Raw genomic sequence first — 72089 nt, 5'->3', positions numbered from 1 at the left:
ATGAGGTCAATGTCATTCCAGGATATCCCGGCCAGGTCGATTAGAAAGGCCTGCTCGCAGAAGTGTTTTAGGGAGCGTTTGACAGTGATGAGGGGTGGTCGTTTGGTCACAGACCCATTACGGATGCAGGCAATGAGGCAGTGATCGCTGAGATCTTGATTGAAAACAGCAGAGGTGTATTTGGAGGGCGAGTTAGTTAGGATGACATCTATGAGGGTGCCCGTGTTTACGGATTTGGAGTTGTACCTGGTAGGTTCATTGATAATTTGTGTGAGATTGAGGGCATCAAGCTTAGATTGTAGGATGGCCAGGTGTTAAGCATGTCCCAGTTTAGGTCACCTAGTAGGACGAGCTCAGAAGATAGATGGGGGGCAATCAATTCACATATAGTATCGAGGGCACAGCTGGGGGCAGAGGGAGGTCTATAGCAAGTGGCAACAGTGAGAGACTTGTTTCTGGAAAGGTGAATTTTTAGAAGTAGAAGCTCGAATTGTTTGGGTACAGACTTGGAAAGTAATACAGAACTCTGCAGGCTATCTTTGCATGTCACATATCAGTTTGTAAATATATATACACTGCTCAAAAAAATAAAGGGAACACTTAAACAACACAATGTAACTCCAAGTCAATCACACTTCTGTGAAATCAAACTGTCCACTTAGGAAGCAACACTGATTGACAATAAATTTCACATGCTGTTGTGCAAATGGAATAGACAAAAGGCAGCTGTGGCCTGCTGGAGGTCATTTTGCAGGGCTCTGGCAGTGCTCCTCCTTGCACAAAGGCGGAGGTAGCGGTCCTGCTGCTGGGTTGTTGCCCTCCTACGGCCTCCTCCACGTCTCCTGATGTACTGGCCTGTCTCCTGGTAGCGCCTCCATGCTCTGGACACTACGCTGACAGACACAGCAAACCTTTTTGCCACAGCTCGCATTGATGTGCCATCCTGGATGAACTGCACTACCTGAGCCACTTGTGTGGGTTGTAGACTCCGTCTCATGCTACCACTAGAGTGAAAGCACCGCCACCATTCAAAAGTGACCAAAACATCAGCCAGGAAGCATAAGAACTGAGAAGTGGTCTGTGGTCAACACCTGCAGAACCATTCCTTTATTGGGGGTGTCTTGCTAATTGCCTATAATTTCCACCTTTTGTCTATTCCATTTGCACAACAGCATGTGAAATTTATTGTCAATCAGTGTTGCTTCCTAAGTGGACAGTTTGATTTCACAGAAGTGTGATTGACTTGGAGTTACATTGTGTTGTTTAAGTGTTCCCTTTATTTTTTTGAGCAGTGTATAATTGAGTTAATAAAGCCGCATGCACACGGTCTCTTTTTTTGTTTTCTTGAATAAGGCAGCTACAAAGTGCAGGTGTTTCTGCCTTGCTTTCTGTGGTGGTGGGGCGAGTCAGCAGAAAACAGGAGCATTGCGCCGTAATGGGCTCAGTGTTCTGTCACTCATGGGGACACTACGTCATCGCCAAGTTTAAGTCCTTAGTAAGGGTAGACATCCAAAATTTCAGCCCTTTGGGTCCTGCCATAGAGTTATATTACAAGTGCCCTTCCAAGAAGACTCAAGGTCATTGGCCACAGATAAAATTACGTCAAATCACGTTATATGTACAGTAGTTTTGATTGGACTGATCATGTCAACATCTTACTTTCAAAGCCTTAGCTAGCAGTCATCATCATGAATCAAGTCGACAATCTACTGGCAAATCCTTTTTTATCCTTGTCATATGAAGATAATTAATGAAGAGAAATTATAGATAAAACGTATCGGTGCTCATCGGCCATTGTACATAAAGATAACACAACAAGTTGGAAATCGTAAATTCAACAATGAGTCGTTTAGAAGGGATCAGCATTGCAAAGCAACCACTAGCCTGCTATTCAGTGGAGTGGCTGTGTTTTTTTCTAAGTTCCCACCATAAGTCCAGAGAATGACAGACTTTGATGACAAAGTTTGATGACAAAATGTGCCCACAAAGGACCTGCGCGCCACCTTCATGTTTAAGTGAGCACATCACAAGCCAAGGGGAGTCCAAAAATGTCTCGTATGCTGCTGCATAAATTATGTAATATGCAAGGGAGATATGTATACTGTAGTTAAGAAAGTAATACTAAGTATATGTTGTGTAGTAAGCTGTTAGTAGCACATGTGCCTCGCCCTAATAATTTGGTATATTTTCACCTCTTAATTTCGCCTAACGTTACTGTTCTGACTCCTGACTCCTGTTTTTGAGAAATGTCATCATCTAATATTGTAAGAGGTTTCATTGTTCGCTTATATGTCCCATTTATTTATCCTACGGTTCTGACTTGGTGTACAGGGAAAATACTGTAAGAGCAGCCCATGTTCTGCATTCTGTCGCTGTACATTTCAAAAGTGCTGAAAACATAGTTATATTGACTACGTCCGTCTTAGCTTGCTCATGAATGTCTTAATCGAAATTACGGAATGCCTCTTATCCGCTCATCGTTCCCTTATGCCATAGTTTGTACATCTCAATTGTCAGTAGAAACCACATTTGTTTAAGAAAGTCAACCATATCAGCATTTTTTTTTTTTTTACGGCAGTAAACAAAGCTGAATGAATTGTTGCATTGCCAGACAAGGCTCTGCTGACAGCCAGGTGTAGCAGTGGTAAGGATTCACTCCATGGTGCTGAAAAGAAAGCTCTGCTGTTGGGACCGCTTTATGAAGGCCCTAACAGTTTGTGGGTACCGCTTGTCGCTGGTATTGTGCAATTAATGTATTGTTTAGTGTTGTGTAGTGTCTTTGCTGGCATGCATCTAAAAAAAAATATGAGTTTGCCCCATCAAGATTTACATGCTAAAATCGCCACTGGTCACACCAGATACTGACTGGTTTTCTGATCCACGCCTCTCCCTCTTTTTTTTTTAAATTATCTGTGACCAACAGATGCATACCTGTATTCCCAGTCATGAGAAATCCATTGATTAGGGCCTAACGATTTTATTCCAATTGACTGATTTCCTTATATGAACTGTAACTCAGTGAAATTGTTACATGTATATTTTTGTTCAGTATAATTTGCTAATTTTCTTCATTTTTAAGTCTGCATTGTTGGCAAAGACCTCGTAAGTAAACTGTTGTATTCGGCGCATGTGACAAATCAAATGTAATGATTCATCCATTCAAACTGGATCAACACAAATCCTATTAAACTACTAATTTCATGCATCAATCAACATGTCTTCGGCGTTCTAGAATAGCCTAGCAGTTAACGTCAACCATAGTAACTACTTTCAAGGCATTTGGTTTTGTGTCCATTTTGACAACTTGACATTGCAATGGCCTGTGAACATCATTAGTGCCAAAGGGCGCTGACACATGAAATACGAGTTATAATATCATTATTACGTCGATTCGGATGGGGATGGAGCAAACCAATGTACCTAGCTTGCTAATGTCAGCTAACGTAAGAGGTTTTGAAATTAGCTAGCCAACGTTACTACAGCTAGACGTCTGCTTGACCGGAAAATTTGCTAACGTTAGCTTATCACCGAAAACTAGCTATCAATTTTGTAGCTATCACCGTTCAGGTATTCTGTCCTATTGTGTATTCCCATAACCATGTCCCTTTTTCAAAATCACTGAACACAACACTGTTCTTGGTTTCAAATGGTCTTTTATAATCAACTTGCTTGCATTCGAAATGTGTATGTTAGCTAGCATAGCTAGCTATCAAGATACTGCAAGGTTGTCACGACTAGTTCGCTCTCGTCTCGGTCAAATTGTACTGCATTGCTACTGTTCCCACCGGTCTCCCTCGAACTCACCTGAAGATGCACAGGCCCGTTTAGATCACAAGACTTTGCTACGTGTCCTGAAAGCAATACTTTTTAAACAGTATGGTTAAGATCAAGGTTTTTATTTCACTTTCTTATTCCAATTCAAGATGTCGACCGCTTCAAAGAGCCTCTCTGTCAGCTGACTCTGACGCGGCTTTGGGAAGTGAGAACACCCACCACTACTAGCTAGCACTGCTGGATTTATATATTAAAACGGTCCTATTTTGCTGTCAAGAATTATCAAGACTGGTATATACATTTAGTTTGGTGGAATAAACCACAAATTTTTTTTTAATGGTGTATTATATAAAACTAAATCAGGCCCAATGGGAAAAACCTGGTTTAATGTATTTTTATTGACCAGAATATTACGTTTTTTTCTAACTACCATACTACCAGTTTGTCATAATTGTAACCTCTCTGCATCTGGTCATAATTCTGCCCACTATACTATGTGCTATATTATGAAGCCTACTGGTCATAGTTAAAGATACAATATTCAGAAATCGGTCCGCCATTTCCTGGTTGTTAAAATTCTAATAGTTAGCCTAATTTCAGTTTATGTGACAAAACAAGCAGTCATTGTGTAGAGAATCATTGTACCATCTTAACTGCTGTGAAATATGTTTTCCATAACCAAAAATATTGTATTTTTAGCTGTTTGAAAGTGGTGTACAAAAAGTAAAAGACACTAAACTGAAATGTAAGAACGGGAAGCATAGAAATAGCACACATAGAACAGATCTACCACTTCTTAGACTCTAAAACTCACTTGTCTATATGAATTTGGTCGGGTCGCCCTACAAGTTACATATTGCTGATTTAAGACCTCATCATAACCTGATAATGAAATGAAATCAAATGTTATTAGTCACATGCACCGAATACAACAGGTGTAGACCTTACAGTGAAATGCTTACTTTTGAGCCCCTAACCAACAATGCAGTTTAAAAAAAATGTGAATAAGAATAAGAAATAAAAAGTAACAAGTAATTAAAGAGCAGCAGTAAAATAGCAATAGTGATACTATATACAGGGGGGTACCGGTACCGAGTCAATGTGCGGGGGCACCAGTTAGTCAAGGTAATTGAGGTAATATGTACATGTAGGTAGAGTTATTAAAGTGACTATGCATTGATGATAACAACAGAAAGTAGCAGCGGTGTAAAGAGGGGGAGGGGCAATGCAAATAGACTGGGTAGCCATTTGATTAGATGTTCAGGAGTCTTATGGCTTGGGGGTAGAAGCAGCTCCGGTACAGGGGACTGAGCACACACCCCTGAGGGGCCTCTGTGTTGAGGATCAGCGTGGTGGATGTGTTGTTACCTACCCTTACCACCTGGGGGCGGCCCGTCAGGAAGTCCAGGATCCAGTTACAGAGGGAGGTGTTTAGTCCCAGGGTCCTTAGCTTATTAATGAGCTTTGAGGGCACTATGGTGTTGAACGCTGAGCTGTAGTCAATGAATAGCATTCTCACATTCTCACAGGTGTTCCTTTTGTCCAGGTGGGAAAGGGCCGTGTGGAGTGCAATAGAGATTGCATCATCTGTGGATCTGTTAGGGCGGTATGCAAATTGGAGTGGGTCTAGGGTTTCTGGGGAAATGGTGTTGATGTGAGCCATTACCAGCCTTTCAAAGCACTTCATGGCTACAGACGTGAGTGCTACGGGTCGGTAGTCATTTAGGCATGTTACCTTAGTGTTCTTGGGCACAGGGACTATGGTGATCTACAAAAAACATATTGGTATTACAGACTCGGACAGGGAGACGTTGAAAACGGTCAGTTGGTCAGCGCATGCTCGCAGTACACGACCTGGTAAACCGTCTGGCCCTGCGGCCTTGTGAATGTTGACCTGCTTAAAGGTCTTACTCGCATTTGCTGCGGAGAGCGTGATCACACAGTCTTCCGGAACAGCTGGTGCTCTCATGCGTGTTTCAGTGTTATTTGCCTCGAAGCGAGCATAGAAGTAGTTTAGCTCGTCTGGTAGGCTCGTGTCTCTGGGCAGCTCTCGGCTGTGCTTCCCTTTGTAGTCTGTAACGGTTTGCAAGACCTGCCACATCCGACGAGCGTCAGAGCCGGTGTAGTACGATTCGATCTAAGTCCTGTATTGACGCTTTGCCTGTTTGATGGTTCGTCGGAGGGCATAGCGGGATTTCTTATATGCTTCCTGGTTAGAGTCCCGCTGCTTGAAAGCGGCAGCTCTAGCCTTTAGCTCAGTGCAGATGTTACTTGTAATTGTTCTAAGAGTGTACTGTAAAAACTATTGCACAGGATATCGTTGGATATTGAAAACGTTGTTCATTACTTTTCTATTTGTTTACATAGTCACCACTTACAGTTAATCTGCAACATATTCTTACATTTAAAATAGATCAAGCAATGGTTAAAACATATATAAATCACAACTCTTCGCACATCTGCATACAGTAATTGTTTCATAATTCACTCACTCATAACTACATTCATAGAAAGAGAGACAGAGTATATAAAGGCCCCTTGTTTTATTTTATTAATGATTAATAAGAGTGGTGTGATGGGGTAGATCCTCATCAAGGACCTCTGACCACAGAAGGTGATCGGTAGCGTAGTGGCCCTCTTAAAGTGTGGTGTGATTGGTCAGATCTGCAGTGAAGAGAATCAGGGCATTACAACTTTATCAATTTGAGATTTGAAAGAAAACTAGAAAAGAACATTCCCGAAGAAGCTTTGTGGACTCAGCTGGCTAAAAGTTTTTCCATGGTACTAGTTGAAGAATTTTGTGGCAGTTATAGCTTCAAAAAAGAGCAACTGCTCATATAAATACTTTGCGTCCTTCTCCACCACGCCGGTCAGGGGAATATTTGAGGACTTTCCAGAGGTCCAGCAACACATCAACCTCCTGAGGTTTCTGGCTTTTCATGACACTTACTGTAAGAATAAAAAGAGAAGTACATAAATTCACTTTTGGCAAAAGGTGAACATGCAGGACACAGAACAATAACGCACAGTAAAATATCTTGAACAGTCAGAATCTACTAAAAGTGGTAGCAAAGGCATGTTTGCTCCTCTGTCCCTTCATATTGAAGTCGGACATAAACATTTTAAAGAAAAAGGATCTCAAAATTAGACAGTAGTTGGATAATGACAATGTTTTACTTTAAATGGTGAAGTTCTACTTAATCCTAATACATGTTATAATATTCAAACAACTTTTTATATACACACCGCTCCATAATCCTGAGGACATTGTTCCGGACAGAGGTTCCCCCAATTGAGGACAGCTTGGCAGTCTTACAAAAAGAAAGGTAAATGCAAAAATGTAAGTATGTGTAAAGAGGCAATAAAAATAATTATCTTGTTCAAAAGTGATATGTCTGTCATATAATTCCTGCTACAAACCTAGTTAAAAATGGGTGTAATTGACAAATCTGTTCCTCTTCTATGCAACTGCACATGTGTGTGAGTTTGGGTGAGTGACAGGGAGAATGAGCAAGAGAGAAATGGGATAAACTTTACATGAACTCACCAAGGGAGGTGTTTGTTGAATCAGGACACAAGGATTTTGCACTTGCTTTACAAACATATTATGAGAAGCGATGCTATTTCAATTGGATCCACTTACTGTAGTACACTACACTCTTAGAAAAAAGGTTTCAAAAAGGGTTATTCTACTGTCCCCATAGATAAAACCTTTTTGGTTCTTGGTAGAACCCTTTTGGGTTCCAAAAAGGGTTCTTCAAGGGGTTCTCCTATTGGACAGTCATTGAAACCTTTTAGGTTCTAGGTACCACCTTTTTTCTAAGAGTAGAAGATCAGGCAATCATGGGCAGCTGAATAGCATGTCTCTTGGGGAATCCAGTCTCAGTGAGATGCAGAGACAAAAAGTTCATGATCATCAGCATAGCTTGTGGTTGTGGTTGGAGTGTCCATCCTGAGATTGGAAGGTTGTGAGTTCAATCCCAGGCCGAGATTTAAAAAAGACTAAAAATGGGACCTGATGCTTCTCTGTCTGGTACTCAGCATTAAGGAGATGACTAGCGTCCTGTACAGGGGGTGTAGTTGTACATAAAGCTGCCTCACGCTACAGAAACAGGAGATAGGATCCTTCCCTATGAGCTGTTCCGGCTCGCACAAGCCTTGGCTACTTACTTACTTACATCCGCATAACTAGTACAAAGCTGGTTAGTAGGAATCAATACACATTGAAGATCAGGGTATCAAACAGAAAAAATGACATTTTGCACACAACTTGCTGTCAATTACTATGGATTTAGGGAGGGGTGGTTCTGTGCTCTCCTTTCCCTGGGATGTGACAGAATAGGTCACTAGTAACTGAGTGGGTGGCCAAGCACTGCTGTAGAGGCCATGCATCAAGTCATTGACATGTTTCAGGAACTTCCAGGAACGGAGAGAGAGAGACAGCAAAGCATAAGCTATTTACATTTATTAGTCAGCAGGCTGGAGAACATATATACTCCTTCCCTTTGTTCCCTACTCCATCATTCCATTCAAAAAAGCAGTTGAGAGGTGTAATGTTAGGTGTAACATTTGAATGAGTGTTGAGGAGGGATAGGCAAAATGTATTGTATTGTCAAATACAAAATACACAAAAATACAAGGATCTTTGATCAATCAAGAAAATCTTCACTTCCATATTGCAGGGTACATGTTTCAAGAATTAGGCTAGCTAACTGTCTCTCAAACTCGAACACACACACACACACACACACACATTGTAGAATAATAGGGAAGACATCAAAACTATGAAATAACACATATGGAATCATGTAGTAACCAAAAAAGTGTTAAAACATCATTGATTTTCACACTGAGAATCTGTCTTAAAATCATCGATTTATCTTACATCCTAAAAAGGTCTCATCCTAACACACATTTTCTCCAGCATGCCTCCTGCCTTTGCCCTAAGATTTAGTGCTTCTAGTCTGGTCACTGACTTCCTCAACTCTGACGTGGCTTGGGGGAGGATCAGGTCATTCCTTTGCAGGATGAGGCTAAGTGAGGATAGGACAAAAAAAACATGTTCCAGTCTGTGATAACTAAACAGTCCTGTAGTTTAGCATCTGCTTCATCTGACCACTTTTTTATAGACCGAGTCATTGGTGCTTCCTGCTTTAATTTTTGCTTGTAAGCAGGAATCAGGAGGATAGGGTTGTGGTCGGATTTACCAAATGGAGGGCGAGGGAGAGCTTTGTACGCGTTTCTATGTGGAGTACAGGGGATCTAGAATTTTTTTCTCTCTGGTTGCACATTTAACATGTTCATATAAATTTGGTAGAACTGATTTAAGTTTCCCTGCATTAAAGTCTCCGGCCACTAGGAGCGCCACCTCTGGGTGAGTGGTTTCCTGTTTGCCCATTTCCTTATACAGCTGACAGAGTGCGGTCTTAGTGCCAGCATCTGTCTGTGGTGGTAAATAAACAGCCAAGAAAAGTATAGCTGAAAACTCTTTAGGCAAGTAGTGTTTTGCGGGTACTATTTAATGGAGCTGCCAGTTGAGGACTTGTGAGTCATCTGTTTCTCAAACTAGACACTCTAATGTGCTTGTCCTCTTGCTCAGTTGTGCACCGGGGCCTCCCACTCCTCTTTCTATTCTGGTCAGAGCCAGTTTGCGCTGTTCTGTGAAGGGAGTAGAACACAGCGTTGTACGAGATCTTCAGTTTCTTAGCAATTTCTCGCATGGAATAGCCATCATTTCTCAGAACAAGAATAGACTGACGAATTTCAGAAGAAAGTTCTTTGTTTCTGGCCATTTTGAGCTTGTAATCGAACCCATAAAATGCTGATGCTCCCGATACTTAATTAGTCTAATGCAGGCCAGTTTTTAGCTGTGCTAACATACTTGCAAAAGGGTTTTCTATTGATCAATTAGCCTTTTAAAATGATAAACTTGGATTAGCTAACACAACGTGCCATTGGAACACAGGAGTGATGGTTGCTGATAATGTCCTTGAGTAGCCCAGCCAGAGTACGGACTTGAATCCGATTGAACATCTCTGGATAAAAAGCAATGCTCCCCATCCAACCTGACAGTGCTTAAGAGGATTTGCAGAGAAGAGTGGGAGAAACTCCCCAAATACAAGTGTGCCAAGCTTGTGGCGTCATACCCAAGAAGATTTGAGGCTGTAATCGCTGCCAAAGGTGCTTCAACAAAGTGCTGAGTAAAGGGTCTGAATACTTATGTAAATGTGATATTTCCTTTTTATAAATGTGCTTAAATTTAGCTTTGTCATTATGGGGTATTGTGTGTAGATTGATGACGGGGGGGAAACTATTTAATTCATTTTGCAATAAGGCTGTAGCTTAACAAAATGTATGGAAAAAGTCAAGGGGTCTGAATACTTTCCGAAAGTAGCTCGTTTCAGCTCGTTATTTATACCATGTCTTATTTTGAGGTGATTTTTTAATGATTTCATGCACTTTCAGGCACAGTGCATGCACTGCACCCGGGCCACCATAGGAGTCGCTAGTGTAATGGGACAAAGACGTCCCTGCCGGCCAAACCCTCCCCTAACACGGACGACGCTGGGCCAATTATGCACCGCCCCATGGGTCTCCCGGTCGCGGCATCAAAGCCTGGACGAACCCAGAATCTCCAGTGGCACAGCTAGCACTGCTATGCAGTGCCTTAGACCACTGCGTCCCTCGGGAGGCCGTGTCCAAACTTTTGACTGGTACTGTATGTACATGTTAAGTTGACTATTGTTTTTGACAATGTATGTTTTTGTTTGTCAAAAAAAAAGTAAAATAAAATATTATAAAATAAATAAATGTCTGCTTTACTACAGATTGCACAGAACATCTACATTTTAAACCCGGACTGCTCGGGGAAACTCAATGATAACTGGATAGAGGTCTTCAAGGACAAAACTTTGCTTCGACCGCCCAGAGAAAAGTAGGCCCAAAATCTTCTCTTCAAAGTTTTATTTTTTATTCACTAAACATTCTTCTTTCCAGATACGCAAGGGGACGTCGCTTTAAGACTTCTGCCAGTGGTATCACATCTGCTCCTGCAACGCCCTCTACTGCTCATCCTGCGTCTCCTTGACCTGCCGCCACTCTCCCAGTACTCTCTCCCTCTCTCGGTGTGTGTGTGTGTGTGTGTGTGTGTGTGTGTGTGTGTGTGTGTGTGTGTGTGTGTGTGTGTGTGTGTGTGTGTGTGTGTGTGTGTGTGTGTGTGTGTGTGTGTGTGTGTGTGTGTGTGTGCAGGGACAGGTGTGCTGGCGTCAGAACAGATCGCCACCAGCTGCAACCTGTTCCATAATCAAGAACTCTACAAATACTCAGCCCTGCCACTTCCACGCTGCCAGATCGTAATCTCTGCTCAGTCAGTCTACAGTTCTAGCCGTTTGTTACTATTTAGATCCTGTTATCCTGTTGTGCCTGTTTTCCTTGCCTGACGCTGTTTTCCTCTCCGCTACAGTTCTGCCCGCTCTGACTCACTCTGGTCCCTGTCTCCAGTCCCACGTCTCGTCATCCTGCTACTCTGGATAGGCATAGGGAGATTGATGGGGAAATTAGATGATGGCATTTTGTAAACCTTGAATGAAAGGAACAGCATTCCAGAATCTGTTATGCAAAACTGCACACTCCAAGACATTAGGAAGGTTTCTATCCAATTTGAGACAGATTTTTGTGCAAATATTCTAAAATCTGCATTAAAACAATATTGTGCATTTACCAGAGATGTGGACTCCAGTCACGTGACTTGGACTCGAGTACTACTCAGGTCGCAAATTTTGCGACTTGAGACTTGACTTGGCAAAAAGAAAAAGCGCTTGCCACTCAACTTCAGCATCAATGACTCGTGACTAACTTCCAGACGAGCTTCAATGCCATACAATGTCATTTACAATGTCATTTACAAAATAGCCTCCAACACTCTACTCAGCAAAATGGATGCAGTCTATCACAGTGTCATCCGTTTTGTCACCAAAGCCCCATATACTACCCACCACTGCGACCTGTATGCTCTCGTTGGCTGGCCCTCGCTTCGTATTCGTCGCCAAACCCACTGGCTCCAGGTCATCTATAAGTCTTTGCTAGGTAAAGCCCCGCCTTATCTCAGCTCACTGGTCACCATAGCAGCACCCAGCCGTAGCATGCGCTCCAGTAGGTATATTTCACTGGTCACCCCCAAAGCCAATTCCTGCTTTGGCCGCCTTTCCTTCCAGTTCTCTGCTGCCAATGACTGGAACGAATTGCAAAAATCACTGAAGCTGGAAACACTTATCTCCCTCACTAGCTTTAAGCACCAACTGTCGGAGCAGCTCACAGATTACTGCACCTGCACATAGCCCATCTATAATTTAGCCTGAACAACTACCGCTTCCCCTACTGTATTTATTTATTTATTTTGCTCCTTTGCACCACATTATTTCTATTTCTACTTTGCACACTCTTCCACTGCAAATCTACCATTCCAGTGTTTTACTTGCTATATTGTTTTTACCTCGCCACCATGTCCTTTTTTGCCTTTACCTCCCTTATCTCACCTCATTTGCTCACATTGTATATAGACTTATTTTTATACTGTATTATTGACTGTATGTTTTGTTTATTCCATGTGTAACTCTGTGTTGTTGTATGTGTCTAATTGCTATGCTCTATCTTGACCAGGTCGCAGTTGCAAATGAGAACTTGTACTAATTAACCTTCCTGGTTAAATAAAGGTGAAATAAAAATAAAACATATTTTTTAATGTATATTAAATAAATTACCAAATGTGTCTGACTTTATTGTAAACAGATAAGGTGTAATGTGACTAACATGACTTCACTTTAGATCATAATCCTTCGACCCAAAATGTCACCCTTTATAAAGCACATGTTTATGTCATATTCAACATTGTGGGTTATGCCACATTTGACATTGGTGATTGTCACACAGTCATGCCACATTCATGAACCCTTTATAAAGCTTGACATACAGTTAATTATACTTTAACACATTTTTGTAGTGCTTATGAAGGACGTATGAAGCGTTTATAAGCTGAACGTCATTTAAAGCTGGACCAAAACATTTATATTCTTGTACATTCTCTGAGGTGAGGTATGTTCTGAAGTGATGGCAATATCAATGATTTGAAGTTCAACATTGTATCTTGATTGTGTTTGTGTTGGAAAGGGAGGGGGTGGCATGGTACAGAAGGAGAAAATATGCAATCAAAATTTAAATTAGGATGACACTGAAAATAACCCAAGGATTACATAAATTACCCAGCTGCTGGGTCAAACCCCCAACCCAAGGCGCTGGGTTAGAAGCACACCCCAAACCCTCTGGGTTGAATTAATCCAATGCTGTGTTCTGCCAATATTGACCGAGCGCTGGGTTGTTGAAATTTCTCAAATTGGGTTATTTTTTACCCTGTATTTTTTAGATTAACAATAATTCAAAAAATTTGAATTGCCATATTAGGCATAACTCAATTTCAACCTTTTTAAGATGCCACAATATAAATAGTTTTCAGTGTCCTAGTTTTGTTTTTGTTTTTGTTTCAGTGCATGCATTCAACAAGCTTTGGACGAAGGATTTCCACAGGGCCGCCATCTCCAAAATTCACCCAAAAAGGCAATAGTTCTGAACTGGGTTTGACTTAGTTTTTGTTGTTTTAATTACTACAATTTTGTTAACTATCATTTAAACTTCCATTGGTTAATCTATGGCTCAGTTATCACTTGTGTAGCTGTCAGTTGTAACATTCTAAGGTCAAGATCCCCATAGTGTTCACATTTCTCCCATGTAAATGTTGTAGCTACATAAAAATATTAAATTAACAATTTATTTGGGAAATATCCAGTCTTTACTATTTTCTTCAATACCATGCTTTTGATTTCAAGTTGTATTGGATGTATTTTTTGATCTGTTAAAGACAATGAATACATGTTGTTTAGTATATTTACTAGATTTAGTATTTTTAGAGTTTTTCTCTGTAAAGTAAGGTTTATGTAGATACATTTCAATGTTTAACACACTAACCAAAAACCTGATCTAATTTCCATATTCATACTGAGTTTGTAGCAAACAGGTGAGAGCACCTAAGGGGTGTGGGCGTGGGAAAGGCCTGCTTATGACTTCATCTGGTGGCTAAACCACTCATTACAAGGTGTGGCTTCTCTCCTCAGAGACTTGACTGCAGCTGCACATCTTGTACAGCTGGCTGCAATTAGGGCAGCAGAACATGGGGAGGCGTTGCCATTCAGACAAGGGAGAGAGAGAGCCGTGAGGAGGACACGCCAAACCTCTGTCGCAAACATTGGACCAGTAAGCTCCCAATGCTGAAGGTTTGAGGCTTTCTCTCTGCCCTGGGGTGAAATATTATCTTCCCCAGTGTTTTAAGTTTACGTTCAGTTACTGCCATAAAGGGCCAGTTGTTGATTTTGAGAATTTGCCTTGTTTTTTGAGAGAACATTCTTTTGGAACATGAAGATTCCCCAAGCTATGTATGTTCGTTTATACAGTAACTATTATTCAACATTTCATCACCTGGGATTTGAACTCACAACCTCTTGGTTTATGGCATTCAGATATTCCTGCTACACCACCATGTCTTTGTCAGTTACCAGTTCATTTGACTATTCTTTCATCATTGATTTGATTGACGTATTTCAACAATTGAAGGGCTTTCTGTATAGTTGTCTAATGTTGGTGGGACATATTAACCTGTTTAATTATACTCCTGAATCACTACGATCAATAAAGGTTTTTCTTAAGTGTACTTTTAACAGAGCTGAGATTTACTTCAAAGGGCATTCACCCTATTGCTTACACCTATCAATTTCTTTTCAGATGCGCACAAGCGCCTAGGGAGGAGGGGTTAGAGTTTCTTCTGGACAGGGCCTGACTAGGTATTAAAAAATGTACACAAATGTTCTTGCAACTATTCCATGAAATGTGACTAGAACATTAATATATTCTTTTTTTGTGGAATGTTGATGGAATATTCTCATTACCTACAGAAAACTGGACACATCAATGCTCTTGCAATGTTGTCATTTAACGTGTCTAGAACATGATCTTATTTTCTGAGAACATAAGATAATGTTTACTCTGATAATGTTTAAGAACATCTTTAATCTGAGCCTAGAGGAAAGTTTTTGTCCTCAGGCCTGGAGGGAAGTCAAAGTAATACCCAAGATAGGTAAAGCGGCCTTTACTGGTTCTAACAGTAGACCTATCAGCTTGCTGCCAGCTCTTAGCAAACTGTTGGGAAAATGGTGTTTGACCAAGTACAATGTTATTTCTCTGTAAACAAATGAACAACATACTTTCAGCATGCCTATAGAGAAGGGCACTCAACAATTACTGCACTGACACAAATTATAATAATAAGAATGTGAGAGCTGTACTGTTAGATGTCATTGACCATAACCTGATGTTGAAAAAATGTGTGTGTTATGGCTTTTCAACCTCTGCCATATCGTGGATTCAGAGCTATCTATCTAATAGAACTCAAATGGTTTTATTTAATCGAAGCTTTTTTAATGTCAAACATGTAAATGTGGTGTACCGCAGGGCAGCTCTCTAGGCCCTCTACTCTGTTCTATTTTTACCAATGACCTGCCACTGGCATTAAACAAAGCATGTGTGTCCATGTATGCTGATGCTTCAACCATATACACATGAGCAACCACAGCTAATGAAGTCACTGAAAGCCTTAATAAAGAGTTGCAGTCTGTTTTGGAATGGGTGGCCAACAATAAACTGGTCCTGAACATCTCTAAAACTAAGAGCATTGTATTTGGTACAAATCATTCCCTAAGTTCTAGACCTCAGCTGAATCTGGTAATGAATGGTGTGGCTGTTGAACAAGTTGAGGAGACTACATTACTTAGCGTTACCTTAGATTGTAAACTGTCATGGTCAAAATATATAGATTGGTTGTAAAGATGGGGAGAGGTCTGTCCGTAATAAAGAGATGCTCTGCTTTTTTGACACCACATTCCAAAGTCCTGCAGGCTCTATTTTTTTCTTATCTTGATTATTGTCCAGTCGTGTGTTCGAGTGCTGCAAGAAAATACCTAGTTAAGCTGCAGCTGTTCCAGAACAGAGCGGGACGTCTTGCTCTTCATTGTAATCAGAGGGCTGATAAAAATTCTATGTATTCCAGTCCCTCTTGGTTAAGAGTTGAGAAAAAGAAACATTAATGTGTTGAAAATCCTAAATTGTTTGCATAGTCACTTACCCCACCAGGGATCTTTTCACAGTTCCCAGATCCAGAACGAATTCAAGAAAGCGTACAGTATTATATAGAGCCAGTATTGCATGGAACTCCGTTCAATCTCATATTGCTCAAAGTGAACAGCAAACCTGGTTTAAAAACAGATAAAGCAACACCTCACTCCACAACGCCTCTCCCCCACTTGACCTAGATAGTTTGTGTGTATGTATTGATATGTAGGCTACGTGTGCCTTTTGTATTTTTAAAAATGTATTTATGTAGTTCTGTCCTTGAGCTGTTGTCTATTAATGTTCTGTATTATGTCATGTTTCATGTTTTGTGTGGACCCCAGGAAGAGTAGCTGCTGCTTTTGCAACAGCTAATGGCGATCCTAATAAAATACCAAATACCAATACTACAATGCAGGTCATTTGGTTCTGCTATTAGATGAAGCACAGTGATGACACATGAAACGGTTGTATAAATAAACAAAATATCTGACTGTATTCCAATTTGAACTTTGCCGGCCTTTTAAATGGTTGAAAGCGCAGTGATTAACATTTGGGTGATCACATATTGGAAATTCAACTAACTTTTGGTTATCTTTTTGAGTGGGTGACTGAGTGTACAAAAGATTAGGAAAACCATCCTAATATTGAGTTGCACCCCCTTTTGGCCTCAGGACAGCCTCAATTCGTCGGGGCATGGACTATACAAGGTGTCGAAACGTTCCACAGGTTGCTACACAAGCCGGCTGGTAGTTCTATCGGTTTGGTTGCCAGAGAAGCGACTCAGTCGGTTCAGTCTTTTTGTTCTGTATCTATGGACGTGACCCAGTCGTTCGTTCAAAATGTTCCATTGCCATTATGGCTGGCAAGGTTCTTATTCTTATTAGCCAACTACGGCTAACTTACAGTCACATGCAGCCAGAATAACAGCAAAGTCAGCGGCCTTTGCATTTGTTTAAGCTTTTTTCTAGTGACATTTATTGGGATACATCCATAACAATGAGCTAATGAGGCACGATTTCGCCTGGCATAGAAAATGTGCTCACTCGTCAGGACAATGTTTTCAGAGGAGCTAGCCAACAACACAGCTAACATAATCACTTCAAACTGAAGCTGGAAAGACTGCAAACTATAGCTGCACTTCTTTCCGTTTGACCGTTTTCAATTGACATTTCTTTGTATATATCCATAAAAATGATGCCAGCTGATTCATGATTTTGACTGGCTGAGAAACACTGCCTGCATGTATGTCTAGTCCAGACACATTCATTACTATGGGACAGCTGGAGATCGAAATTTGAATATTGTTTTCAATTTTGGAGAGACAGACAACAAGGTTTATACAAATCTCTGCTGTTGAAAACTAAATGTTAGTCTAAAAGAAATGTGAGATAACATCTAGATGCTTTTAATAGTAAAGGTCAAGTTTATAAATTGCCTCACTGGGCTGATGAGATAGTGGATTGCGCAGTCAGATGGAACAGAGTAAATAGGCACTTTAAAGTCATAGATTTAGCCAGTGGTAACTTGTGGAATAGACACCAGTTGGAATGCTGCTTTAACCAATCAGCATTCAGGATTAGACCCACCCATTGTATAAACCATACCAAACCATCTTCGGTATAGTGTCGCCATAATATTTGAATTGAGGATGTGTGATCATAATCATAAAATTACACATTCAATCATTTCATCTAAACTGCCGCTCGCGCGTCAACGAGCGTCTGCATAGCCTCGCGCTAAAATATAACTTATGCCTTGATCACACCGATAGCGTTATTGTGCAAAATGGTACACAGCATCATCTGGGTATGTATGCAACAAAAGTTAAACATTCATCTTCTGCTACCATTTCTGTCAAGCTGTCTATGCATACAGTTTGACGCATACATTCAATAAATCCAACATATGCACCACACAGAATGCACTGCAACTGCCTTGGCAATGCAATGCTGCAAGACAAACGCAGCATTCCATTGGAAATGAATGTACTTCTGGTGTACCAAAATGCAAAGACAGTGTTGGTGTGATCTAGGTGTTATATTTTGACACATGATCGAGGCATTAGTTCTATTTTTGAAGCGTGATATGCTGCTAGTCCCGTCTCTCCCATCTCCTCATTGGTTTTTAGTTGCATATACCCACGTGGGTGATTGAAAGATTAACTGAGATCCACACTCCAGTCCAGTTGGTGGTGGTATGCACCTTAAAGTTGGTTGCCAACCGCCATATACAGTCCACAGAAGAAGACTGGAGAGATCAAGATAAAACATTTTTTTTTTCATAATAATTACTAGAAACTAACTAGGTTTCCCCTTTCATCTGTGGACTACTTGAGAACACACGATTTTGTGACTCAAAATGGGTCAAAATTCTACAAAGATCCAGGAAAAAGAACATTGTACATTTCAGTTAAAATAACAACCCAATGTTTATATCCCAGGTCAAATTAGCTAGCAACAGAAGGCTAGCTAGCTAAATGGCCATCAACGTTTCATGTGTTTCGACTTGTCCCCAAATTAATATAGTTGTCTCAGAGTTTGTTTTGATATTTCAACCTGCGTGTCCTGATCGCATCTGGTGTGGGGGGGACAAAATCAGCATGCGCACAATGGCGCACACGTGCGCGTGCCTGGTCTAGTCAGCATGTAAGAATAGGGCTCAAAATGGATGTTGATGATGAAAAAGATGATAACATATTGCAATGTACCAAGAGAGATATGGAGAAAGAGATGGAAAGAGATTGGGGCAACATGCTTCTCAACTTTCCTTTAGTACAATGCTGGATGTCACAAAATGTCCCTGTGTCATGCAGGGTTGGGGTGATGGGGTCAAGTCAGGAAGTACATTGAAATTTCCTTTTTTTTCCTCAGAGGAGCTTTGATTTCAGTTTACTTTCAGAATTGAAAAGGAATTGACTCCAACCCTGGTGTTGTGTAATATTTTGGTGCAAGGTTCAGCTCGTATACTCTTCATCTTCCAGTATTAATTGCACTGATTGGTTAGAGCGTTATCTGAGATTATATCACAATTAACATGACTGCTACTGAGTGTACAGCCATAAGAAGTAATTTACTCCCTCTTAATACCTTTTCATCTATGCTCTCTACCCTTCTCAATCTCTCTCCCTGTCTACATATAACTTTTGTGGAGAAACTCAACATAGAAAGATACAAAAATACCTGAGACAGTTTCATTTTCTATGTTTTATTTCGGACGTTCATTTGAGTCAGCACAGAGAACACTCACAAAGAGAAACACCAACATCCTTAACACATTCATGGGACCTGGGACATGTTCATTAGGCACGAAATGGAAGAAAATAGACAAACAGGGAGGGACTACCTGAACCTATTTCTCCAATAAGAAAGGATAATTTTTGTTTCCTGTTGCTAAATGTTTTTTAACCGTTGCATGCCCTAATGAACACAACCTTGTCCACAGTATAAAATTAGGAATTATATATTTTTTAAATTAGAATAGTAATTTAATAGGATCTCTATGGTCCACAGTCTCTCTCTATCGCTCTCTCTCTTTCTGAGCCTTCTCCCATCTAGTATGGACTGTGTTGATTTTTAAAGAGGGTTTGCAATGGAGGATCCACAGAGATTCGATCACAGTTGAATGGGACACATGTAGAGGAAAAGGGAGAAAATGACAAAAAGAAAACATTCAATTCCAACAACATATTCACTCACTCATATACACACACAGGCACAGGCACACACACACACACACACACTCAAATTGATGTGGAAAAGAACATATGAACAAAATTGTCTATTTAATGGGTATCAAGGAGAGAGAGCTGCATCCACACCAATTTTCTTCACTGAAGAAAGTACAGGCGCCACAGCACTGGCGACAGACAGACAGAAAGAGAGCTATGCAGTTACAACCATATTCCTCTCAGCACCGCCTGTCTTTCTCTTAGCCTCTACCTCCTTTCCTCCTACTCCACCACCTCCTTCCTCTCCGTACCAGGACATCCTGAACACATGCAGTGAGGATCCGCCCTCTGGATCACACATCACATGACATCGACGAAGAACTCACTGGGGTTGCCCATGGCCATGCGGAATGATTGTCGTGAGGCGGTGAGTTCGGGGGGCATGGAGGCTAGGTCTCGGCCCGGGGGCGACCCAAGGGGGGCCGTCATGGGGAGGGAGGGCGGCGGCTGGGCTGGCAGGCAGGGGGGTCCGTACACCAGGCTACCGCTGTGGGAATGGGTGCTGTGGACACTGTGGGCCAAGCTGATCAGGCTGTGCATGCTGTGTTCGTTAGGGGGCACCGCCACTGAGCGATCACTGGGAGCATTTTCCTTCCTCAGCTCTGATTCGCTGCCGCTCCCTGTGGACTTGGACTCGCCACCACCAGCACCACCGCCTGCCCCCCCAGCAGCCTCTTCCTTCTTACTGCCACTGCAGTTGGACCCGCTGCTACGACTCTCTGCAAAGGAGAGAGAGAAAGAGAGAAAGGTTGAGAGTATATGCATATCCTAGCTTCTGGGCCTGAGTAACAGGCAGTTTACTTTGGGCACGCTTTTCATCCGGACATGAAAATACTGCCCCCTACCCAAGAGAGGTTAAACATAAGAATGAGTGTGATTTTTTGTCACAACCCGGCTCGTGGGAAGTGACGAAGAGCTCTTATAGGACCAGGGCACAAATAATAATAATATAATAATAATAATAATAATGAATAATTGTGCTCTTTATTTAACCATCTTATATTTAAAACCGTATTTGTTCATCGAAAATTGTGAATAACTCACCACAGGTTAATGAGAAATCAAATCAAATTTTATTTGTCACATACACATGGTTAGCAGATGTTAATGCGAGTGTAGCAAAATGCTTGTGTTTCTAGTTCCGACAATGCAGTAATAACCAACGAGTAATCTAACCTAACAATTTCACAACAACTACCGTATACACACAAGTGTAAAGGAATGAAGAATATGTACATAAAAATATATGAATGAGTGATGGTACAGAACGGCATAGGCAAGATGCAGTAGATGGTATTGAGTACAGTATATACATATGAAATGAGTAATGTAGGGTATGTAAACATATAAAAGTGGCATCAGTCAATAAGGGTGTGCTCTGCAATGTTGGGTTGTATTGGAGAGAGTCTCAGTCTTAAATCATTTTCCACACACAGTCTGTGCCTGTAGTTAGTTTTAATGCTAGTGAGGACCGAGAATCCACTCTCACATAGGTACGTGGATGCACAGGGCATCAGTGTCTTAACAGCGCGAAAGCAAAGATCTTTGCCAAGGCAAAGATACTCTGAGCACAGCCCTATCCAAAAATCTAGCAGTGGCTTCTGAACCGCTTGTTGCAATTTCGATGAGGCTCTCCTGTTCAGATATCGGTAAGTGGACTGGAGCCAGGGTATGAAAGGGATAACGAATCCAGTTGTTTGTGTCATCTGTTTCATGAAGTACCTGCGTAATTGCGCACCCAACTCACTCAGGTGCTTCGCTACATAACATTTGACATTGTCCATAAGCTTGAGTTCATTTGCACACAAAAAATCATACAATGATGTAAAGACCTGTGTGTTGTCCTTGTTAATGCAGACAGAAAAGAGCTCCAACTTCTTAATCATAGCCTCAATTTTGTCCCGCACATTGAATATAGTTGCGGAGAGTCCCTGTAATCCTAGATTCAGATCATTCAGGCGAGAAAAAACATCACCCAGATAGGCCAGTCGTTTGAGAAACTCGTCATCATGCAAGCGGTCAGACAAGTGAAAATTACAGTCAGTAAAGAAAACTTTAAGCACGTCTCCCAATTTAAAAAAAAAATGTGTCAATACTTTGCCCCTTGATAACCAGTGCACTTCTGTATGTTGTAAAAGCGTTACATGGTCGCTGCCCATATCATTGCATAATGCAGAAAATACACAAGAGTTCAGGGGTCTTGCTTTAACAAAGTTAACAATTTTCACTGTAGTGTCCAAAACGTCTTCCAAGCTGTCAGGCATTCCTTTGGCAGTTTGAGTCTCTCGGTGGATGCTGCAGTGTGCCCAAGTGGCGTCGGGAGCAACTGCTTGAACGCGCGTTACCATTCCATGTCATGGCTTTAGCGCCATCAGTACAGATACCAACACATCTTGACCACCAAAGTCCATTTGATGTCACAAAGCTGTCCAGTACTTAAACAAGAGCCTCTCATGTTGTCCTGGTTTCCGGTGGTTTGCAGAAGAGGATGTCTTTCTTAATTGACCCCCCATAAACCTAACGGACATATACCAAGAGCTGTGACAGGCCCCCCATGTCTGTTGACTCATCCAGCTGTGACGCATATAATTCACTGGCTTGTATGTGAAGCAGTAATTGACATTTACATATATTTAAGACATTTACATATATGTAATTCATTAACAGGGGTCTGACTTTATCCTATGATACAAGGCATTTATGTATAGGTCATAAATTACAAAGGGATCTGACTTCATAGTAAGTACAGCATCCTATGATACAAGGCATCTATGTAATAAATTACAATGGGTCTGACTGGAAAAAAGTGCTCTTCACTGACGAATCACAGTTTTGTCTCACCAGGGGTGATGGTCGCATTTATCATCAAAGGAAGGAGCGTTACACCGAGGACTGTACTCTGGAGCGGGATCGATTTGGAGGTGGAGGGTCCGTCATGGTCTGGGGCGGTGTGTCACAGCATCATCGGACTGAGCTTGTCGTCATTGCAGGCAATCTCAACGCTGTGCATTACAGGGAAGACATCCTCTTCCCTCATGTGGTACCCTTCCTGCAGGCTCATCCTGACATGACCTCCCAGCATGACAATGCCACCAGCCATACTGCTCGTTCTGTGCGTGATTTCCTGCAAGACACGAATGTCAGTGTTCTGCCATGGCCAGTGAAGAGCCCGGATCTCAATCCCATTGACCATCAATCCCAATCCCAGAAATGTCCGGGAAACGGCAGGTGCCTTGGTGGAAGAGTGGGGTAAAATCTCACAGCAAGAACTGGCAAATCTGGTGAACTGCAGTACTTAATGCAGCTGGTGGCCACACCAGATACTGACTGTTACTTTTGATTTTCAGCCCCCCCCCCTTTGTTCAGGGAAACATTATTCCATCCCTGTTAGTCACATGTCTGTGGAACTTGTTCAGTTTATGTCTCAGTTGTTGAATCTTGTTATGTTCATACAAATATTTATCCATGTTAAGTTAGCTGAAAATAAACACAGTTGACAGTGAGAGGACGTTTCTTTTTTTGCTGAGTTTATATATATATATTTTTTTTTAAATTTTACTTAAAAAAAAAAAGTGAATCACCTTTTTATTTGGCGTATACCTGTCATAGAGGGATCTTTCTTCCCCTTTGTGTCTTTGGTCAAATGTCCGAGACTACTTTACATGCCAGCTGCAGACTGGTAAATGCTATGGTCTAGTGAGTTTCTTCTTCTTGTGTAGAGATTGAGAGTTTCACCATTTCAAATGTATGGACTACCATCTCACGTTTTCTGGTCTGTAGAGTTTAAACCATTTGTCACGTTCAGCCCATGCTGTACATTGGCTGGTCTCGTAGTGGTCTCAAGGTTGATTACTCAGGTTCAGGTTCCCGACCACTATACACACCATCATAAAAAAGTAGATCTGTAACAAAGAGATTTCAGTCTTCCCATACTGGAGAGCCAGAGGGAGAATTTCTGCAAACTATATATGACTGGCTGTTAAGTCATAAAACCGGCCCAACAACTGCCTCTCTCCTAACCTGTGGGAGAGAGGGTCTGACTATCTGTCAGCCACTGCCAGGTGATCTAGCACCTTTGATCCTCACCAAGGAGAGAGAGTCATGACACCGCTTGGAGTTTGCCAAAAGGCACCTAAAGACTCTCAGACCAGGAGACCTGGCACCATCCCTACGGTGAAGCATGGTGGTGGCAGAATCATGCTGTGGGGATGTTATTCAGCAGCAGGGACTGGGAGACTACTCAGGATTGAGAGAAAGATGAACGGAGCAAAGTACAGAGAGATCCTTGATGAAAACCTGCTTTGGACCGCAGACTAGGGTGAAGGTTCACCTTCTAATAGGACCCTAAGTACAAAGCCAAGAAAATGCAGGAGTGGCTTCGGGACAAGTCTCTGAATATCCTTGAGTGGCCCAGCCAGAGCATAGACTTGAACCCGATCGAACATCTCTGGAGAGACCTGAAAATAGCTGTGCAGCAAAGCTCACCATCCAACCTGACAAAGCTTGAGAGGATATGCAGAGAAAAATGGGAGACACTCCCAAATACAGGTGTGCCAAGCTTGTAGCGTCATACCCAAGAAGACTCAAGGCTGTAATCACTGCCAAAGGTGCTTCAACAAAGTACTGAGTAAAGGGTCTGAATACTTATGTAAATGTGATATTTCCGTTTTTTTTAATATTTTATACATTTGCAAAAAATCCTAAAAATCTGTTTTTCTTTGTCCTTATGGGGTATTGTGTGTAGATTGATAAGGAAAACAATTGAATCCATTTTAGAATAAGGCTGTAATGTAGCAAAATGTGGAAAAAGTCAAGCGGTCTGAATACTTTCCATATGCACTGTATGTCAGTCCAGTCATTTGGTTTGCCTTTCTGTGTGTATTTCTCTGTTAGTTTGCGTGTATGTGTAGCTGAGCATCTCACCTTCGCTGTGCTGGCTGTCTGCACTCCCCCCCCTTCCAGGTTGGCTTTGGGGAGGCTCGTGCAGAGGGTGTGGGTTGTAGGGCTGTGGGATGGGGTACTGGTAAGGGAAGGCCAGGGGCCAGGGGGCAGCCCCGGGGTGCGGCAGGGGAGCAAGGGTGTCTTGGTCGGACGCCCCGCTCGACCCATCGTGGTCTCCCAGTGAGAGGTAGGCCATATCTGAGAGAGAGGGGAGGAGAGGAGAGAAAATGGGAGGAAGGGAAGGGAGAGAGTGGAGGAGAATGGGAAGGAGTGGAAAGGGACAAACGTGTTAAAGAGGAAAGAGTAAAGGAGAGGTGAAGTCATAAAGAAAGCTATCTTGTGGAAGAGAAAGAGATAATAAGACTCACTGCCACAGAGGTCTCCGAAGATGGAGGGGTGAAGAGTCATAAAGAAAGCTATCTTGTGGAAGAGAAAGAGATAATAAGACTCACTGCCACAGAGGTCTACGAAGATGGAGAGGTGAAGAGTCATAAAGAAAGCTATCTTGTGGAAGAGAAAGAGATAATAAGACTCACTGCCACAGAGGTCTCCGAAGATGGAGAGGTGAAGTCATAAAGAAAGCTATCTTGTGAAAGACAAAGAGATAATAAGACTCACTGCCACAGAGGTCTCCGAAGATGGAGAGGTGAAGAGTCATAAAGAAAGCTATCTTGTGGAAGAGAAAGAGATAATAAGACTCATTGCCACAGAGGTCTCCGAAGATGGAGAGGTGAAGAGTCATAAAGAAAGCTATCTTGTGGAAGAGAAAGAGATAATAAGACTCACTGCCACAGAGGTCTCCGAAGATGGAGAGGTGAAGAGTCATAAAGAAAGCTATCTTGTGGAAGAGAAAGAGATAATAAGACTCACTGCCACAGAGGTCTCCGAAGATGGAGAGGTGAAGAGTCATAAAGAAAGCTATCTTGTGGAAGTGAAAGAGATAATAAGACTCACTGCCACAGAGGTCTCCGAAGATGGAGAGGTGAAGAGTCATAATGAAAGCTATCTTGTGGAAGAGAAAGAGATAATAAGACTCACTGCCACAGAGGTCTCCGAAGATGGAGGGGTGAAGAGTCATAAAGAAAGCTATCTTGTGGAAGAGAAAGAGATAATAAGACTCATTGCCACAGAGGTCTCCGAAGATGGAGAGGTGAAGAGTCATAAAGAAAGCTATCTTGTGGAAGAGAAAGAGATAATAAGACTCACTGCCACAGAGGTCTCCGAAGATGGAGAGGTGAAGAGTCATAAAGAAAGCTATCTTGTGGAAGAGAAAGAGATAATAAGACTCATTGCCACAGAGGTCTCCGAAGATGGAGGGGTGAAGAGTCATAAAGAAAGCTATCTTGTGGAAGAGAAAGAGATAATAAGACTCACTGCCACAGAGGTCTCCGAAAATGTAGTAGCATTGCTCGGAGAAGGTGATCTTGTTGACGGTGTGCCGGATATAGCCGGCCTTCAGCAGGTTGCTGGCATACTTCCTGGCCTCACGGCGGTCAGTGAAGCCCTCCACGTAATGGTAGAGCCAGTCCACCACGTCCGAGCCTGAGACGGAGACAGACAGACAGTTGGAGAGGGTGAGAGAGAGACCTTAACAAAAGTCCCTATGAAAGCGAGACAATACAGACAGAAGAGAGAGTGAAGGGAGCAGAGTAAAAGAGAGAAAGAATACCTATGAAGGCGGAGGGGATTGTGATCTTGAGCCACATCCTGTCTCGAACCTCCAGGCCAGACTCTGGATTGGCCATCGCTTTGGCGATTGCTGCCATGTCGCTGTGAATGGATAAATGAAAGTCATCGAGCCCTGGGAGGGAAAGAAGGAAAGAGAGCAACAGTCAGATAGCTGCAGTAGTGAAACAACCCAGCAGGCAAAACGGGTTGAAATGACATCCAAACAACATTATTTCAACCAGTTTCTGGTTGTAATAATAATTTCACCCAGTTTTGCCCACTGGGAAACACCAAGGGAGCCTTTCATTTATTCATTCAGCAGCAGTAGCAAGCGGGAAATGAAGCAAGCAGAAGTGGCTGTCGTGCAGCAACCCACTAGGCAAAATGTATTGACAAGATGGCAGGCTTTTCTGTCATCATGGTCAGGTTATACTGACTAAAATAGGACACCTTTTTATTTTTATAGACCAGAATTATACGTGTTTGCCTGGTTGTAATCTTGGACGTTGCTTCGACCAGAAAACAACCCAAATTATGTTATTTTCTACCAGTCTTGATGTCATCACAACCAGTTTTCGACCACAAACTTTTGTCATTAGGTTGTCCCATGCCAACTTTTGCCCGCTGGGGATGGTGGAGAGGGAAAGGGAGGGGTGACTTACGCTCAGTCTCAGGGATGGAGCTTGTGATGGAGGAGCTGGTGGAGGTGATGGTGGTCATAGAAGGGCTCATACCATACACTGGGTACGCCCCCGTCATTGCTGCGGTGTGGGACACCCAGGCAGCAGGGTCTATGGGACGGATCGGCTCACCTACACAGAAAAAGGGTTGTTTTGTCTCTGTGGAACATGGTAAAACACATTTACATCTATTTCCCCCCCATAAAAGCAAATTAAATGTCAAATCTAAGAGGAGAGGTCTAATTACGTGATACTGTGTGTGAGTACTCACTTCTCGGCAGTGTGAAGCATCCTCGAGGGTTAGGATCCCAGCACTTAGCCACAGTCAGAGTAATAGGGCTGTCAATAATTACACACAGCAGACACTCAATTTACACACAGTTTATACACACACACAGAAACCAGCAACAATGTGTGATCCTCAGCACGTATCAGCGTGTAGGATTCAGTGTGTGTGAGACTGCTCCTTACCCTGGCTTATGCACAATCTCCCTCAGTACTCTTACTGCATCATCATTACTCATGTTCTCAAAGTTAATGTCGTTCACCTGGAGAAGAGGGGATGAGAGACGGGGTGATGTAGAAAAGGGAGAGAAAGAAACCAGGAAATCCTACCAACCAAGTCCAATTAAAGACCCCAAAACCGTTCCTCCTATTCTCGCTTTCTTGCCACTTAAAAATACTTTAAAGCACGACTTAAGTCGTTTTTTGGGGGTATCTGTACATCACTATTTATATTTTTGTCATCTTTTACTTCACTACATTCCTAAAGAAAATAATGTACTTTTTACTTCATACGTTTTCCCTGACACCCAAAAGTACTCGTTAGAATTTGAATTCTTAGCAGGACAGGAAAACGGTACAATTCACACACTTCAAGAGAACATCCCTCCTCATCCCTACTGCCACTGATCTGGCGGACTCACTTAATTTGTAAATTATGTCTGAGTGCTGGAGTGTGCCCCTGGCAATCCGTAATTTAAAAAACAAGAAAGGAATGTGAAATTATACTACCGGTCAAAAGTTTTAGAACACCTACTCATTCAAGGGTTTTTCATTATTTTTACTATTTTCTACATTGTAGAATAATAGTGAAGACATCAAAACTATGAAATGACACATATGGAATCATGTAGTAACCAAAAAAGTGGTGAACAAATCCAAATATATTTTATATTTGAGATTCTTCAAATAGCCACCCTTTGCCTTGATGACGGCTTTGCACACTCTTGGCATTCTCTCAACCAGCTTCATGAGGAATGCACCTGGAATGCATTTCAATAAACAGGTGTGCCTTCTTAAAAGTTAATTTGTGGATTTTCTTTCCTTGTTAATGCATTTGAGTCAAGACAGCCCTATTTGGTAAAATACCAAGTCCATATTATGGCAAGAACAGCTCAAATAAGCAAAGAGAAATGACAGTTCATCATTACCTTAAGACATGAAGGTCAGTCAATATGAAACATTTCAAGAACTTTGAAAGTGCAGTCGCAAAAAACATCAAGCGCTATGTTGAAACTGGCTCTCATGAGGACCACCACAGGAATGGAAGACCCAGATTTACCTCTGCTGCAGGGAATAAGTTCATTAGATTTACCACCCTCAGAAATTACAGCCCAAATAAATGCTTCACAGAGTTCAAGTAACAGACACATCTCAACATCAACTGTTCAGAGGAGACTGCGTGAATCAGGCCTTCATGGTCGAATTGCTGCAAAGAAACCACTACTAAAGGACACCAATAAGAAGAAGAGAGTTGGGGGCTACTGAGTGGCGCAGTGGTCTAAGGCTGTGGCACTAGAGATTCTGGTTTCGAGTCCAGGCTCTGTCGCAGCCGGCCGCAACCAGGGGACCCATGGGGCGGTGCACAATTGGCCCAGCGTCATCTGGGTTAAGGGAGGGTTTGGCTGACAGTGATGTCCTTGTCCCATCGTGCACTTGCGACTCCTGTGCTGGCTGGGCGCAGATGCATGCTGAAACGGTCACCAGGTGCACAGTGTTTCCTCTGACACATTTGTGCGGCTGGCTTCCGGATTAAGTGGACATCGTGTCAAGACGCAGTGCGGCTCGGTTGGGTTGTGTTTCGGAGGACGCACGGCTCTCGACCTTCGCTTCTCCTGAGTCCATACGGGAGTTGCAGCGATGAGACAAGACTGTAACTACCAATTGGATACCACAAAATTGGGGAGAAAAAGTTCAAAGTGAAAAAAAAAATTAAAGACAAAAAAATAATAATAAGAGACTTGCTTTGGCCAAGAAACACGAGCAATAGACATTAGACCGGTGGAAATGTTTCCTTTGGTCTGCAGTTCAAATTGGATATTTTTTGTTCCAACCGCCGTGTCTTTGTGAGATGCGGTGTTGGTGAACGGATGATCTCCGCATGTGTATTTCCCACCATGAAGAATGGAGGAGGAGGTGTGATGGTGTGGGGGTGCTTTGCTAGTGACACTGTCTGTGATTTATTTAGAATTCAAGGCACACTTAACCAGCATGGCTACCACAGCATTCTGCAATGATACATCATCCCATGTGGTTTGGGCTTAGTGGGACTATCATTTGTTTTTCTGCATCAGATGACCTGGCCTCCACAATCCTCCGACCTCAAGCAAATTGAGATGGTTTGGGATGAGTCAGACTGCAGAGTGAAGGAAAAGCAGCCAACAAGTGCTCAGCATATGTAGGAACTCCTTCAAGACTGTTGGAAAATCATTCCAGGTGAAGCTGGTTGAGAGAATGCCAAGAGTGTGCAAAGCTGTCAACAAGAAAAAAAGGTGGCAATTTGAAGAATCTCAAATATAAAATATATTTGGATTTGTTTAACACTTTTTTGGTGACTACATGATTCCATATGTGTTACTTAAATATAATTTCAGCAATTACAGTAACATTTGATACATAAGTATATTTAAACCAAATACTTTTAGACTTATACTCAAGTAGACACTCAACAAACACCTGCAGCAGCATGTCTCCAGGCTCGATGCGTCCGTCGGCGGCCACCGCCCCTCCCTTCATGATAGAGCCGATGTAGATTCCTCCATCTCCTTTCTCGTTACTCTGACCCACAATACTGATGCCCAGGAAGTTATACTTCTCTGCATGAAGGGAGGAGGAGGAGAAGAGGAAGGAAGTGTAATGACAAGAGAAAGAAAGAGTGTTGAATAAAAAAAAGGATACCTTCCCTACAGATGTAAACCAATAGACAGAGTGAAGGATACATATGAATCCCTCTTTGAAAAGGGAGTCTTTGACCTCTGGGCTCGTATACACGAAACGTCTCAGAGAAGTTCTGATCTACCGGTTGAATCAACGTTGTTTCCACCTCATTTCAACCCCAAAAAACAATGTGATGGCGTTGAGGCAACGTGGAAAACTAATTGGATTTGCAAAAAGTAATCAACGTAAGTCATATTTTTTTCACCAAACTTTTAACCTAAATCCAATGACATGGTGAAATGTTTTGTTGATTTCAGGTGGACAACTCAACCAAATGTAAATCAAAATTAGATGTTGAACTGACTTCTGTGCCCAGTGGGTGGTCTCTGAATCTTTAAGTCAATCCATAAGTCGCCAATGATATATAAAATATCACATAGACGTAAAGTTATATACATTACACAGATATAGATGAACAGTACTACTCACCCATATTTAAAGTGACAGTGATGATGTTCAGTGACATGGTGGAATCTGTGACGCTACTGAAAGAGGACGACTGGACAGAAAGAGAGGGAGGAGTAGAGGAATGATTGAAAGAGAAAGACATGCACAAGGACCACTGAACACTAACAGCAAACTGGCATCTGTGTGGTCTGTGTGTGTGTTTCTTTCTATTTGTATTGTGTGTGTGTCTTACCCTCTCCATCCGTGGCGCTTTGAGTTTCCGCCGCCGCCGCCGATGTCGTCTCATGAGCCTCGACGAAGTGCTCTGCTCCGTGGAGCCACTGAACCTGCGGGTGATGACATCTCAGCGGTGACACAACTCACTGTGGTGTCATGACACACAATGCACACTCATCTGCCAGTGGTTAATTGGCCACATGTGACTCCATCCATTTGAGCCAATCTTAGACGTGGGAAAGAGGAAAGCAACAGTCTTTTGTATGGGTTTTCTAGAGCATATGATTTGTGGGCACTTGAATAAGAGTAGATAGCGATCACGTAGAGTGTATACATCAAGTGGCTTATGTAATGTTTTCATGTGATAGGACACCTTTTTAGTGTCTTGGGTAAATGTACACTACATGACCAAAGTATTCGGCCACATGCTCATTGAACATCTCATTCCAAAATCATGGGCATTAATAAGGAGTTGGTCCCGCCTTTGCTGCTATAACAGCCTCCACTCTTCTGGGAAGGCTTTCCACTAAATGTTGGAACATTGCTGCGGGGACTAGCTTTCATTCAGCCACAAGAGCATTAGTGGCGTCAGGCACTGGGCGATTAGACCTGGCTCGCAGTCGGCATTCCAATTCATCCCAAAGGTGTTCGATGGGGTTGATGTCAGGGTTCTGTGCAGGCCAGTCAAGTTCTTCCACACCGATCTCGACAAAGCATTTCTGTACGGACCTTGCTTTATGCACGGGGCCATTGTCATGCTGAAACAGAAAGGGCTTTCCACAAACTGTGACCACAAAGTTGAAAGCACAGAATCGTCTAGAATGTTAGTGTACGCTGTAGAGTTAAGATTTCCCTTCACTGGAACTAAGGGGCCTAGCCCAAACCATTATTTCTCCTCCACCAAACTTTACAGTTGGCAATATGCATTGGAGCAGGTAGTGTTCTCCTGGTATCCACCAAACCCAGATTCATCCATCAGCCAGATGGTGAAGCGTGATTCATCACTCCAGAGAACGTGTTTCTACTGCTCCAGAGTACAAAGGCGGCGAGCTTTACACCACTCCAGTCGACGCTTTGCATTGCACATGGTGATCCCAATGAACCCATTTCATGACGCTCCCAATGAAAACCATTCCATGAAGTTCCCAATGAACAGTTCTTGTGCCGACATTGCTTTCAGAGGCAGTTTGGAATTCGGTAGTGAGTGTTGCAACCGAGGACAGACAATTTATTTACACGCTATGCGCTTCAGCACTCGATGGTCCTGTTCTGTGAGATTGTGTGGCCTACCAATTCACGGCTGAGTTGTTGTTGCTCCTAGACGTTTCCACTTCACAATAACAGCACCTACATTTGACCGGGGCAGCTCTAGCAAGGCAGAAATTTGACGAACTGACTTGTTGGAAAGGTGGCATCTTATGACGGTGCCACGTTGAAAGTCACTGAGCTCTTCAGTAAGGCCATTCTACTGTCAATATTTGTCTATGGAGATCACATGGCTGTGTGCTCGATTTTGTACCTGTCAGCAATGGGTGTGGCTGAAATAGACGAATACACTAATTTGAAGGGGTGTCCACATACTTTTGTATATACTGTGTACGTGAGTGTGAGTGTAAATTAATGGATAGTCAATTCGCTCCTTACCGCTTCCCTTTGGTCCTAACCCGTCAAGGCCTATTGCAACCAACACTGGCAGCAATGAACAACCTTGAGGTGATCTCTTCGTATATTAAGGGATGTTCCACTCAAAATACAACTTAACTCGATTTTTCCATTTATCATCGTGGCTGTAGTTGTTTTGTGTGTGTGTGTGTGTGTGTGTGTGCGTGCGCGCGTGCGTGTGTGTGCGTGTGCGCGTGCGTGTGGTGCTCACCGACTAGATGCGTCATCGTCTTCAGAGTTGACAAAGCTCGTCGTCTCCAGCTCAGAACTCATCAGCGTGGATGAGCTCTCGTACCCCGCCAGCTCCGGTCGCCGCGTCTCCCGCTCTGGACGCGTGTGACCATTCAACCTGCCACCTGAGGAGGGCGCCAGGCAAGCAGGAGAGAGGAAAAGTCAACCGGGTAGTGTTCAGTAGAAACAAATTGGAAGAACAGAGACATGGGAAGGGAATACCTGAATGCAAATGTTCATTTTCAAAACACCAGTTTTTTGAAAGCAAAATGTTTTGCTATGGTATGCTCTAATAAGAGTATTAATACTAATCATTATGAATACCACATAATTACCTTTTCATACTATGTGCCAACCCAACCGAACTGTGCTGGTTCCGATATTTTCTTACTGTGCTTTTCAGCACGGTTCAACTACGGTGGTTGCTAACCAGGCAACCTCAGTATAGCTTGGCTTGGCTTGGCCCAGCTAGGTTCAGAATATACAGTGTATTCGGAAAGACCTCTTGACTTTTTCCACATTTTGTTACGTTACAGCCTTTTTTGCTCCGTACATCTTTCCCTCGATCCTGACTAGTCTTCCAGTACCTGCCGCTGACAAACATCCCCACAGCATGATGCTGCCACCACCAAACCCCCGAGGTGCATTAATTTTATTATAAATTGATTACCAACTTAAATAGAGCAGTAAAAATAAATGTTTTTGTCATACCCATGGTATACGGTCTGATATACCACGGCCGTCAGCCAATCAGCATTCAGGGCTCGAACCAACCAGTTTATAATGTAGTATAGGGCAGGGGTAGGGAAGCCTGGCCCTGGAGTGCCGCTGGCACTTCATGTTTTTGATATAACCGACCTGGAAGACCAGTTGTGTTGAATTTACGCAATCACTGAGCTGATCGATTATAAAGATTATGGATATACTGACAAGATTCATGTCTCTCCGCTGTAACAATGGGAGTCGTTGTTCACAAAGCGGCATGTCGGTCTGTCTAGCTCCCGCTTATCCTTTCTTTGGATTGGTGGATACATCTCATCAGGGGCGCAACTTTCACTGGGGACGGGGAGGACATGACCCCCCAACATTCTGAATTTGCATTTTTTTTTGTCCCCCCAGTTTTATCATTGGAATATGATACAAAACTAGGCAACGGTGTGCTTTAGGACCATGCGGACGCCTCCGAGCGGTCAGGTAGGCTGTTTGAAGTTTTTATCCGACCGGATGAAAACAAAATGCCCCTCCCCCATCACACACTTCTAAAACCAAAGTTGCGCCCCTGCATCTCATTATTGAAATCCTTTTTTAAAATATTCGATGAGGGTTGTTGACGTCAACCACCTGTATTCAATGGAGAGAGATGCTATGCTACTAGCCTCATGCCATGAATATGCCTAGCCATCTCGAGACAACTCCGATATAAAGTGGTTTTTTTCTCAAAGTAGCCCGGGATGTCACGTGTCCTACTTATATCAGTGCACTCGTATCAACTTAATCATTACAACACTTTTAATAGATCAAATAAACCTCACATAGCAAATAAGCCATTAATTTTGACCTCCACACAAAAACTTATTGAAAGAAACGCCAAATGCTGGAGGGAGACAGATTTTCTATCGAGTTGGGCCTCTTCCTCTTCCTCTGTCAATTAGCTCAGTTGGTCAGGTGTGATGCCTAGTTGGAACAAAATCCAGCAGTACCTGCGGTACTCCAGGAACAGAGTTGCTTACTATTGGTATAGGGCCGACTGAATTGTATTGGTTAGTGGCTGCTGAGGGTTGTCGAGGGCATCAGCAATAGTTCAATTGCTAACAGATTGGATTTTTTCTTATCACCAATTGCATGATTTCAATAAAATGTGTAAACCAGCCACTGAACTGATGGCTACAAAATGATTAGGTAACATAATAAAATTTAAATAAATATTAACATTTAAATACATAAAAATATGTAAAGTTAAGAGAGCATCATTTTAAGATAGTCAGAGCTTATAATCACCAATTTTCGTTTTTAGAGATCATTGTGTTTACCTAAATCTTTGTGTTAACTTGCTGGGACAACAAAATAATTACAGAGCACACCTTTCATCTTAGCATTTTGAGTAGTGCTATACAACAGCCTATTAGAGGTGGCAACAATAAAACCAATACGCTTCAAGATTTGGATCTCATGGACTTATTTCCCAGTATTTGAGTTTTTCTTGCATGTCCTAGACAATTACAGGTCAATAAGGGGGAAACAAACACAATGGAAAAACACAAAAACAAATAGAAAAAGGACAAAACATAACAGATTCAGTATTTCCAAATTCAATCGGCCTATTCAAATGTCATTCTCAACGGTTACCAACCCAGAGCCACAAAACAGAAAAAAGACAGAGTAGGGCAATGCTATCACCCATCCGCAAGACCAAACATTGTTGTTAAATTACCTCTTGCAAGTTGGAGATAGCATGTAACCAATTGACCAGCGTTTCGGGCTTGGCCCCACACCGTCTGGCAGTGGATCTTTCCAGCTGTGCAATGTCCAAGTGTATAAGCAACCAACATCTGCAAAGGGCATTACCCGGTTCAAACCAAGTTTTTGTGTCTGCTGTTATTGCAGCCATAACAATACACCTCTGTTGATAAGCTAATGAAATGCTAAGGCTACAACCCAGCAGGAAGAGCGATAGACAAACAGGTAGGTTCCAGCCAAGAATACCATTTAAAACACTAACAACATGAACCCAAAAGGACTGCACCGGTACACAGCTCCAAAACATATGAATATAATTGCCCAGTCTATGCATTTCATTTCTCGTCCGAATCTTCACTCTAGGGTCAAATTTGAAATTAATAAGTTGATGGGCGAGGCTCTTCGAAGAGGCAAAAACATCGCTGCATATTGTGGTCAAATCCCATTCAAACCCTGCAATTTGTGAAGGTGAACGGAAAGGCACTGGCGCAACGAACCACCCGTGCTGTCTCTGCCTGGCCGGTTCCCTTCTCTCCACTGGGATTCTCTGACCCTATTACAGGGGCTGAGTCACTGGCTTACTGGTGCTATTCCATGCCGTCCCTAGGAGAGGTGCGTCACTTGAGTGGGTTGAGTCACTGACGTGATCTTCCTGTCCAGGTTGGCGTCCTGACCTGTTCACCGGACGTGCTACCTGTCCCAAACCTGCTGGTTTCAACTCTCTAGAGACAGCAGGAGCGGTAGAGATACTCTGAATGATCGGCTATGAAAGCCAACTGACATTTACTCCTGAGGTGCTGACTTGTTGCACCCTCGACAACCACTGTGATTATTATTATTTGACCCTGCTGGTCATCTATGAACATTTGAACATCTTGGCCATGTTCTGTTATAATCTCCACCCGGCACAACCAGACGAGGAATGGCCACCCCTCATAGCCTGGTTCCTCTCTTGGTTTATTCCTAGGTTCTGGCCTTTCCAGGGAGTTTTTCCTAGCCATCGTGCTTCTACACTTGCATTGCTTGCTGTTTGGGGTTTTAGACTGGGTTTCTTTACAGCACTTTGTGACATCAGCTGATGTAAGAAGGGCTTCATAAAAACAATTGATTGATTTGTAGGTCATTCTCCCTGACCTCCATAACAGGTAGATTTATTACATTATTTAAATAAAGAGTGGGAGCATGCTTTTGGTGTCCTATGGTACCCTGTAGGTTTTCTACGGTCTGAGAGTTTAAAAAAAAAAAAACAGGAAGAACCAGGGAGAAAATACGACTCTTTCAGATCTTGAAAGGAACGAAGCCCTTGCAGGTTGAAAATATCCTTAAAAATAGACCGATGAGGGAATGTAAAGGGCATAGAGCCAGATAAAATAAAATTGTTATTCCAAATAGGAGATGACTCGTGAAAATTACAAGTTGTGCCCAGATAATTATTGATTTGGAAACAAACCGTCAAAAAATATAGATCCCATAAAAGATTAGGCAGTTTTTGCTTTATCCCAGAAGGAAGGTCATGAATTCTAATTGGGTGGGACTTGGCCTCCTCTATTATTTCCCAGTATGACCAATTTTCCTAAAACAAATACAGTTGAAGTCGGAAATTTACATAGTCATTAAAACTCATTTTTCAACTACTCCACAAATTTCTTAGTAACCAACTATAGTTTTGGCAAGTCGGTTAGGACATCTACTTTGTGCATGACACAAGTAATTATTACAACAATTGTTTACAGACTATTTCACTTATAATTCACTGGATCACAATTCCAGTGGGTCAGAAAATTACATACACTAAGTTGACTGTGCCTTTAAACAGCTTGGAAAATTCCAGAAAATTACGTCATGGCTTTTGAAGCTTCTGATAGGCTAATTGACATAATTTGAGTCAATTGGAGGTGTACCTGTGGATGTATTTCAAGGCCTACCTTCAAACTCAGTGCCTCTTTGCTTGACATCATGGGAAAATCAAAAGAAATCAGCCAAGACCTCAGAAAAAACATTGTAGACCTCCACAAGTCTGGTTCATCCTTGGGAGCAATTTCCAAATGCCTGAAGGTACCACGTTCATCTTTATCTTTAGTACGCAGGTATAAACACCATGGGACCACGCAGCCCATACCACTCAGGAAGGATACGCGTTCTGTCTCCTAGAGATGAACATACTTTGGTGCAAAAAGTGCAAATCAATCCCAGAACAACAGCAAAGGACCTTGTGAAGATGCTGGAGGAAACAGGTACAAAAGTATCTATAACCACAGTAAAACGAGTCCTATATCGACATAACCTGAAAGGCCGCTCAGCAAGGAAGAAGCCACCTCTCCAAAACCACCATAAAAAAGCCCGACTACGGTTTGTAACTGCACATGGGGACAAAGATCGTACTTTTTTCAGAAATGTCCTCTGGTCTGATGAAACAAAAATAGAACTGTTTGCCAAAATGACCATCGTTACGTTTGGAGGAAAAAGGGGGAGGCCTGCAAGCCGAAGAACACCATCCCAACCGTGAAGCACAGGGGTGGCAGCATCATGTTGTGGGGGTGCTTTGCTGCAGGAGGGACTGGTGCACTTCACAAAATAGATGGCATCATGAGGCAGGAAAATTATGTGGATATATTGAAGCAACATCTCAAGACATCAGTCAGGAAGTTAAAGCTTGGTCGCAAATGGGTCTTCCAAATGGACAATGACCCCAAGCATACTTCCAAAGTTGTGGCAAAATGGCTTAAGGACAACAAAGTCAAGGTATTGGAGTGACTATCACAAAGCCCTGAACTCAATCCTATAGAAAATATGTGGGGAGAACTGAAGAAGCGTGTGTGAGCAAGGAGGCCTACAAACCTGACTCAGTTACACCAGCACTGTCAGGAGGAATGGGCCAAATTCACCCAACTTATTGTGGGAAGCTTGTGGAAGGCTACCGGAAATGTTTGACCCAAGTTAAACAATTTAAAGGCAATGCTACCAAATACTAATTGAGTGTATGTAAACTTCTGACCCACTGGGAATGTGATGAAAGAAATAAAAGCTGAAATAAATAATTCTCTCTACTTTTATTCTGACATTTCACATTCTCTAAATAAAGTGGTGATCCTAACTGACCTAAGCCAGGGAATTTTTACTAGTATTAAATGTCAGGAATTGTGAAAAACGGAGTTTAAATATCTTTGGCTAAGGTGAATGTAAACTTCTGACTTCAACTGTATGTAGTTCTGCTAATTGTAACATTGTTGTTTCACTGATGAGTCAGTCTAGTTAAATCATTAGATGTGATACCAATTTTTTTTTTACAAATCGCATGGTTTTTAAAATGAGATTCACCCAATAGAATGTTCTATTGTTGTTTGATTCAATCATTTTCAATGAGCATGTGAACTTCCCAACTTGTCTCACCATTCTTTTTTCAGCCAGCGAACATTCCATTGCATCGACTCCCATACAACAAGATATATGAAAGGTGTTAAAAACATAGAAAGCGGTTATCATATATCAATTTGATCAGGGGCTTGTGGGGAACAATTTAATACCATCAAACCTTTGCCACACCAAATTGGACACATTTTTCTGCTGGCCCATGGACTGTAAGTGGGATAGGCTGTGACATGAAGGCAGATGGACAGACACTAAGACTTACCATGGTCATGAGTGTCTTTTTCTTTCCTTAGCGGCCTCTCCCTCTCCCTGCCCCGGTCTCTCTCCCGCTCCCTCTCTCTCTCTAGCAACACGACCGACTCAGTCTCTGTCTCGTTGTCCTGAATGCCGGCAGTGTTCGCACTGATGGGCAGGTTAAATAAAAAGTCAAAGGAGGAGTAAAAGAGAAAGAAAATAAATGAATTCAAAGAGAAGGGGTTATATTTATTTTCCCTTCTCCTACACACAACCGTCTGACAGACACACTAGCAAGTCCCAGACAAGTCTTTGTTGCAGACCCATGCCGTTTAAGTGTCAAGTGCTGCTACCAGAATGTCAGTATGTGTTAGCGTCAGCCTCACCAGAGAGGAGCTAGCTACAAAGAGAACGTGAGCGCCTGTCTGTGTGTGTGTCTGTCCGTCTGTTTGTAACTGCTGCATGCATGTGCACACCATGTATGTGTGGTTATGTACATGCATGCATACGTGTGTGTGTGTGTTTGTGTGTTTGCGCATGCATACACGGACACACACGTGCATGTGTGTGTATTATGCATGAGGATGAGCATATGTGTATGTACATTTGAGCGCTGCAGTGGGCAAAATTGCAGTAATCAGTGCTGACCAGCAGAGGGAAAGGGGTGTTCTCTCTGTGTGTGTATGTTGTGGGTGTCTTATTAAGACCTTCCCAGCTGGCTGATTTAATATTGACCTCGAGTTCCCATGGGGTAGGCAGAGGAGAGACACAGACGGACAGATACTAGATATGATTTCAATAAAAATACAAAAATCACACACAGAGACACACACACACACATTATTTAGCTCTACACCTCACCATAGCTAAGTCAAGGCCACTTCCACACCACACTAGAGGGGGGGGGGGGGGGGGGTTCGGTCAAATGGATCAACTAGAGTCACACACACGCATACACAGACACACACTTTGCAGATACTGACTGAAAAGAGGGGGGTCTTGAGTCTCCGATTCCGCCGGTCCTCTCCAAAGGGGGTGGCAGCTCTGCCTGGCTGTCTGCACACATAGAACCCCCATCGGAACCCCCATGAGAACCATCTGCTGACACCAACTGGGGAGAGAGAGAGAGAATGACAGAGAAAGTATTATTATTGCCTGTGCTTACTTTGACACTGTAAGTGCTTTAACTTTCCATGTCCAAAAAGTATATTGAATTGAGAGAGAGAAAGTGAATGAGTGAGTGAGATAATGATTGCGAGAGAGAGAGAGGTGAAGGGGGCTTAGACAAACCTCAGATAAAACCCTATTCCCTATTATATTGCACTACTTTATACCAGAGTCCTATGTTTGTCATTATACTACAAACTTTATTCTCTGTCTAGGGCTGTATTCAAAAGTAGTGCACTATAAGAGGAAATGGGAATCCTTTGAGACACAGACACAGTGAGACACATACAGATAGTGAGCAACAAAGTTAGTCATGATTTTGAGTATAAGTTTGTATGCGCGACAGTCTGTCGGAATTGTAAATGTGCTTATTGACTAGGTGGACACAAGACAGACACACATACAGTCCTCCATTGACAAACACACACACACACATATTCCCTTGTTTATTTGGAATGTCCTCCCAACCACCCTTCCATCCCCTTTTTCTCAGATTCAATCAGTAAGGCCCAGGATATTTCAGGAGTGTTGTGGAGCATCCTGTGATTCCAGTTAGCTAATCTAATCAGCTGGGGAAGTAGGGAGAAGTGTTCTGGTCTGCCTCCTAAGCATCCACCAACATAGTGCAGGAATAAAGCACTGGGGAGCAGCATTATACTATGTGCGAGCCAAATTTTTCTTTCTTTTTTATATATACAGTACCAGTCAAAAGTTTGGACACACCTACTCATTCAAGCGGATTTCTTTATTTTTACTATTTTCTACATTGCAGAATAATAGTGAAGACATTAAAACTATGAAAAAACACATATGGAATCATGTATTGTAGTAACCAAAAAAGTGTTAAATCCAAAATATATTTTATATTTGAGATTCTTCAAAGTAGCCACCCTTTGCCTTGATGACAGATTTGCACACACTTGACATTCTCTCAGCCAGCTTCATGAGGTATTCACCTGGAATGCATTTCAATTAACAGTTTTTTTTTTAAACGTACTTGGCCGCAAGTGGATCTTCCAGCAAGACAATAACCCCAAGCACATATCAAAATCCACAAAGGAATGGTTCATCAATATTTTTCAATGGCCATCTCAGTCTTCGTACTTCAACACCGTTGAAAACCTCAGGTTGGAATTGAAGGTGGGCAGTCCATTGTCGCAGTTGAAGTATATCAAGGACCTGGAAATATTATGCAAGGAGGAATAGTCTAAGATCCCTCCCACTGTGTTCTCCAATCTCATAAAACAGTATAGAGTTGTTGGCGCATGCAGTGATGTGGGCTGGTGTGGATATAATGCCAGGGCCAAGTTCTTGTCCCACTCCCCTGACTTTGACATTAGGCTATTTAGTGTAGATCGCTGACAAAAAAATGACAATTTCATCCATTTTAATCCCACTTTGTAAAGCAAGAAAACGTGGAAAAAGTCAAGTGGTGTGAATATTTTCTGAAGGAACTGTAGTTTCTGTTCAGATACACACCTCATATTTCACCATGCAATAAGCTCACATATCGGCATAAACAGTACTGTATCCCCTTAAGGTTGCCCATTCAAGCCCCAAGCTGCAGCCTCTCTGCCTATCTAACAGGCCAACTAAATCTCTAGACTAAATCTCTAAATGGTCCAGCATTGGCTGCCACACTTTAGTACAGATGTATACATTTTTTCCTTTCATCCTAGCGCCACTTTTTGCGATAGGCAAAACCTTAAAAATCTCCCGATACCACTGTTTAATCGTTTTCTTTATCTAGAGCAGTGTTTCCCAACCCTGGTCCTCGAGTACACCCAACAGTACACATTTTTGGTGTAACCCTGGACAAGCACACCTGATTCAACTTGTCAACTAATCATCAAGCCCTCAATGAGCTGAATGAGGTTGATTTGTCTCGGGCTACAATGAAAATGTGTACTGTTGGGGTACTCAAGAACCAGGGTTGGGAAACACTGACCTAGAGCACATTGCAGACCAACACCAGCGTTCTACAGTTTGGGAAATGCATATCTCCCTGATATGCTAAACTGCTTCCACAGCTTGCCTTATACAGAAAAGAGGAGAAGGGAAAAGAGAGGAGAAGGGAAGGGAGGAGAGGAAGTAGAGCGAGGGGAGTGGCATCTGCACTTCTCTCTTACGGCCAGCAAGGGGAGCTAATGAGGTCCAACCACACACCCAAAATACAGTGTTCAATCGTGAACAGGGAGTCTAGCCAGCTCAGTGATGGTCATGACCAAAGCTCGATCAAAAATGCAGCCTGATTCAGCCTCACCCCTCTTAGACGCTGATCTTGCGTCAGTTTTGCATTTTTCTGACTAATGGTTAAGGTTATGATTGGGGGAGGGCAAACTGATTCTAGATCTGTACCTAGGGGAAACTTCACCCCAGGGCAGGGGAAAGGCAGAGGGCAGAAAAGAGCGAAGGAGTCAGTAGACCAGGCCAAATACACTACATGACCAAAAGTATGTGGACACCTGCTCGTCGAACATCTCAATCCAAAAATCATGGGCATTAATATGGAATTCCCCCCCTATATAACAGCCTCCACTCTTCTGGGAAGGCTTTCCACTAGACGTTGGAACATTGCTGCGAGGACTTGCTTCCATTCAGCCACAAGAGAATTAGTGAGGTCGGGCACTGATGTTGGGCGATTAGGCCTAGCTCTCAATCGGTGTTCCAACTCATCCCAAAGGTGTTCGACGGGGTTGAGGGCTCTGTACATGCCAGCCAAGTTCTTCCACACCGATCTCGACAAACCATTTTTGTATGGACCTTGCTTTGTGCAAGGGGACATTGTCATGCTGAAACAGGAAAGGGCGTTCCCCACTATTGCCACAAAGTTGAAAACACAGAATCGTCTAGAATGTCATTGTAAGCTGTAGGGTTTAGATTTCCCTTCACTGGAACTAAGGGGCCTAGCCCGAACCATGAAAAACAGCCCCAGACCATTATTCCTCCTACAACAAACTTTATATTTGGCATTATGCATTGGGGCAGGTAAAGTTCACCTGGCATCTACCAAATCCAGATTCGTCCGACTGACTGCCAAATGTTGAACCGTGATTCATCACTCCAGAAAACACATTTCCACTACTCCAGAGTCAAATTGCGGCGAGCTTTAAACCACTCCAGCCGACGCTTGGCATTGCGCATGGTGATCTTAGGCTTGTGTGCGGCTGCTCGGCCATGGAAACACATTTCATGAAGATCCAGACAAACAGTTCTGGTGCCGACGTTGCTTCCAGAGGCAGATTGGAACTCGGTAGTGAGTGTTGTAACTAAGGACACACTTTTTTTTAATGAGCTATGTGCTTCAGCACTTGGCGGTCCCATCCTGTGATCTTCTGTGGTCTACCATTTTGTGGCTGAGCTGTTGTTGCTCCTAAACGCTTCCACTTCACAATTACAGCACTTACATTGACTGGGGCAGCTCTAGTAGGGCAGAAATTTTACGAACTGATTTGTTGGAAAGGTGGCATCCTATGACGGTACCACATTGAAAGTCACAGAGCTCTTCAGTAAGGCCATTCTACTGCCAATGTTTGTCTATGGAGATTGCATGGCTGTGTACTCAATTTTATACATCTGTCAGCAATGGGTATGGCTGAAATAGCCGAATCCACTAATTTGAAGGAACTAATACTTTTGTATATACATTCGGAAAGTATTCAGACCCATTCACTTTTTTCACATTTTGTTACGTTACAGCCTTATTCTAAAATTGATTAAAAAGTGTTTACCTCATCAATCTACCCCATAATGACAAAAACTGTTTTTATAGATTTTTGATGATTTGTAAAAAATAAAAAAACGGAAATATAACAAGTATTCAGACCCTCTAATCAGTACTTTGTTGAAGCACTTTCGACAGTGATTACAGCCTCGAGTCTTCTTGAGTATGACGCTACAAGCTTGGCACAACTGTATTTGGGGAGTTTTTCCCATTCTTCTCTGCAGATCCTCTCAAGCTCTGTCAGGTTGGGCAGGGAATGTTGCTGCACAGCAATTTTCAGGTCTCTCCAGAAATGTTCGATCAGGTTCAAGTCCGGGCTATGGCTTGGCCAGTCAAGGACATTCAAAGACTTGTCCCAAAGCCAGTCCTGAATTGTCTTGGCTGTGTGCTTAGGGTTGTTGTCCTGTTGCAAGGTGAACCTTCGCCCCAGTCTGAGGTCCTGAGCAGGTTTTCATCAAGGATCTCTCTGTATTATACTCCGTTCATCTTTGCCTCAATCCTGACTAGTCTCCCAGTCCCTGCCACTGAAAAACATCTCCACAGCATGATGCTGCCACCACCATGCTTCACTGTAGGGATGGTGCCAGGTTTCCTCCAGATGTGACACTTGGCATTCAGGCCAAAGAGTTCAATCTTGGTTTCATCAGACCAGAGAATCTTGTTTCTCATGGCCTGAGAGTCTTTAGGTGCCTTTTGGCAAACTCCAAGCGGGCTGTCATGTGCCTTTTACTGAGGAGTGTCTCCCGTCTGGCCACTCTACCATAAAGGCCTGATTTGTGGAGTGCTGCAGAGATGGTTGTCCTTCTGGAAAGTTCTCCCATCTCCACAGAAGAACTCTGGAGCTCTGTCAGAGTTGCCATCGGGCCCGTCTCCCCCGATTGCTCAGTTTGACCGGGCGGCCAGCTCTAGGAAGAGTCTTGGTAGTTCCAAACTTCTTCCATTTAAGAATGATGGAGGCCACTGTGTTCTTGGGGACGTTCAATACTGCAGAATTGTTTTGTGCTTTGACACAATCCTGTCTCGGAGCTCTACGGAAAATTCCTTCGACCTCATGGCTTGGTTTTTGCTCTGACATGCACTGTCAACTGTGGGACCTTATATAGACAAGTGTGTGCCTTTCCAAATCATGTCCAATCAATTGAATTTACCACAGGTGGTAAATCAAGTTGTGGAAACTTCAAGGATGATCAATGGAAACAGGATGCATCTGAGCTCAATTTCGAGTCTCATAGCAAAGGGTCTGAATACTTATGTAAATAAGGTACTTCTGTTTTTAATACATTTGCAAAAAATGCAAAAACGTTTTGCTTTGTCATAATGGGTTATTGTGTGTAGATTTGAGAGACAAATATTTAATCCATTTTAGAATAAGGCTGTAATGTAAAAAAAAAAATGGCGGTCAAGCGGTCTGAATACTTCCCGAATACTTCCTGTATGTTAGCTCATGGATGTGAGAGGAGTAGATACATTCTAGCAGTTTCTAAAGAATTTAGCTAGTCTCGTTCTTTCTACATAAGTGTTCTCTTGAGGTCATATTCCTTGAGTTTCAGCCCAGCCTGCCTAGGCTACAGTGCATTCGGAAAAGTATTCAGACCACTTGACATTTGATTAAATTGTTGTTTTCTCTCTCCCATCAATCTACACACTACCCCATAATGACAAAGCAAAAACAGGTTTTTAGAATTTGCTGAAATCTTCAAAGGTAGCCACCCTTTGTCTTGATAACTGCTTTGCACACTCTTTGCATTCTCTTAACCAGCTTCATGAGGTAGTCACCTGGAATGCATTTCAATTAACAGGTGTGCCTTGTTAATTTGTGGAATTTCTTTCCTTAATGCGTTTGAGCCAAACAGTTGTGTTGTGACAAGGTAGGGGTGGTATACAGAAGATAGCCCTATTTGGTAAAAGACCAAGTCCATATTATGGCAAGAACAGCTCAAATAAGCATCAGAGAAATTACAGTACATTACTTTAAGACATGAAGGTCAGTCAATACGGAAAATTTCAGTCGCAAAAACCATTAAGCACTATGATGAAACTGGTTCTCATGAGGACCGCCACAGGAAAGGAAGACTCAAATGTACCTCTGCTGCAGAGGATAAGTGAGTTACCAGCCTGTAAATAAGGTATCTGTTTTTTGTTTTTTTTAATACATTTGCAAACATTTCGAAAAACCTGTTTTTGATTTGTCATTATGGGGTATTGTGTATAGATTGCTGAGGGGGGGGGGATGTATTTAATCCATTTTAGAATAAGGCTGTAACGTAACAAAATGAGGAAAAAGTCAAGAGGTCTGAATACTTTCTGAATGCACTGTAGCTGGTCTTGGCTGAGTCATTCCATCTCACCTATCAGACAGCGATGGACTTTGGTTTCTAGAGCACAACCGAGAGTACACAAATGAATGACAAAAACCAACCAACTACACACACACAGCTCTCAAATGCACGCACAAAAGCATCGTCACACACAGTTGCCAACACACAGCAGGACAGACACACAGACACACAGCTCCCAAATGAGCGAACCATCTGAAGCCAAAACAGATCTCACCAAAACCCAATTAAACAAGTTTGTTAGCTGTTGCCTAGCTAGTAAACAGTCACACACACACATACGTGATGTAGACACACACACACAGTCTGCTCCTAACATTCCACAAGTCCACACATGCATCCTATCAAGTAGTGTTTTACAGCTCAATTCTGATAATAATTGTGAGGTATACCGTCATGTAACCATTACATACAGTAACACCACGGTGTGATGCATTTCAAAAGTGTTAGGAGTGTTAACATACACGGGCCTCTTCTCGACCTCCTGATGAGGGACGTCTGCACACAGAGGGGTCATGCAGGTATACGGAGAGAGAGAGGGAGAAAGAGAGACAGAGAGACAGATGGAGAGAGAACAAAAAAATCGGGCTGTGGTTGAAATGAGAGAGAGAGAAACACTGAACTGCGGTGGAATTGAGAGAGGGCATAGGTGATGACGGTGATAAACATGAAGAACAGATGCTCACCCATGACACGACCCGGCCGTTGAAACAGGGAAGTTTGGCATTGTCGTCTGAGATCTCCTCCTTCACCACCCTGAGGGGAGAAAGGAGGGAGTCAAAATCCACCTGTTTACACACATCACAACATTAAAGGCAACCTCAATAACGTGGGTGTATATATATATATATACACACTCAGTGGCCAGTTTATTAAGTACACAACCCCGTTCACGAAAATGGTTCACTCCTACAGAGAGTGAGTCACGTGGCCGTGGCTTGCTATATAAAGCAGGCAGACAGGCGTTGAGGAATTCAGTTACAGTTCAATTGAACGTTACAAACGGGCAAAACGAGTCACCTAAGCAACTTTGAGTGTGGCACGATCGTCGGTGCCAGGCGCGCCGGAACCAATATCTCAGAAATTCGCCGGCCTCCTGGGTTTTTTATGCACGACTGTGTCTAGGGTTTACCGAGAAAGCTGCGGCAGACAAAAAGCATTCAGTCAGTGACAGTGTATGGGCAACAACAGCTCGTTGATGTCAGAGGTCGAAGGAGAATGGCAAGAATGGTGCAAGCTGACAGGAAGGCCACAGACAGACATATAACGGCGCAGTACAACAGTGGTGTGCAGAGCAGCATGTCGATCCTTGTCACGGATGGGCTATTGCAGCAGCCGACCACACCGGGTTCCAACCCTATCAGCTAAAAACAAGAAGAAACGGCTCCAGTGGGCACGCGATCACCAACACTGGACAATTGAGGAGGGGAAAACATTGCCTGGTACATGACAGCGAGTTCAGTTTTCTTGAGTGGCCTACGCAGTCCCCAGACCTCAACCCAATAGAGCATCTTTGGGATGAAATGGAACGGGCTGTGGAATGTTTCCGACACCTTGAAGAATGCCCCGAAGAATTCAGACTGTTCTGGAGTCAAAGGGGGGTTCGACCCAATACTAGATGGGTTTACTTAATAAACTGTCCGGTGTGTGTATACAGTCGGCTCTGAAATTATTGACACATTTTATAAAGATGAGCAAAAAGGAATGTAATAAAATGAACTATTCAAATACTGAGCTATATTGGTAAATTCTATTATTTTATACTAATACAATTGCTCAGAGAAAGAGACTTTGTTTAACAAGCAATACAAATATTTTTCCTATCAAAAAGGAAGGAGTCAAAATGACACCTGTTTTCAACACCTCACCTTGCGAGGATAATGGCACTGAGACTTTCTCAGTGCCATTATCCTCGCAAGGTGTCATATTGAAAGGTATTGAAAACAGAACGTCCGGTTCCGGTGGCATGCAACATAACTATGAGTTAACTGACATATTTTCAAATAATTGTCAACATATAACACCATATTAAGGTGTGGGACGTTCGCTGTATTACAAGGAGCAACACTGTAGCTATTTGACTCCAGCAGGGAGCATAATCTGTCCATTCACAGTTCACCTGTGGGAACATGTCGGCTCTCAACACCCGACAAAAGAAAGAGTTGGCCACTACTATCAGGAAATTACCTCTGCCCTCGACTTGCAATTATATCCGGTAAATGAATATCTTGCACTGCTTACTTCTAAAGTGGATAACGACTCAACTAAAGCGGAAAGTTTGGAGACAGCGGCCAATGTGACAGAGAGGGACTCCATGATCTGCAAAACAACACAAACTAACCCTTTACAGCCGGAGCGAAATGATCCATTTCTTGCTGGATCATGATTATGCGTGCATTAATGAGCTCTGCGTGGATAATTTGTTGGTGTAAAACCATATATGAAAACATGATACATCATTTGAAAGCTGAGAAAAAGCCCTTTCAAATGATATGACATCCCCATCAATACAATTGTAATCAGTCAAGAAATAAATGAAAATATGTATCTTACATGAAAATCAATCCTTTTTTCCCCAAACAACTGCCATTTACACAACTTTCTAATGAAGGTAGAGAAAACCTTATTGAGTCTTCCTTGTTTTGTAATGATTGAACATCTGCAATCAGAATAGAAATACCTTTTACTGTGAACACGTTACAGCTGTTTTAGTGACCGACCGCATTTTCTATGTCATGTTCCTTGATCAGACACTTTATCTGGATAGTATATTAAACAAAAATCTGCACCAAAATGAATTGCAAATAGCACTTAGTCTTACATTTGACAAAGAAAGACAAACAAGTACTATAATATTAATAAAATATGAACTTTATTGAAAGAATAAGGTTAGGGGAATACATTGTCTCATTCAAACCTGTAAAAAAAAAAGGTACAAGTTATCTCCATCATAGCCATAACGTTACAGTATATACAACATTCATCTCAGGGATATTGTAATCAAAATTGATCTGGCCGAGGAGCGACGCTGGGCAGCATCTTAGACCTGGAGGATGGGGGAGGGGGACAGGCATCAGTTGGCATGGCATCAAACATAATGTATTTCTCTAACTTCCCTAAACCAGTGTGAGCACAGTGGTCAATCTATTTCATTCAACATCAACATGGAGTATAATCTTTAATATTTGCATCGTGTGTTTGGACATACTGAGCCATCTGCTCGTGGGATGCCTTCCTCAGTTTCTCAGTCTGCTTGACAGTCAGACCTCTGACACGACCCAGCTCCTGTGGTAGAGAGAGATTTATTCCTAAGGCAACACAGAGGAAATTCTTGCATGATATTGATGAGTACCTTCGGGGGCTGCCCTACACTCCTCTGTTAGCTCGGTGTAGGCCAATGCCAGGTTCAGCCTGCACAGGAGGAACAATAGTTGATCATCTTTCAATGCTAGGGATACGTTCCAAATGGTACCCTATTTCTTAGATGGGGCATCAGTGTAGATATCTCTAATAGTAACCTGATTCATACTACCTGGAGTGCCTCAACCTAAAAAAATTGGTCCTCTGCTATGCATAACCGCTTGCCCTCGCATTCAGGTGTTACTCAAACAAACCACATCCTATTCTCCTTTCTATCTATCCTGTAACAACGCCAACAATTTCTAGAGTAGTCCTCCAGTACATTGAAGTTTCACTCTTTCTGTTCTGACTATCAGCCAAATGTTAGTCTGGTGCCATATAGCCAACTATCAGATGGTGCCATTTAGCCAACTCCTATGTAGAGCCAACTTCGATGGTAACATGGCATGACAACATTCATACAATAGGATAAACAGATCTTGGTCAAGGCTAGCCAAATGTTGATTCTCTGCCAGTCAATGTTCAACTTTCTGTCCTGTCCTGTGTGTGTGTTCTGTTACCCTGGCTTATTGTATTGTGCTCACTTGGGCAGGGAGGGTGTGATTGTCCCTCAGCCCTTTCATCAGCATGTTGTCCAGTCTCTGCCTGTCCTTGTCACCGTGGGGACAGCTTCTACAGTGTCCTCCTCACAAAGGTCTGAGAGCTGACAGTCCACCACACTGTCCTACAGAAAGAGAGAGAATTTAAAAATCATAGACCTGAGATCGATCGATCGATCGATAGATATAGAGAGATATAGAGAGATAGATATAGAGAGATAAGTACCAGTCAAAAGTTTGGACACACCTACTCATTCAAGGGTTTTTCTATTTTATACAATATAGAATAATAGTGAAGACATCAAACTATGAAATAACACATATGGAATCATGTAGTAAGCAAAAAAGTGTTGAACAAATCAAAATATATTTTAGATTCTTCAAAGTAGGCACCCTTCGCCTTGATGACAGTTTTGCACACTCTTGGAATTCTCTCAACCAGCTTCACCTGGAATGCTTTTCCAACAGTCTTGAAGGAGTTCCCACATATACTGAGCACTTGTTGGCTGCTTTTCCTTCACTCTGCAGTCCAATTCATCCCAAACCATCTCAATTGGGTTGAGGTCGGATGACTGCGGAGGCCAGGTCATCTGATGGAGCACTCCATGACTCTCCTTCTTGTAAAATAGCCCTTATTTACATTTACATTTAAGTCATTTAGCAGACGCTCTTATCCAGAGCGACTTACAAATTGGTGCATTCACCTTATGATATCCAGTGGAACAACCACTTTACAATAGTGCATCTAACTCTTTAAGGGGGGGGGGGGGGGTTAGAAGGATACGCCTGGAGGTGTGTTGGGTCATTGTCCCGTTGAAAAACTAAATTATAGTCCCACTACGCGCCAAACCAGATGGGATGGCGTATCGCTGCAGAATGCTGTGGTAGCCATGCTGGTTAAGCGTGCCTTGAACTCTAAATAAATCACAGACAGTGTCACCAGCAAAGCACACCCACACCTCCTCCTCCATGCTTCACGGTGGGAACCACACATACGGAGACCATCCATTCACCTACTCTGCGTCTCACAAAAACACGGCGGTTGTAACCAAAAATCTCAATGTCCATTGCTCCTGTTTCTTGGCCCAAGCAAGTCTCTTCTTCTTATTGGTGTCCTTTAGTAGTGATTTCTTTGCAGCAATTCGACCATAAAGGCCTGATTCACTCAGTCTCCTCTGAACAGTTGATGTTGAGATGTGTCTGTTACTTGAACTCTGTGAAGCATTTATTTGGGCTGCAATTTCTGAGGCTGGTAACTCTAATGAACTTATCCTCTGCAGCAGAGGTAACTCTGGGTCTTCCATTCCTGTGGCGGTCTTCATGACAGCCAGTTTCATCATAGCGCTTGATGGTTTTTGCGACTGCACTTGAAAAAACATTCAAAGAACTTGAAATGTTAAACATTGATTGACCTTCATGTCGTAAGGTAATGATGGACTGCTGTTTCTCTTTGCTTATTTGAGCTGATCTTGCTATAATATGGACTTGGTATTTTACCAAATAGGGCTATCTTCTGCATACCTTGTCACAACACAACTGATATGCTCAAACGCATTAAGGAAAGAAATTCCAAAAATGTACTTTTAACAAGGCACACCTGTTGTTTGAAAAGCATTCCAGGTGACTACCTCATGAAGCTGGTTGAGAGAATGCAAAGAGTGTGCAAAGCTGTCATCAAGGCAAGGTGTACACACACACACACACACACACACACACACACACACACACACACACACACACACACACACACACACACACACACACACACACACAGGAAGTATTCAGACCCCTTCCCTTTTTCCACGTAACAGACTTATTCTAAAATGGATTACATTAAAAAAAATCCTCATCAATCTACACACAGTGCTCCATAATGACAAAGCAGAAACATGTTTTTAGATTTAGACCCTTTGCTATGAGCCTCTCAATTGAGCTCATGTGCATCCTGTTTCCATTGATCATCCTTGAGATGTTTCTATAACTTGATTTGAGTTCACCTGTGGGAAAATCCATTGATTGGACATGATTTGGAAAGGCACACACCTATCTACAGTTGAAGTCAGAAGTTTACATACACTTAGGTTGGAGTCATTAAAACTCGTTTTTCAACCACTCCACAAATTCCTTGTTAACAAACTATAGTTTTGGCAAGTTGGTTAGGACATCTACTTTGTGCAAGACACAAGTAATTTTTCCAACAATTGTTTACAGACAGATTATTTCACTTATAATTCACTGGATCACAATTCCAGTGGGTCAAAAGTTTACATACACCAAGTTGACTGTGCCTTTAAACAGCTTGGGAAATTCCAGAAAATTATGTCATGGCTTTAGAAGCTTCTGATAGGTTAATTGACATAATTTGAGTCAATTGGAGGTGTACCTGTGGATGTATTTCAAGGCCTACCTGCAAACTCAGTGCCTCTTTGCTTGACATCATGGGAAAATCAAAAGAAATCAGCCAAGACCTCAGAAAAATTGTAGACCTCCACAAGTCTGGTTCATTCTTGGGAGCAATTTCCAAACACCTGAAGGTACCACGTTCATCTGTACAAACAATAGTACGCAAGTATAAACACCATGGGACCACGCAGCCGTCATACCACTCAGGAAGGAGACGGATTCTGTCTCTTAGAGATGAATATACTTTGGTGCGAAATGTGAAAATCAATCCCAGAACAACAGCAAAGGACCTTGTGAAGATGCTGGAGGAAACAGGTACAAACGTATCTATAACCACAGTAAAACGAGTCCTATATCGACATAACCTGAAAGGCCGCTCAGCAAGGAAGAAGCCACTGCTCCAAAACCGCCATAAAAAAGCCAGACCAGGTTCGCAACAGCACATTGCACAAAGATCATACTTTTAGTAGAAATGTCCTCTGGTCTGATGAAACAAATATAGAACTGTTTGGCCATAATGACCATCGTTATGTTTGGAGAAAAAAGGGGGAGGCCTGCAAGCCGAAGAACACCATCCCAACCGTGAAGCATCATGTTGTGGGGGTGCTTTGCTGCAGGAGGGACTGGTGCACTACACAAAATAGATGGCATCGGGTGGTAGGGAAATGATGTGGATATATTGAAGCAACATCTCAAGACATCAGTCAGGAAGTAAAATCTTGGTCGCAAATGGGTCTTCCAAATGGACAATGACGCCAAGCATACTTCCAAAGTTGTGGCAAAATCGCTTAAGGACAACAAAATCAAGGTATTGGAGTGGCCATCACAAAGCCCTGACCTCAATCCTATAGAAAATGTATGGGCAGAACTGAAAAAGCGTGTGCGAGCAAGGAGGCCTACAAACCTGACTCAGTTACACCAGCTCTGTCAGGAGGAATGGGCCAAAATTCACCCAACTTATTGTGGGAAGCTTGTGGAAGGCTACCCGAAATGTTTGACCCAAGTTAAACAATTTAAAGGCAATGCTACCAAATACTAATTGAGTGTATGTAAACTTCTGACCCACTGGGAATATGGTGAAAGAAATAAAAGCTGAAATAAATCATTCTCTCTAGTATTATTCTGACATTTCACATTCTCTAAATAAAGTGGTGATACTAACCTAAAACAGGGAATTTGTACTTTTATTAAATGTCAGGAATTGTAAAAAAAAAAAAAAAAAAAAAAAAAAAACGAAGTTTAAATGTATTTGGCTAATGTTTATGTAAACTTCCGACTTCAACTGTATATGATGTCCTACAGTTGAAAGTGCATGTCAGAGCAAAAACCAAGCCATGAGGTCTAAGGAATTGTCCGTAGAGCTCCGAGACAGGAATGTGTCAAGGCACAGATCTGGGGAAAGGTAGAAAAAATTCTGCAGCATCGAAGTTCCCCAAGAACACAGTGGCCTCCATCATTCTTAAATAGAAGACGTTTGGAGCTACCAAGAGTCTTCCTAGAGCTAGCCGCCCGGTCAAACTGAGCAATCACGGAAGGGCCTTGCTCAGGGAGGTGACCAAGAACCCGATGGTCTCTCTGACAGAGCTCCAGAGATCCTCTGTAGAGATGAGAGAACCTTCCAGAAGGACAACCATCTCTGCAGCACTCCACCAACCAGGCCTTTATGGTAGAGTGGCCAGACGGAAGCCACTCAGGCCAAAGAGTTATTTAATCCATTTTAGAATAAGGCTGTAACGTACGTTTTTTTAGAAAAAGTTAAGGGGTCTGAATACTTTCCGAATGCACTCAATGTTAAAAAGTGTGTGAGTATCCCGAACCTTTCCAACAGACAAAGAGCTATGAATGGATCAGAGGTTCACAAATCAAGGCCTTGATTGGCTCGGCAACAGTAACAAGAGGTGATGTGTAATGAATTTTTCTTTGGACACATGTTCTGTGTATGTTTGGTGGGACGTTGATGGAAAATTCTGCTAACCCACAGAAAACTGAAGACAATGTTTTTTCAACATTCCAATGAAAAAGGCACAATGTGTGAAATAATGAATTGAAATTATATGAGCGGAATATTAATTGATATGAATTGAAATATTGTATCTGAACCTCCCCCCGAAAAAAGAAAAAAAAAAGTACAGATGCCCTCGCAAGGTGAGGTAAATGAAATATATATTTTTTTACATACATTTATATACATACATTATTTTTTATTTATTATTTCACCTTTATTTAACCAGGTAAGCTAGTTGAGAACAAGTTCTCATTTACAACTGTGACCTGGCCAAGATAAAGCAAAGCAGTGCGACATTGACTGTACGCTTGTTTATTCCATAACACAATAGAAAAAAAAGTAAGTCTATATGCAGTGTGTGCAAATGGCGTGAGGAGGTAAGGCAATAATTAGGCCATAGTAGCAAGTAATTACAATTCAAGTAATTACAATTCAAAAAGATATTGAAACAATTTAGACAGAGCTGGTCATGGGTGCACCTCAGCCACGCTCAAGGTCCTAAACGATATCATAACCGCCATCGATAAGAGACATTACTGTGCAGCCGTATTCATCGACCTGGCCAAGGCTTTGACTGTCAATCACCACATTCTTATCGGCAGACTCAATAGACTTGGTTTCTCAAATGACTGCCTCGCCTGGTTCACCAACTACTCTCAGACAGAGTTCAGTGTGTTAAATCGGAGGGCCTGTTGTCCGGACCTCTGGCAGTCTCTATGGGGGTGCCACAGGGTTCAATTCTCGGGCCGACTCTCTTCTCTGTATACATCAATGATGTCACTCTTGCTGCTGGTGATTCTCTGATCCACCTCTACGCAGACGACACCATTCTGTATACTTCTGGCCCTTCTTTGGACACTGTGTTAACTAACCTCCAGACGAGCTTCAATGCCATACAACTCTCCTTCCGTGGCCTCCAACTGCTCTGAAATGCAAGTAAAACAAAACTCTTCAACCGATCGCTGGCCGCACCTGCCCCCCCGTCCAGCATCACTACTCTGGACGGTTCTGATTTAGAATATGTGGACAACTACAAATACCAAGGTGTCTGGCTAGACTGTAAACTCTCCTTCCAGACTCCCATTAAGCATCTCCAATCCAAAATGAAATCTAGAAATCGGCTTCCTATTTCGCAACAAAGCATCCTTCACTCATGCTGCCAAGCATACCCTCGTAAAACTGACTATCCTACCGATCCTCGATTTCGGCGATGTCATTTATAAAATAGCCTCCAACACTCTACTCAGCAAAATTGGATGCAGTCTATCACAGTCCCATCCGTTTCGTCACCAAAGCCCCATATACTACCCACCACTGCGACCTGTACTCTCTCATTGGCTGGCCCTCGCTTAATACTCGTCGTCAAACCCACTGGCTCCAGGTCATCTATAAGTCTTCGCTAGGTAAAGCCCAGACTTATCTCAGCTCACTGGTCACCATAGCAGCACCCACCCGTAGCACGTGCTCCAGCAGGTATATCTCACTGGTCACCCCCAAAGCCAATTCCTCCTTTGACTGGAACGAACTGCAAAAATCACTGAAGCTGGAGACTCATATCTCCCTCACTAGCTTTAAGCACCAGCTGTCGGAGCAGCTCACAGATCAATGTACATAGCCCATTTATTGATCTTGCTCCTTTGCACCCTAGTATCTCTACTTGCACATTCATCTTCTGCACATCTATCACTCCAGTGTTTAATTTGTATATTGTAATGACTTTGCCACCATGGCCTATTTATTGCCTTACCTCCCTTATCTTACCTCATTTTCACACATTGACTGTATGTTTGCTTATTCCATGTGTAACTCTGTGTTGTTGTATGTGTCGTACTGCTGTGTGCTGGCACATACACAATCCATGTCTGAATTATTTCAAGTCTTAAAAATCCTTCTTTAACCTGCCTCCTCCCCTTCATCTACACTGCCTGAAGTGGATTTAAGTGACATCAATAAGGGATCATCACTTTCACCTGGTCAGTCTGTCGTGTTTTGTATCCTCAGTGAATATTTCCACACTATGAGGTTGGAATAGTAGTGTGAAAACGATAAGGCCCTTTTAGTGTAAGAGCTTTTTTGAAAAGACTGACATTTCAGCCTGTTTTGATGGGATGGAGTTTTGGCCTGCCCTGGTGACATCACCAGACGTTAAAGGAGTTAATAGACCAATCTCCAAATCTCTCTGCCAATAACAGCTAGTTTTCCCCTCCCAACTGGCATCACATCCAGACAGTCCTAGCAAAATTCTTGCTCGAGAAATTGCTCTTTGCTAAGAAGCTATTTTTGAGCATTTTAATTGAAAAACAAATATTTCACAGTAAGATATTGAGAAAAAAACATCTGCATTGGACCTTTAATACCAACAATTGTGTCTGTATAATAATAAAATAACAAAGACATATAGTAAAGAGAAATTGAGTTGACGTGGTTGTGTGGGGCAAATAAATACATGAAATGACAACGGCCAGGTGGCAACAATACACTACAGGCTCTACAATATCACACATTTTTCTCAGTGTGTCTCTCTCAAACATTAACACAAACCTATAAAAAGTTGCTCACGCCACTAGCCCCTCCCCAGCTGCTCCGTGAAAAAGTGCTGACCCCGAGTGAACCCTGTTGCCATAGAAACCACCAAGAGGAAGGGGAAAGACAGACAGACTGCTGTTTAGAGCGTTGTTAGAGGTGAAGAGCATCACATATATGGAAAATAAAAAATAAGCATAGAAAGAAATATGGCTGGTTTAATACATCACTTAAAATGTCTTCCTTTACACAAACATTTACCCATGCGTACAAACACGAGTAGACAATCATGAGCAGTGAGTAGACATTTACCTTATGTATTTACCTGACCTAGTTTTGTCCTGCTCCTGAGCCACGTTTGAATGTGTGCAAAGATACTGGACAGATTTTTAATTTGATGACTCTGTTGTGTCGCATCGAATTTTCCTGCGCAGCATGAAATGCTAACTTCTACTGTATTCAAGGTTTAAAAAGGATTCTGTAGTTTATCATTTCCACTTAAAAATGTCAGACTTGATTTTCCCTAACGAAAAATGTATTAGCCCCAACACAAATGTCCATTCATTATTATCCACCTAAAAATTCAAATCAAATTCACATTTCTTGTTGCTGCAGGATTACTTTCCTGCTGCGAGAACCTGTTCAAATGAAGATAGCACGTCTGTATTTTCTGTTCATGAGTAAGAGAAGTCACACACACACAAAGACACACAAGTAATCTGACAGGGACTCTCCTCTATCATACACACACACCTGGCGATGCATTCAGACACAAAGATGCTTTGAATAATGACTTTACCATTTGTCCTGGCGGACGAAGAGCCATAGAGAAGAGAAGGAGTCTCCTGTTCCCTGTCGCTGAACACAGAGTCCTAAATGGCACCCTATTCCCTACATAGTTCACTACTTTTGAGGGCTCTGGTCAAACGTAGTGCACTATGAAAGGAATAGGGTGCCATTTAGGATGCATGGTGTGGCAGTCCCGAGCACTGGTGGCCGAGCCCTGCGGCTGATTTTATTAAGCACATGAAAAACAATAATAATCTCTCTCACTCTCTCTTTCTGCATCTCTATCCATCCCTCCCTCTAATTCTCTTAGTCTTTTAATGCCTTTTTCTCCCCCTCTCCACCTTTCTCTCCCTCGACCCGACGCTCAATCTCTCACACACACAGTTCTGCTCGTCATCCCTTTCTCTTTATCTCTCCCTCACCTCATGCAAAGCCATGATTCAAACACGACATTGGCATAGTCACCTCTGTAATAGGTAGAAAACAGTGCAACTGAATGAGGCCACGCAATGACATGAAATGTTGCGTTTTAATTAACTCCAAAGTGCCTCAGCAGGGTTTTCGATATACAAATGGATACACACACAGACTGCTACCTAAGTCACGCAGGACAGGCAAATTAAATGCTTGAGAACTGATTATCCCCTATCCATAATCTTTTTACTCACCACTCTGAGATCCCCGGGCCTGAGCAAACTGTGATCTCATTCTCCCTCCCTCAGTTTCTCCCCCTCTATATCTCTCGTCTATGTTCTCCTCTCTTTCCCTCCATCTCATGCTACCTTTTTTGACACTCACTCGCTCCCTTTCTCCTATTTCCAGAATAAGAACAGAACAGTAAACTGTGCATGTGAGTGTGTGCTCATAAATCGGTGTGTGTGTTAATATGTGTGTCCATGGGATTACATGTGACTCCAAGTTAATAGCAGCAGCGGTGAGGGATATTAACTCTCCATAGTGTGGTGGTGATTGACATTGACTCAGCCTCTGAACCCACCGCAAAGCTGGGAGGTTTAGGGCCTCCATGTAGTTGTAAAATAGGTCAGGAGCACTAATCCAGCAGCAGCACAGGATTTATCATTGTTCTAGCACTGAGTGAGCACTAATCCAGCAGCAGCACAGGATTTACCATTGTTCTAGCACTGAGTGAGCACTAATCCAGCAGCAGCACAGGATTTACCATTGTTCTAGCACTGAGTGAGCACTAATCCAGCAGCAGCACAGGTTTTACCATTGTTCTAGCACTGAGTGAGCACTAATCCAGCAGCAGCACAGGATTTACCATTGTTCTAGCACTGAGTGAGCACTAATCCAGCAGCAGTACAGGATTTACCATTGATCTAGCACTGAGTGAGCACTAATCCAGCAGCAGCACAGGTTTTACCATTGTTCTAGCACTGAGTGAGCACTAATCCAGCAGCAGCACAGGATTTACCATTGATCTAGCACTGAGTGAGCACTAATCCAGCAGCAGCACAGGTTTTACCATTGTTCTAGCACTGAGTGAGCACTAATCCAGCAGCAGCACAGGATTTACCATTGATCTAGCACTGAGTGAGCACTAATCCAGCAGCAGCACAGGATTTATCATTGTTCTAGCACTGAGTGAGCACTAATCCAGCAGCAGTACAGGATTTACCATTGTTCTAGCACTGAGTGAGCACTAATCCAGCAGCAGTACAGGATTTACCATTGTTCTAGCACTGAGTGAGCACTAATCCAGCAGCAGTACAGGATTTACCATTGTTCTAGCACTGAGTGAGCACTAATCCAGCAGCAGCACAGAATTTACCATTGTTCTAGCACTGAGTGAGCACTAATCCAGCAGTAGTACAGGCCATAAAAAACGGATTATATTACATAGATGGGATGTCTGTTTTGATTGTCTTGTTCCGTCCCATGTATATCGTTTTTCTTCGTACATATATATATATTTTTTTAACTCAATTTCCATCTACGGACTGATCATACTCTCCTGCAACCCGCCTCACCCAATGTGGTATGGATCTGTTATTTTCTATACTTTAGAACCGGAACCCCCATCAGAAGATAGCCAGCTAACTAGCTACTAGCTTGTAGTCAGTAAGCCACTGCTAGCGGTCTTCACCGTTAACTAGGACATCTGCCAGCCTCAGGCCGGTCAATTCCTGCCAGTCTGCACAGCGCGATATCAACCCAGAGCATATCGGACTGCTTTTCTCTACCACATCTCCGGATTCCTAAGCTCAGAACCTTTACTCTGGATTATCGAAGCTAGCTAGCTGCTATCCGAGTGGCTACTCCTGGCTAACGTCTCTGTGCCGAAGCAAGCACCAGTTAGCCTGGAAATAGCCTCGAGCTAGGCGAAGAGATCCATCAGACAATTCCTGGGCTTCAATACCTCTTTTGCCAATTGGCCTGGACCATTTGCTGCCAACACGGAGCCCCGCCGATCCATTTAGACTGGTCTGCCGATGAAACCGTCCGAGGGGGTTTCAACAGGCTCTCCCGTTGCGACGTCCCCCTGAGACCCATCTGCTAGCCTGCTAGCTGTCTGAATCGCCGTGCCTCCAGCTCGCCTAGCTACTCACTGGACCCTATGATCACTCAGCTACACATGCCTCTCCCTAATGTCAATATGCCTTGGCCATTGCTGTTTTGGTTAGTGATTTTTGTCTTATTCCACTGTAGAGCCTCCAGCCCTGCTCAATATGCCTTAGCTAGCCCTTTTGTTCCTCCCCCCCACACATGCAGTGACCTCACCTGGCTTAAATGGTCTGCTCCTTTTACTCTCTGTTCCGGACGCACTAGACGACCAGTTCTTATAGCCTTTAGTCGTACTCTTATCCAACTCCTCCTCTGTTCCTCTGGTGATGTAGAGGTTAACCCCTGCAGCCCCCAGCATCAATCCTATTCCCGAGGCGCTCTCATTTGTTGACTTCTGTAACCGTAAAAGCCTTGGTTTCACGCATGTTAACATTAGAAGCCAACCCGGATGTCCTAGCCGTGTCTGAATCCAGCACTGAGTGAGCAGAGAAAATCCTGAAATTTCCATCCCTAACTATAACATTTTCGACAAGATAGAACTGCCAAAGGGGGCGGAGTTAGCCTGCAGAGTTCTGTCATACTATCCATTTCTGTGCCCAAACAATTTGAGCTTATACTTTTAAAAATCCACCTTTCCAGAAACAAGTATCTCACCGTTACCGCTTGTTATAGACCCCCTTCAGTCCCCAGCTGTGCCCTGGACACCATATGTGAATTGATCGCCTCCCAACTTTCTTCAGAGTTCGTACTGTTAAGTGACCTAAACTGGGACATGCTTAACACCCCGGCCTTCCTACAATCTAAGATAGATGCCCTCAATCTCATACAAATTATCAAGGAACCTACAAGGTACAACACTAAATCCGTAACCATGGGCACCCTCTTAGATATCATCCTGACCAACTTGCCCTCTAAATACACCTCTGCTAAATTCAACCAGGATCTCAGCAATCACTGCCTCATTGCCCGCGTGCGTATTGGGTCCGCGGTCAAATGACCACCCCTCATCACTGTCAAACGCTCCCTAAAACACTTCAGCGAGCAGGCCTTTCTAATCGACCAGGCCTGAGTATCCTGGAAGGATATTGACCTCATCCCATCAGTAGAGGATGCCTGGTTATTCTTTAAAAGTGCTTTCCTCTCCATCTTAAATAAGCGTGCTCCATTCAAAAAATGTAGAACTAAGAACAGATATAGTAGTCCTTGGTTCACCCCAGACTTGACTGCCCTTGACCAGGTGTTCTGCATTAGTATCGAATAGCCCTCGCGATATGCAACTTTTCAGGGAAGTCAGAAACCAATAAACTCATTCAGTTAGGAAAGCTAAGGCTAGCTTTTACAAACAGAAATGTGCCAAAAAGTTTTGGGACACTGTAAAGTCCATGGAGAATAAGAACACCTCCTCCCAGCTGCCCACTGCACTGAGGATAGGAAAAATACTGTCACCACCGATAAATCTACAATGATTGAAAATTTCAATAAGCATTATTCCATGGCTGGCCATGCTTTCCACCTGGCTACCCCTACCCCAGCCAACATCTCAGCACCCCCTGCAGCAACTTGCCCACCCATGCTTCTCCTTCACCCAAATCCAGACAGCTGATGTCCTGAAAGAGCTGCAAAATCTGGATCCCTACAAATCAGCTGGGCTAGACAATCTGGACCCTGTCTTTCTAAAATTATCCACCAAAATTTTTGCAACCCCTATTACTAGCCTATTCAACTTATCTTTCGTATCATCTGAGATACCCAAAGATTGGAAAGCTGCCACGGTCATCCCCCTCTTCAAAGGGGGAGACACTCTAGAGCCAAACTGTTATAGACCTACAGTATATCTGTTATACACTGAAAAGAAATATGGAATTTTATTGAAATTATTGTATAATGAGAAAGGAAGTTGGAAGCAGTTTAACCTTTTAAAGTGTTTTATAGCAATACACAAGTAATACAAAGATGGTTCTATGAGGCTTGTGTGTAAAAGCCCACGTTTTCTTTTTGCGATGCATTCAAATGCATTGAAATCCGTAAACTGTAGTTGGTGTGATTGTATATGTAACAAAACTGTTAAGGATTTTCCTAAATGTATCAGTTACGAACTTTTCAAAACATAAACGCTGTGAAAAATAAGTGAAATATATATCTGTTACAGACCTATAAGCTCCGCCTTATCGCAGCTCACTGGTCACCATAGCAACACCCACCCGTAGCACGCTCTCCAGCGGGTATATCTCACTGGTCATCCCCAAAGCCAACACTTCCTTTGGCCGCCTTTCCTTCCAGTTTTCTGCTGCCAATGACTGGAACGAATTGCAAAAAGCTCTGAAGCTGGAGTCTTATATCTCCCTCTCTAACTTTAAGCATCAACTGTCAGAGCAGCTTACCGATCACTGTACACAGCCAATCTGTAAATAGCACACCCAACTACCTCATCCCCATATTATTACTTACCCACTTGCTCTTTTGCACCCCAGTATCTCTATCTATCACTCCAGTATTAATGCTAAATTGTAATTATTTTGCCTCTATGGCCTATTTATTGCCTACCTCCCTACTCTTCTACATTTGCACACACTGTACATAGATTTTTCTATTTTTCTTTTCTATTGTGTTATTGACTGTACGTTTGTTTATGTGTAACTCTGTTTTGTTGTTTTTGTCACACTGCTTTGCTTTATATTGGCCAGGTCACAGTTGTAAATGAGAACTTGTTCTGAACTGGCCTTTGAATAAAAAAACATAAACTCTCCAAAATCTTCAATACATTTTTACCTCGACTCTGCTGGGTCACTCTGTGAATGACACATTGACTACCCATGGGTGGTGAATATGAACACTAGCATACTTCTTAAAATTGGGTCATGTATTGGCGTGCATTCTAAGTAATATGCTAGTATGGATATTGGATCGTAGTCCATGTTTCTCAGCCTAACCTCAACCTTTCTCATCTCACGCCCGTCACACACAAATTGTTCAGACATCTTCTGGTTCTGTCCACACTTCGCAACTACCCTTCTTTCAATCCCTTTGCCCCTCTTCGTTTGTCCCTGAAACCATCCATCTCCATCTCCCTCATCATCTACCCCTGTCCCCTATGCCCTATCCTCCCTGATTCCTCACCAAGTGATATGGCCAGAAAAATAACTATTGAGCAGTAATTGGGTTCTATGGCCTATATAAATAGAGCCCAGAGTTCTCTCTGGTCAGGTCACACGGACCTGTCACAACACCAAAGGACAACAAATAGAACTCAGGCAACACATCTGCATAGATCCACACTCCCAGTCACACATACCAAGACAAGAAGAGGACACATGAACTTGTGGTTTATTACATTAGCACTTTTAATACATTAGCACTTTGTGGACTCTCTCCCCAAAAATGTTTTGTTGTAACCTCAATGCAATTCTGATTGTTTGTCATTCTGAATCAAGCAGTTGTTAGCTATTACCAATGTGTACCTCTTGGCCTGTGCTGTGAGTTGGTTAAAACATAATAATAATATAGCAACTGTTTTCCAAAGACACCTACAGTAGAACATGCATCCTTGTTCCAAAGACACCTACAGTAGTACATCCATCCTTGTTCCAAAGACACCTACAGTAGTACATCCATCCTTGTTCCAAAGACACCTACAGTAGAACATGCATCCTTGTTCCAAAGACACCTACAGTAGTACATCCATCCTTGTTCCAAAGACACCTACAGTAGTACATCCATCCTTGTTCCAAAGACACCTACAGTAGTACATGCATCCTTGTTCCAAAGACACCTACAGTAGTACATCCATCCTTGTTCCAAAGACACCTACAGTAGTACATGCATCCTTGTTCCAAAGACACCTACAGTAGAACATGCATCCTTGTTCCAAAGACACCTACAGTAGTACATCCATCCTTGTTCCAAAGACACCTACAGTAGCTCATGCATACTTTTTCTGTATTGGGTGGCCCCAGCAGGAATCGAAAATACAATCCTGGCTTTGCAAGCGCCATGTTCTACCAACTGAGCCTCAAAGGACGGCATGATATGGGTTGTTTGACTGGTTCATCTATCCAGGCCTGCAGGTGCAGACTACTCCACTGATGTGGAAAAGCAGTGAAGCACTCCCTGATCAGATTGACTACGGACAAATAAGACGGATGCTGCTCTGGACACACACGGATGGAGGGAGGGAGGAGGGAAGAGCTATGAAAAAGAGGGAGGATGAAAAAGAGGGACAGGAGGGATGGAAAAGAGAGCAGGAGGGAAGGGACAGAGGTGAAAGGGGGAGGAAGGGAGGGTAATAATCTCTGAGGTTCAGAGTCTGCATCCTTTTATCTTCCCAGCCATAAACAACACAAATGGGACCGAGAGACCGATTAAAAATCCACAGAGACCAGACACAAACACAGAGACAAAGACAGCTAACCTATTCCCCCAGTACATGCGCACACATCTAATATGCAAATAGTCTCAAGTCGACAGAGAAGAGGACAGGAAAATAAAACAGGAAGAAGGGAGGAAAGTAGGTCAGCTTCCTGAGAGAGAGCGAGCACTCTGCTCCACTACACACACACACACACACACACACACACACACACACACACACACACACACACACACACACACACACACACACACACACACACACACACACACACACACACACACACACACACACTACTATAGAAACAGATGTACCCGGTTGGGGGTCTAGAGCGGTAGGGTGAGGATCTAGTGGTCCACACCAGGCTTCTGGTGTGGACCACTAGATACATTAGTGGTATCTAGATACCACTAAATACTAAATCTAGATACAACTAAATACATTTTTTGTATTTATTTAACATACCATCCTCCAATGCATCCTTCAGTCCTTCCTTAAAGTAATCACTAATCTAACACGATTGGATAGGTGGGCGCAAGGATATCACGCCATAGCTTCCACCAATCCGCTCATGCCCGTAAGATCAGTGATTACTGCAAGGAAGGGAGGAATAGCACATCAAATAATTATGCCTGCTCAGCTACAGGTCTGCAGCAGAAGCAGCACCTGCCTTTACAAAAAAAAACTTGAAATGTGCAGTTTCAAATGTGAAATGGCTGTTTTCACATGTTGAGCTTTAATTTCACGTGAAACCATACTTTCACGTGTATTAAATAGAGTTGACACCACCGTTTCTCGTGCGAGGAGAATAACATGTCGTTTTCACCTGACACGTGAATTGTAGTTTGGCATGTGAAATCACAAGTTCACATGTGAAAATCTAACTTTCGAATGTGGAATTGTAAGTTCACATGTGGGGGTGAAATAGTGTTATTCCCCTCACATGTGAAAAGGTTGTGTTAACATGTTGCAGTAGAAATGTTCCCACATGTGGAACTGCAATTCTTTAATGCCATTCTGTAAAAAGGTTACTTTTTACCTGAGTAATAATTCAAGTGCATTCTTTTTATTTCTGAGCCATCCACTTCATTATTATTGTATTCCTCCATGGTGTTACATTGATATACAGATACAGTGCATTTGGAAAGTATTCAGACCCCTTGACTTTTTCCACATTTTGTTATGTTACAGCCTTATTCTAAAATGGATTCAATTGGTTTTTTCCCCTCATCAATCTACACACAGTACCCCAGCAAATTTATAAAATAAAAAAAACGGAAATATTACATTTACATAAGTATTCAGACCCTTTACTCAGTACTTTGCTGACGCACCTTTGGCAGCGATTACAGGCTTGAGTCTTCTTGGGTATGACGCTACAAGCTTGGCACACCTGTATTTGGGGAGTTTCTCCCATTCTTCTCTGCAGATCCTCTCAAGCTCTGTCAGGCTGGATAGGGAGCTTTGCTGCACAGCTATTTTCAGGTATCTCCAGAGATGTTCGATTGGGTTCAAGTCCGGGCTCTGGCTGGGCCCCTAAAGGACATTTAGAGACTTGTCCCGAAGCCACTCCTGCGTTGTCTAGGCTGTGTGCTTTTGGTCATTGTCCTGTTTGAAGGTAAACCTTTGCCCCAGTCAGAGGTCCTGAGCACTCTGCAGCAGGTTTTCATCAAGGATCTCTCTGTACTTTGCTCCATTCATATTTCTCTCGATCCTGACTAGTCTCCCAGTCCCTGCCACTGAGAAACATCCCCACAGCATGATGCTGCCACCACCATGCTTCATCGTAGGAATAGTGCCAGGTTTCCTTCAGACGTGACGCTTTGCATTTCAGGCCAAAGAGTTCAATCTTGTTTCTCATGGTCTGAGTACTTTAGGTGCCTTTTGGCAACTCCAAGCGGGCTGTCATGTGCCTTTTACTGAGGAGTTGCTTCCGTCTAGCCACTCTACCATAAAGGCCTGATTGGGGGAGTGTTGCAGAGATGGTTGTCCTTCTGGATGGTTCTCCCATCTCCACAGAGGAACTCTAGAGCTCTGTCAGAGTGACCATTGGGTTCTTGGTCACCTCCCTGACCAAGACCCTTCTCCCCCGATTGCTCAGTTTGGCGTTTGGCCAGGTGGTCAGCTCTAGGAAGAGTCTTGGTGGTTCCAAACTTCTTCCACTTAAGAATGATGGAGGCCACTGTGTTCTTGGGTACCTTCAATGCTGCAGAAACGTTTACCCTTCCCCAGATCTGTGCCTCGACACAATCCGGTCTCGGAGCTCTAAGGACAATTCCTTCGACCTCATGGCTTGGTTTTTGCTCTGACATGCACTGTCAACTGTGAGACAATATATAGATAGGTGCGTGCCTTTCCAAATCATGTCCAATCAATTGAATTTACCACAAGAGGACTACAATCAAGTTGTAGAAACATCTGAATGATGATCAATGGAAACAGGATGCACCTGAGCTCAAATTTGAGCCTCATAGCAAAGGGTCGGAAAACGTATTTAAGAAAGGTATCTGTTTTATATTTTTAATACATTTCCAAAAAGTCTAAAAAACAGTTTTTGCTTTGTAATTATGGGGGTATTGTGTGTAGATTGATGAGGATTTTTTATTTATTTAATACATTTTAGAATAAGTCTGTAACGTAACAAAATGTGGAAAAAGTCAAGGGGTCTGAATACTTTCCGAATGCACTGTACACTGCTGGGTAGAAGGAGGATGAAACCATACCACTTGCTGACCACACTTTGTCTAGCCTGTGTGTATGTCTGTGTGTGTCTTGGTATCAACCATGAATAGGGTAATCCCAATCCCTGTCCACAATATTTCCAAGTCCAATTTACTAGATGCTACAAAGTAGCCATAAACACATATCACAAAATGTATTTTATCTTTCTCCAACACATTCAAGCTAAGCTCTCTCACACACACACACACACACACACACACACACACACACACACACACACACACACACACACACACACAGTAATGAAGGATGAATTTATGAGGGCAAGGAGATTAAACCTCATTTTCTATTGATCACAAAAGAGAAACCTTCTCCATGGTCCCTTTCCAGTCTCCATTTTCAATAAAAACTAAGGAATTGGGAATGGACAATATCAAGTTCATCCTCTTCCAAGCATTTTTTTTTTTGACTACTGTTAAATCAGTCTCTACAGAGCACGGAACAGTAAAATCCACCAGCTCAGACAGACAATACCCTCAGTAAATCAGAGTATGGGGAGAACTAGGATGTCCACTAGATAGCACAGTCAAAGACAAAATTCTTAAAACTTAATGAAAACAAAAATCAGCTTTTTAGTATTAAGGTTAGGCTTAGGCATAAGGTTAGCACTGTGGTTACGGTTAGGTTTACAATCACATGTTAAGAAGATCAATTGTAGAATAAGCAGGGTGTTTGTGTTTATGACTTTGTGGCTGTGGTAACTAGTGACAACCGAGGACTACTGTCTCGTGTGCATGATGGAGTTGCCCTGTAAACTATCGAATTTAGGAAAATTCCACAAAGTTTCGTTATTTCGTAAAACCCTTTTTACGCTCGAAATTGATCACAACGGACGGCCGCTCTTCTGAGAAAACGCAAAGCCGTGCGCTTAACTCACCATTAAAAGCTGTCGATTGACCCGTTTTTCCCTCTAGCCTCCCCAAAGCATAGTCTGTTTTTTAGGGGGTGGGAAGGGAGACCTCGGAAACCATCAACACTTCCTATGTGGCATTAACAGAAAAGCAAGCGTTTGGAACAACTCCGTCCCTCATACAAAAATCTGACTTCCAACCGCACCACTGCCCCCCCACCCAGTATCCTCAGTGATGCCAATAACCGGGGTCCTCCATTTCCAAAATGGACGCTCTTGATATATGAAATAAACTACAATCTATCCCATTTGATCAGATCGGATTACATATTTGTAGTCTATTCAAAACACTGGTGGGAAAGCGATTTACTGTATTTTAGCAATGCGTAAAGGCGCTCTAAAAAGTCCTAGGCTATCAAGTGACATTGACAGGAGAAGCGGGGCGCAGAGAATGAGTACGGGAATGTAAAATCTCTATCTACCCAACAGTATCAATAACAGGAAAGATAAATACACCACTTCTACGCCCCGTATTTATATGGAAGAGCAGCAAAGTAAGTTACTTTGCACAATGGTCTTACCCGAAATCATCGTCCATAGATTTGAAGAAAAATGTATAGTTGGGTTTATTGAGGGCATTTTTGAAGTCGGCAAGAGTAACCCTGTCGGCAGCGATGGGCAACTTGACCAGGTACGGAGTTTCCTGGTCGTCCAAATGATAGATAATTTTGGTCTCCCCCATGGCGAACCGCTGGGGAGGGTAAATCCGGTTACATCCAGCCCCGTGTCCGCTCTCTCCCTCCCTGGCGTTGGATATTCCACAGTGTCTCCTCTAGCCTGTTTCCCGGCTGTTGTCAACTCTTCGCTCCACTTCGTGAGGCGGACCCTGCACGACGCCAACTGCGGACAGATGTGTCCAAATAAAACACGTAAAAACGTGGTATTATTTTTGTTCGTTGCAGTCTCTCATCACAAAATAACGGAATTGGGTTCATTTGCCCCTGTTATGCGCCTCGGATTGCGCTCTACATCGGCGGACACCGCTTTCCCTGCTCGTTGTAACATCTGTCCGCCGATGTGGGAGAATAGCCCCTCCTATCGACATTCCAATGAAACTCCCTCTAGAGGACTGGGAATGAAATGAACAAGACATTTGATTTGAACTCTTGAAGATTTAGAAAATACGGATAGATTTGGATCATGTAGGCTATACGGAAAAACGTCTTAGCCTACAAGTAATGGCCATTTGTCTGTCTGTTGTTAGATCATATGCGATGTGTTTGGTGTCAAGGCTTAGTTTAGGTTGGCATCCCTCTCATCATTATATGCCTTCAGGTAGACCAGGGCCCTTTCCCGATAGCCACGGAACTTGCTCACGAGTGTTTTAAACACATCGTTCCAACAACAGCCGAAGATGTAACATGCGTTTCCCAAAACACCACGGAGAGAGAGCGTTTGCTAAGTGCGTCTTTGGAGCATGTGTCGATACTGAAAAGGATCGAAAGAAAGCCAGCGCTGCTCTCAGATACGTTTTCTATATTAAAATCTTTCAATATAAAAAAAATATATTTCACAATACTGACGACGGATCAGTTACTATAGAGCAGAATCACTGGGGAAGCCAAGCCCCTCCAAAAAGCCATATCACAACAACCTGTGTTGTGATAATTGCCTTGTTTGCTCTATAACCCTATGCCTTGTGACCGTGATATATACACTACATGACCAAAAGTATGTATGTGAACACCTGCTCTTCGAACATCTCGTTCCAAAATCATGGGCATTAATATGGAGTTGGTCCCCCCTTTGCTCCAAAAAAAAACAGTCTCCATCCTTCTGGGAAGGCTGTCTACTAGATGTTGGAACATTGGTGCGGGGACTTGCTTCCATTCAGCCAGAAGAGCATTAGTGAGGTCAGGCGAATACGCCTGGCTCGCAGTCGGCGTTCCAATTCATCCCAAAGGTGTTCTATGTGGTTGAGGTCAGGTCTCTGTGCAGGCCAGTCAAGTTCTTCCACCATGTTTGTTTGGACCTCGCTTTGTGCACAGAGGCAATGTCATGCTGAAAACCATGAAAAACAGCCCCAGACCATTATTCCTCCTCCACCAAACTTTACAGTTGACACTTTGCATTGGGGCAGGTAGCGTTCTTCTGGCATCCACCAAACCAAGATTCATCCGTCGGACTGCCAGATGGTGAAGCGTGATTCATCACTCCAGAGAACGCGTTTCCACGGACACACCTGTTAGCAACGAGTGTGGCTGAAATAGCCAAATCTACTAATTTGAAGGGGTGTCCACATACTTTTGTATATATAGGATGGGCGTAAGGCCGAGACAATAAGAAGACACAGTGAAGAATAAAATCAACCACACCTTTGTTTCATCACAAAACTGGAGAGCGACCTCTGTCTGGCGAAGTTGTCAAAGCATATTGCATGCAACAAAACAGTTACATGACCTACAGCTTGGTCAAGCAAGATAATGTTTCTGACATTTCTGACTACTAAACTATTCATTTAGAACCACAGAGAGTTACCGCAAGTCGCAAAGAAAACAGGAGCTGCCTCCACTATTCCAGCACCATATCAACTTCAACATCATCAAATCATCCCACTACCTGTAGACCCCCTCTGTCTAGGAGCAGTAACACACACTAACCCACTACCTGTAGACCCCCTCTGTCTAGGAGCAGTAACACACACTAACCCACTACCTGTAGACCCCCTCTGTCTAGGAGCAGTAACCCACACTAACCCACTACCTGTAGACCCCCTCTGTCTAGGAGCAGTAACCCACACTAACCCACTACCTGTAGACCCCCTCTGTCTAGGAGCAGTAACACACACTAACCCACTACCTGTAGACCCCCTCTGTCTAGGAGCAGTAACACACACTAACCCACTACCTGTAGACCCCCTCTGTCTAGGAGCAGTAACACACACTAACCCACTATCTGTAGACCCCCTCTGTCTAGGAGCAGTAACCCACACTAACCCACTACCTGTAGACCCCCTCTGTCTAGGAGCAGTAACACACACTAACCCACTACCTGTAGACCCCCTCTGTCTAGGAGCAGTAACATACACTAACCCACTACTTGTAGACCCCCACTACCTGTAGACAGCTCCTGCAGAAGAGGCTCCAAGCCAGATCACCCTGCCCAGCCCCTGATGAAGAGGCTCCCAGCCAGATCACCCTACCCAGCCCCCGTAGAAGAGGCTCCCAGCCAGACCACCCTACCCAGCCCCTGTACAAGAGACTCCCACCCAGATCACCCTGCCCAGCCCCTGTAGAAGAGGCTGCAAGCCAGATCACCCTGCCCAGCCCCTGTAGAAGAGGCTCCCAGACAGACCATCCTACCCAGCCCCTGTAGAAGAGGCTCCCAGACAGATCACCCTCCCCAGCCCCTGTAGAAGATGCTCCCACCCAAATCACCCTGCCCAGCCCCTGTAGAAGAGGCTCCCAGCCAGATCACCCTGCCCAGCCCCTGTAGAAGAGGCCCCCACCCAAACCACCCTACCCAGCCCCTGTAGAAAAGGCTCCCAGCCAGACCACCCTGCCCAGCCCCTGCAGAAGAGGCTCCAAGCCAGATCACCCTGCCCAGCCCCTGATGAAGAGGCTCCCAGAAAGACCACCCTACCCAGCCCCTGTAGATGAGGCTCCCAGCCAGATCACCCTACCCAGCCCCTGTAGAAGAGACTCCCAGCCAGATCACCCTACCCAGCCCCTGTAGAAGCCACCTGTTGCTGAGGAACACACCGGTGAGTGGCTCACAGCACCACCCATTATGATGACGTAGTGTCTCACTTACTTAAACTATTATACTTCTCACTCACTAAAATTTGTAAAGTTTTAGTAAAGAGCCTTGAGCCTTCTAAGATTACAGTGTTTCTGGTCCTGA

The 72089-nt window shown here is 43.0% G+C and overlaps 2 protein-coding genes across 3 annotated transcripts in view; both read right to left on the bottom strand.

The window, feature by feature from the left end:
- Positions 1-3978, bottom strand: part of LOC120029113 (AP-2 complex subunit mu) — a 50379-nt gene extending 46401 nt beyond the window's left edge. For both annotated transcript variants that reach the window (XM_038974425.1, XM_038974426.1), the window contains exon 1: positions 3805-3978. The gene's annotated coding sequence lies outside the window, so the exon portion shown is untranslated. The remainder of the gene's footprint in view (positions 1-3804) is intronic.
- A 15190-nt stretch (positions 3979-19168) lies between these two features.
- Positions 19169-69242, bottom strand: LOC120029025 (segment polarity protein dishevelled homolog DVL-3-like). The gene is made up of 15 exons (XM_038974310.1): positions 68768-69242; positions 46710-46779; positions 39780-39907; positions 38825-38964; positions 32717-32861; positions 30860-30953; positions 30649-30718; positions 29959-30098; positions 27472-27548; positions 27272-27339; positions 26983-27132; positions 26322-26453; positions 26027-26194; positions 24635-24850; positions 19169-20430 (listed from the first exon to the last, which is right to left on the bottom strand). Exons 1-15 carry the CDS (start codon positions 68926-68928, stop codon positions 20012-20014), a joined length of 2178 nt encoding a protein of 725 aa, XP_038830238.1. The 5' UTR covers positions 68929-69242; the 3' UTR covers positions 19169-20011.
- Between the last annotated feature and the right edge of the window lie 2847 nt (positions 69243-72089).

This window comes from Salvelinus namaycush, chromosome 34, assembly GCF_016432855.1.
Source record: "Salvelinus namaycush isolate Seneca chromosome 34, SaNama_1.0, whole genome shotgun sequence".
Classification (NCBI taxonomy): domain Eukaryota; kingdom Metazoa; phylum Chordata; class Actinopteri; order Salmoniformes; family Salmonidae; genus Salvelinus; species Salvelinus namaycush.
The sequence above is the reverse complement of the archived record's forward strand: the minus strand, read 5'-3'. Positions and strand labels throughout refer to the sequence as shown.

What these genes read in the sequence shown, in the direction of transcription:
- LOC120029025 (XM_038974310.1), bottom strand. Translation starts at nt 68,928, where the DNA reads ATGGGGGAGACCAAAATTATCTATCATTTGGACGACCAGGAAACTCCG. An exon ending in TCTATGGACGATGATTTCGG is followed by an intron (nt 46,780 to 68,767) that starts GTAAGACCATTG and finishes TTCTCCCCTCAG; the next exon opens with GGTGGTGAAGGAGGAGATCT. An exon ending in ATGCTTCACACTGCCGAGAA is followed by an intron (nt 27,133 to 27,271) that starts GTGAGTACTCAC and finishes TTTTCTGTGTAG; the next exon opens with GTGAGCCGATCCGTCCCATA.